Here is a 72089-nt window from a genome sequence, read left to right on the forward strand (position 1 = left end):
GTTGTATTCGACCATACACATCATGTTGTAAATAGGTCGAATAACTTATTCTATTCGATATTCTTTTCAACAAAAGTCACGAATCATCTTGCTTTGAATACATGATTCGCACATTCCATGAGATTCCTAATCAAATGACGTGGGATACTAGTCAAAACTAGTTTTCTAAATTTGACTTTCAATCGAGAAATGAGAAATAATTGGGATCACCAACTTGAGTCTTATATAATATATATGACATTTAATTCTAGTTTAGCATACAATCACCTTGATTAGTATGGTGTAACCATAAACCTAATCATGGTATGTAAGAGTACAACGTTTGTTTTAACTGCATAATAGTAAAACCCTTTACCAATTGTGCAAAACTCGAATTATATTCTTATTTAGAATTAGTGTACATCATAACAATTACTGAGGTACATCTCTAAATCGAAAACTAGATCTAGTACACTATAACATTTATATGTCTATGTATGAATTGGTAACCAACTTGGTTCCATTCTTTTATAAAATGTTTATAGGGTCATACACCCAACTCATTTGATCTTTACTAATTTGGGGTTTGTATCTAGTTTAATGTCCAACACCTTCTCTCTTGAATCTCGTTCTATCCTTAACGATTTAAGATAGATGCGGTCCTCTTATAGGTCCAACTTACTTCTAATAATTATCACTTGATGAAGCTCTTATTCACTTAATTCCTAGTTAATCCCTCATAAAGGTCAACTACTTGAAGTGTTTGTGGTATTTGGTCACAATGATTTCTACAAATCGATTTTTCAATTTATGTTAACATTGTCATGTTCTTAACTATTTAAGCACTTGATGACAAGTTTTTAGTTTGAGCTATAAGGTCGTTGAACCGTGGGTGCATAGAAGAATTATCAAAACATATTTTGACTAATTACTACTTCTATTTATTCTTCTTCATAAGAGATTTCATATACATAGGTATGTAAGGAATTTAAGATGTTAATCTTATATTTGCATAGGACGATTCCTATCGAGTTCTATGAAATAGAACGATTCCTATGGAGCTAGTCCACAACCTATGATACGGTTCATTTTTAGAAAGAGATTCTTTGTCGTTAGCAATAGTGGTTTAGCGGAGACTCGTGTTACAATCGAATGATATCGCATATGAGTAGGAGTAATGAAATAGAACAACATTAAAAACAACGAAATAGTGGGAAAATTAAACATTCATCGTTATATTTAAAACATTGTAGAATGTTTTAGCATTTATATAATGACCTCCACCCAATTATATAAATGATTCCGAGATCCAAATCCATACTAACTCGATTGTGAGCCAACGGGCCCTCTACAACCTAACTAATATGACTTGGTGGGTTAACTCTTTAACCGATTCTACACTTAGAACTCTCGGTTGATGAAATTAAGTTAAGTTCATCTTTAGCACGGACCTATTGCGGCTACGGTCGCTAATATTTCAGTTGAGATCAACCAAATTTCGAAGTGTAATAACTATTTATTACCCCACTTACCCAACGTCAATAGAAAGCACCCCGAAAAATCGTATTGTACTCCTTATGAAATTGAGACTCATGGGCTCCTACTATTTGGTAACGCTATGTCTCAATCTTTAAAATGTGTGAGGTCGAGTCAATTTATTATCTATCAAATTTGAAGTGGACTAAATTGTTGAACTAACAATAATTATAATTGACACGGTCGAATATTCGATATAATATGCATGTTTAGTTTATGGCGATTTGGCAATGCATGCAAACATATAAAGGAAAAATGCAAAGCAATAAATAAATTTCCTAGTATGGCCTTCCTAAAATAGTAATTCTAATATTCTATTTACAAATTCGGAAACCAACTCCATTTGTCCCTTGAACTTCAAGTGGCACGCTTCCCAAGGACTCCGTCTTGATCGGAACTCCTTTCCGAGTGGCACCGTCTTCGGGAAACTTCGGAATTACAAATATAATAAAAAATTACATAACTTTTTTTATTATACATTTGTAACTAGTAAAATAAAAGTGATACGAGATCACATTAAAATTACAACCGAATCGGTATTCCCTTATATTACGGATAATACCGATTAAAACTAAGGCCATATTAAGATAAAATTACATAATTCAAAACTACATAAATAAAATATGACATTCATAAAAAAAAAATATGCAGCATAAATATGTGTCTAACATGCCAAATTAATGTGCCATATCGCCCTACTTAAACCTCATATCTTATATAAGCCAGTTTTATGGAAATGCGTGATAATAACTTATTAAAATCACAAATCAATACTTAAATCTAATATAAGCCCAAGTTAATTATCCCAACCTTCCTTGGACTAAAAAATTAGTCTTCACTAAATATTTGACAATAATTCAACTTGGTTTTGCATTATTGCTTATTTAAACATCTTTTAATCATAATAATTAGGAAATAATCCCCAATAAATCATAAAAAATTTGAAAAATTTTGAAATCACATTTTTTCATATACTGGAATATTAGTGAGATTCCAAAACTTTAATAAAATTTGCCCACAAAATAATTTTCAATTTATTTCTTAAATAAATCGCATAAATCATAACCTTTATCATTTAATTCCAAATTAAACATAAAAATTATGGAAAAATCAGAATCAAAATTTTGAACATTCTTAAATAATTTCCAGAACCTGGAAATGGCAAAATTTTAACCAAAAATTTTGATTTAATTTTTTTATGACTAATAAAGTTGCTTTTTATCGATTTTATCATATAAAAATCAATAAACATACTAAATCAACGAAATTAATCATGCAACTTTAGATCTGATGTTCATATTATATATACAACATTAGGGGAAATATTTCATGCCAAAAATTTTATTTTAGCTATCTTTGCTAAAATTAGTCACTATGTATGTCATTTTTACATTAAAAATTCATAAATCATGAAAATAAATCACAATTATCTCAAATTTTACACACAATCTGTAAAATATTCATGTGACAACATATTAAAATTTTGTGGCCAGTTATGAAGTTTAACTAATTTTTTTTTTTTGGTAAAATGTGAGTATGTATATTAAATATAAAAAAAAAGGTACATAAGGCTATCAAGCATCATTGATCATCTATTACATATAATTCCTTGTTTTGTAACCAATCTAAATCCATCTTTGTGAGCATTTTAAAATCTCTTCCTCGTAGTCTTGCTTTAATCTCCTCAATTACTTGACTAACTATTCTTTCAGGCCTTAACAGCATCCCCTCCATTCTGCTTTTGTTCCTCTACTGCCAAATTTTATACACAATTCCCCACAACAAAGCAAGCTTCACCCCCTTTTGCAATTTTGTACCAGTCCTCTGAGTGCACCAGTCTAACATATGAGTGACAGGGAACGCAATCTTCATCCTCTGATCATATCCGGCACGACCCTCCTACTGTATATGCAATCACACAGTAAATGGTCCATACTTTCAGCAGCCTGATTGCACAAGAAGCAGCTGTCATCAACCTCCATTCCATACTTAATCAATTTATCCTTAGTCCTCATAGCTCCATGTGCATACAACCACCCCATAAGTTGATGCTTTGGAACCACTTGCTCATTCCAGATCCATTTAGACCAAGTAACAGCAAGTTTCCAATCCTTAAGCCATTCATAGCCCATAGCAGGAACATCCTTGGACTGTGCAGTCCATGTGCCATCATTATACCCAGGGAGCATCTCTTCCTTAACTTTGCAAATCCTTCTCCAGACCCAACTAGAGTTAGCAGAAGGTTTATAGTCCATCCAAGCCTTCCCTTTTAGGTAGTTCTTATTCACCCACTTCAACCAAATTGAATCCTTCTCTTCCATGATCCAGTGAACCAGTCTGCCTATCATAGCCTTGTTCATAGTTTCCTGGTGTATTAGCCCTAATCCTCCCTCTTCTTTAGAACAGCTCACCTTTTCCCAATCTACAAGTGGTACTCTCCTGTAATCAGAACTGTTGTCCAATAAGAAATTTCTGCAGGTAGCTTCTATTCTACTGATGATTCCTTTTGGGAGCACAAACATTGAGGCCCAATATGAATGCAATTTTGAGAGCACTACCTTTACCAGCACCAGTCTCCCAGCATAAGAGAACTTGTTTGCCCCATAATTGTGTATTCTACTGCATATCTTCTCTACCAGGCACTCACAATCATTTTTCTTCAGTCTTGTGGTCTGTATAGGCATCCCAAGGTATTTGAAAGGCAGCAGTCCCTCCACAAACCCAGACACTCTCAAAATATCCTGTTTGATGTTCTCTGGTACTCCTTGGAAATAAGCATTCGATTTGGCAGCACTTACCTGTATTCTAGATGCCTTAGAAAAGGTAGAGAAGGATCTTAGTAAGAGCATCATGGAGTAGGCATCCCCTCTACTGAAAAGGAGTACATCATCTACAAACATTAAATTTGCAAATTTGACTTCTTTACATAGGGGGTGGTAGTTAAACTCATACTTATCTGCTGCATATTTCAAAGTCCTGGGTAGGTACTCCATACATAAGGTAAAGATAAGGGGAGAAAGTGGATCCCTCTGTCTAAGGCCTCTCTTACCTTGAAAGTACCCAAACATGTCCCCATTTAGAGATAAAGAAAAGCTTGCAGTAGTGATACACTGCATTATCATCTCTTTAAAATCAGTGGGGAAGTTAAGGGCATCTAGCAGCTGTTCAACAAAAGTCCATTCCACTGTATCATAAGCTTTTTGCAGGTCTTTCTTGAACATACACCTAGGAGTAGCATTAGGTCTTTCATAAAGTCTTATCAGGTCTTGGCAAATAAGAATGTTCTCCTGGATGCTTCTATTTTGAATGAAAGCCCCCTGGTTTTGATCAATGATACTAGGCAAGACATCAACTAATCTGGAACACAGTAGCTTAGAAATGATTTTGTAAATGACATTGCAGCATGCTATAGGACAAAACTGCAAAACACTTTGAGGTCTCTCACATTTGGGAACAAGTGTAAGGGTTGTAGCATTGATTTGCTTGAGAAGTTCCTTGTGAATAAAAAAATCTTGGACAGCAATTACCACATCTCCACCTATAACATCCCAAGCATCTTTGAAGAACTTGCTTATGAAGCCATCAGGTCCAGGGGACTTGATGCCAGGAATTTCAAACAATATATCTCTTACCTACTTACTAGTGACTGGTCTGCTCAGCAAGGTATGATGATCAGCATTACATCTGGGCCCTTTCCCAATTATTCTCCTGTTTACCCTTTTTGTCTCCTTATTAGCTCCAAGCAGGTACTGATAATACTCCAGAAAGGCATTATGTACCTGTTCTGTTGTATCACTCAATTTACCAGTCCTATCCTCAATCATCATAACTCTATTTCCATTTCTTCTTTTTTTGAGCACTCCATGAAAATAAGAGTTATTAGTATCCCCCTGCTGCAGCCATTCTATTTTAGATTTCTGAGCCAAGAAACTGTCCCTTGCCTCACTCAGCTCCCTCAAACTTTTAGAAGCCTCAAACTCCTCATATATAAGGGACGCATTAGAGGGATCCTTTCCTATCATATCCTGCAATTCCGCTACTCTACTCTGCTTAATAGATGTAGCAGTCTCAATATCACTAAACTTCTCTCTATTCAATGCTTTCAGAGCAGGCTTCAAGAGCTTCAAGTTTTTTGTCAACCTGAACAGAGGTGTGCCTTGGATATTATGATTCCCAACACCTTTTGATGATAGGCACAAAATCCTTAGAAGCACCCCACATATTATAATATTTGAAACTTCTGGGTTTTTGGACCTGAGTTGAGCTACAAATCAAACAGGGAGTATGATCCATCATGCCCTCAGTGAGGAAATTAGCATATAACTCAGGAAAATGATCACTCCAAGCTTTATTTATCATAAACCTATCAAGCCTACTGTAATCCTATCCACAAGCTGCTGCTTATTATTCAAGGTGAACAAAGAGCCAGTATCCTGAATGTCCACTACTTCACAGTCATCAATGCAACTTCTGAAAGGTTCAATCTCAGCATTGGTTGTATTGCCTCCTACTCTCTCAGTAGTTGACAGAACACAATTGAAGTCACCAGCCACAGCCCAAGGGCCATCAGCTTGACCAGCAAATCTCCTTAAATGATCCCACAAAGGAGTCCTTTCTTGAATACCATTAAAAGGATATATCATTGTAAAATAGAAAGTACTTCTACTCACCAATGCCTCAACTTTCATATGGATGAATTGAGCATTGTATTCAATAAATTGAATTCTGAAAACCTTAGGATCCCAAAGAATCCAGATTCTGCCATTATTGTGGTACCCATTATTTGTTGAAATGCACCAGTTACTAAATTTATTTACAACTTTACTAATCGCCTTGCTCTTTATTTTTGTTTCTAACAAACCAAATAAACCAACACCCTTATTTTGCATGAAAAAATTAATAAACTTTTGCTTATTTACCCTATTCATTCCTCTCACATTCCAAAAGCCTATTTTATCCATTAAGTATAGGAGGAGAGTTAGTACGACCATTACTAATATCAGTACCATTCATTTTTGAAAGAGATGTCAGTATTTCTTTATAAGAATGAGCGCCAAAAGTATCAGCACTATATCCACTCCTGTCTCCTTCCTGCCTATGCATTCTGACTAATCTTTTGCGTGGGGTTACAAACCCAGGTACCATCTGAGTCTTTGGCTTAGTCAGAAGCATAGTGCCCTCCTGTGGTTGTACCCCAGCATGTTCTTGTACCCCAACAAATTGTTTTACTCTCCATATCTATTTAACTGATTTTTTTTGCAGCATATCCCTGATTTCCTTTTCTACAGTGCTCCATCTCATGCCTCATGCCTTGGCATTTCTTAAACTTGACAAGTCTCCACTCATACTCTATATCAACCCTTATGATCAGACCTTTTTCATCATTAAAAGCAATCTGTGCAGGCAACTCTTGGTCCACCATTAGTTCTACCATTACACGTGCATACCCCAAACTTGTCCTTTCCTCAGTGGTTGCATCACATTTAATGAATTCCCCAAGTAAGCCAGCTATTTTAGGTAACCCCTTACCCCAAAATTTCAGGGGAAGTTTATGGATTTGAACCCAAGCAGGAACCGATTTCACATCATCCTTTGTCATTTCCATGTCCCTAGTCCAAGCCTTAACAATTATTGGTTTGTTGTCAAATAGATAGTGCCCTGAACTCATGACTTTCTCTTTCATTTCCATCGTTTTAAACCTAACCAAAAAAATACCATTGGGCATGAACGAAATTTTATCAATATTAAACTTCGTCCAAATTCGTCTTATGAAACCTTCTACCACCTCCCACGGTGGATTTGCCCCCAGAATATCAAGAATAGAGATCCTCCTCTTGGATTGTACCCAAGACAAACCCTTAATATTAATATTATTATTTACTAGATAATAATACTAAGCTCCTTATAATAAATCTTATAACTATTTATTACTACAATAGTAATCTTTGAAGATTTATTAGATTTTGTACTTTAACAATTTCTATGGTTTTCTAACAATTTAGAGAAGAAGAATAAGAGAGATTTTCTAATTTTGCATGAATGAGTTACAAAAAATAAGAAAACAATTTCTTATTCTTGTCCATAGGGGGCCGGGTAGAGGGGAATTTTTTAGGCCAATGCATGTACACCAATTTCTCTTATCAAGATGCTAGGTATGTAAGCCTAAGAAAATAGGTTATGATGGTGTTTAATCTACAATTAAAATAAAAACCCACTAACCCTTATACCTCTTAATTTCGGTCCATTCAATAAAATGGAAATCCATTTTATTTTGTCAAATGTCAATTGTCATACAACATGTCACATATAGTATGTAGTATGTAATTAATCAAATTAATACATACCTAATAATATTATATCATTATATAAATTAATTAGGTTACATTTAACAAAATATCTAGTAATTCATAATTACATGTGTATAAAATGGATCATGTTAATATAAATCACAACATCTTGTAAATATAATTAAATACTCATTCTTATTATAATTGTTTCATAAACAATAATCAAATTTTAGTAATAAAGCATTTTAATTACTAAAATGAATCTAACATAATCAAATTACGATGAGATTTAACACTCTTACTCAAAATGTAAATCGTTCAATTATAAGGAATTAATTAATTTGTATCAATATACAATTAATGGATTTATCCATTAAGGGAATTGTCCTTTAGGTATGACCTTAAGGGATCAACTGATAACCACTGTCAAACGACAGTAATGTCAAACTCTAGTTAGCCAATCATTACCGATGAATGTTGATCAGTTGACTGTATATATATTGAATCATCCCTTACATATTCTTATATGAGATTTAATAATGTGATCGCACTATTGTTGAGGACACTTACTCCAACATAACCGGGGTCACTAGGTCGAGTGCTCAGCCTACTCGACCGAGTATGGGCGATCAGAACACGTATGGCAGGTATTAGGCTACTCAGTCGAGTTTGGTAATCCACTAGATCGAGTACGGGGTACTCGGTCGAGTACAAAGGTCCACTCGGTCTAGTGCTCTACGCAGTTATCACTAATGTCCAGTTTTTGTAAAACAATCATATCTCACTCGTTCTTGTCAATTTTGGGCGTTTAGTCTACCGTTGGAATCGTAGGAGAACAATCTATCACCTAAAATCTGAATCACATCAAGATCATTTAGAAATCCCAAGTTATAACAGTTTTAAGACGACCCTTCTATTGAAGGAAATTCTAACAACTCGATTTTCCTTCTAAACAACTTAAATATCAACAATGCAAACAATACCAATCCAATAATCCTAAAATCATTATCGAAGGTGAGCTTTTACCATACCCACATGTAAATTAAACACGACACTCAATATGCATAGAAAAAGCCGCCTTACTACACATTCGATTCTTTCACATATCGTGTCACTAGTGCTCCTACATCCCCACCAAATAATACTCATCACATATCGCACATTTGAAGCACATATAAAGCATATCACAATTGATACCATTCGCCATATACTTCAACATACAAATACCAACCATATTGTTCATCAAAATCATCACATTACTCCATATATCCACATCTATACAGATTTGATTACCACAATTACACATCATTCACATTACACATCACATAGCATCCATTTCATCCCACTTTATTAATTCCCCCGTAGTTACCAGTTTGGGATCGTAAGGGCCATAATGCGATTTTGGGACGTCTCCCAAATCTTTGCGGTAACTCAAAACAATCTCTATTCAGGTTCATTTTATTCGACACGCCTAAATTTGTTTTGTTCATTGATTTTTGGTTCTAAAATTATCGCTGTAATGCCACTTTGTAGCACCCCCATTTACCAAGGAGCCTTTAGTAGGACCTTCCCTATTAAATAAGGGTACTACCATCCCGGTTACCCGAGGTAGTACATATCATTAGACAAAACAAAGAAGAATTAATATTTGTAATTTAGAATAAAGGTTTACAACTGATAAGGTTCATAAACAACCCCGATATCTACTAACTGGAATACAACTGGTGGAATTCTAATATCATGAAGTCTAGCTTAACTCGATGTCATCGCGTCTTCATCAACCAAACCTGTTGCTAAACCCGTAACCATAGACAACCTGAAAGGTCTAACTTATCATCATTTGCCGGCAATATTAAATGGATCACCGCAGACACAAACAAACAAGACAACAACCAAAGAAACACCACACAAAGTCAGTACTACACAATCAATTATAAGAACAGAAGCATTTACATATAAATTCACAACAAAAATCCAATCCAATATTGATCAACTCGAAACTCTAAGTAACCAATGTCCGACCCGCAGCCCGGACACGACTACTCATAGCAACGAGTAGCCCTGCCGGGTAATCCATCGCAACAGGTAACCCAGCTCTACGGATGTCAGACCGCAGCACTGAACATCAAAATCCCCGATCATCGCAACGAATGAACCCAAGCTCATTAATGTACTCCCCATGCGATAAGAGTCACAAGAGGCTAAACAAGGGGGTAAAACCATCTACGGACATGGCTCACAATATCCAATCCACATCTCCAACAACACCATCACAATACACAATTCAATAACCAAGTAATCACAACACACCCAATTACAATAAATCAATCAATCACAGTCTCTACTAAGTAGGGAAAGCCTACCTTCACGCAATCCTATAACACACAAGAAACCTCAATAGCAATTCTTGAGTATGAGACCGTCACCTACACACAAGAATAGCATACCATCACTATAAACCCAAATCAAAGATTCATAAGAACATATTTCCCCCAAATCCCAATCCTAGGGTTTGGTCACAAAAGAAACCGATTACAAGAATTAGAATAGAAACTTCCCACCAGGATGAATTGAAAGTGGAGAGATGAGTTTAGGAGAGCTTAAGAAGAGTTTAAGGCTAGTAATGATGTTTTAGAATGTTAATACAATTTTATAAACCTCTCCTAATCGTAAAATAAAAACCGCGGAAAAAAGACTCCCAGACCGGACACTTGGCTGAGTAACAGAGGCACTGATGTGACTCATACTTACGCATATTTAGTTCCCTAACTAGCCTCGTTCTAGTGCTCTCTTGCATGCATTAGGGTCATTTCTTTTCTTTAGCTTCCTACTTTGCATATTCTCTGAGGTTTGGTGTCCTTCATAGGAGAGGAATGCTAACCTTGCTTATATGGGGCAAAATAGAGCTAAATGGATTGCATCTAATGCCCAAGCAACAAAGAGGATACCAATACTAAAGGCCTAAGTCAATAAAACAAGTATATGGGCAATGATGAAGGACCCTCACAGCTCCTCAACGATCCCAACGGATCATGAAGCAGCCAAATGAAGAAGAAGCCAAGCTGATCTTTAAGACGGGCATCTCGAAAGCGGCCCGAGCGTCCTCAAGAGAGGGACGGGCATCCCAAGACTCAGCCCAGGCGTCCGAAGACTCAGCTTGAGCGTCCAAAAGGCAGGACGGGCGTCTTTCGTCACATCATGAGCGTCTAACAAAGGCAGGTCGGGCGTCTCCAAGAAGGACTTGCAAGGAGTTAATCTTCATTTAAGGGGCTTAATCATCATTTAAGCCCTTAGTTACCCTAATACTTGTACTTAGTATTAATACTCCATTGTAATGGGTGATTAATCATCAAGTTTTATTAGTGTTAATCAAGTTTTATTTGAAGGTTATCTTAGATTAATCCAAGTTATTAATACAATCCAATCATACAATCCAATCTTAATCATATCTTAGTCTTTCCTTAATTATTCAAGTGTTCTTATAATTAGTTGGGTAATTTGAAGACTATTTGGGTTTATTGGAGAATTGACAACTCTTCATCATTCATCAAGTTGTCTTCTATTATTCTTTTCTTTCTATTTAATCATCCTAAGTTGGTACAATTTCTTTACTCTTTACTTAACCCTTGTTTATTGTTTTACTCTTTCATCATGTTTAGACTTGTTAATATGATTGACACCATTGTTAACATGTTTTCCATGATCATGAGTGAGTAGTCTCCTAACTAGAGCTAGTGGGGGATTAGGGGACTTAATCATGGGATAGATATTTACTTATTAAGTTGATATGATTGTTTTCTTGTTGTAGTTTCAAATTATGCACATGTTATGCTTGATTGATAACATAGCATGATTCTCTTATCCTTTCAACAAGACTTGCAAGACATAAACCAACTCAAGGCTTGTTTGACCATGCATATAGTTGAATAGGAAGAACTAAGTCGACTAGTAGGTGTTGTAAAGTCTTGACCGACTCGGCTCTGAGACCCAAACCTTCCTAGGAATTGTAAGATATAAACTAACTCGATTCCATTACAACAATAATTTGATTTCATCTATGAAACTTGTTTATGCGATCTCATCATGATTTCCCTATGAACCCATGACACCCTAATATTTTTATCAATTGTTTACAAATCCCATTTCCTTGCTTTGCTTTACTTTCATTTGTTTACATTTCCTTTGTTAAGTAGTCTAGATTGCAACTCTCAACCCAAATTGTGACACCAAAGACATAGCTTTCTACAACCGATAAATCAATATAATACTCATCCCTTGGGATACGACCTTTACTTACCGCTCTACTAAGAGTAGTTTGTTGAGATTATAATTAGAGTTTTGATTGGTGAGCTTAGACGACAATGTTTCGACCGGATCAGGCACTCGACCGAGTGCTCGCCAACTCGGTCTAGTTACCCCTAGGCAGTAGGCTGCCAAAACGTTCAAGTCATGCACTCGGTCGAGTACAACCCTCTCGACTGAGTACTCCAGGTCTAGAAATGTATAGTACTACAATACTGCTGGACTATTTTTCTGTTGTTGGCATCGTTGGAATATGAATGTTATTGTTGCAACACCCTGTATTTTATAATAATATTTTATAATAAAAGTATTTTATTAAATTGATTATTTCGGAATTTAATAATGTATTTTGGAAATATTTATATTTATCTTCTTCGTTCTCTATTTATTATTCCTCCATTTTATATATCTTTGGAAGGGTTAAAATGTCCGGGGACAATTTGATTATTTTAATGTAATAACTACTTTTCTAATATAAGCTCTCCTTACGTTTTAATATGGTCCAATCGGATTTGTAATCAGATAATCCATTATATGAGCTAATGGACCCAAAGTCCATTAGTTAATCCTCTTATAAATATAAAACCCTAAGCTAGCAACTAGGTTGCTCTCCCTTTCACTTTTGTGCGTGAAACCCCAAGGCAGCCTCGTCCTCTTTTTCTCTCTTTTGTTCTTCTTTTCTCCCTTTGACTCCATTGTTGAATATCTTTGTTTCCTATAAACTCATACACAAATTAGATTTTCACAATCCTTGCTCTTATCTTTACAACATATTCGTCTCCAGATAATTTTATGAGAATTATTTGTATGGACCTTTAGACCTATCTTTAAGGTCTCTTATTTTAATGGATGAAGAACAAGAATAGCCTTTCATAGCGATTTCAAGGGTTTCGGTCTGTTCTTTTATTTTTGTGTCACTTTTCGGGATGTTGACACGTGTTAGAGACAAGGCTTTGTTGGTCGTATTCTTTATGGAGGTTTTCATTAATTGCTAAATAGGTAACTAGGTGTTTCTCTTTTAATTGTATTTATGCCAATTGATGTAATTAATGTGAATTAATGATTGTTTTGTATGATTGGTACATGTTTGATTGTTTATTGTCATGATTAATTATGTTTTCGCATGTTTGTACGTGTTTTAATGCTTTAGTTATATATCGTATGTTGTTTATATGTTTATTATGGGTGTCATGGTTGTAATTAGGGTTTCCGAATCAAACCCTAATGGCGGCATGATGGCGGCCAAGAGTTCTCTCCAGAGTTATAGCTAAAGCTAGTATAACCTTAATGATGATTCAAGTGTTATAGCTAAAGTTAATACAACTTTGGGTAGTAACTCTAGTTATGGCTGAAACAGGTATAACCTTGGAAGTATGCATCCAGGTTATAGCTGAATCTACTATAACATTGGATACGAGTTAAGGTTATAGCTAAAACTAACATACCCTGAGATTAGGGCTCACGGTTATGGTTGGAACTAGTATAACTTTGAGTTCCGTGTCGAGGTTGTAGTTGAGGTAAGTATAACTTCAAGTTATATGTGTTGAAGTTATAGTAGATGTTACTATAACCTCGCATCCAGTGTTTGTGTTATCGTTAGAGTTACTATAACATTGAATGGTTAATATTAAACTTATAGCTGGAGTACTATATCATTGGTTGCTTATACTTGTTTCACATGTTGGGTTGTGTTCAGTTACTATATGACATTTTGTTTGCATATATCTTTGGTTACTCTTGTTCATATGATAAGTAGGGTAGTCAGTTATACTATCCTGTGAGTTGAGTCGTGATGTTGTTCACGCATGTTAGTACAGTTAGTTATACTGTGCATTCGTTTGTTGGCTGGTTTGAATAGATGACGGTAGTATCGGTTATATACTATCGGAATGAACAAACGCCACCCGTTGATGCGGAATTTATTTTGGTCTATGTTCGGGGGTGGCCAGATTCATCAGTTATACGTTCTGGGTCCCGAGTGTCGTTCGATGTACAGTTATTACATCGAGTGGTCTGGCCAGGTCTTAGGTATATAGGCAATGGCGATACGCTATACATTGTACCGTGGAGGCAGTGGTGATACGCTCCACACCGATGGAGGCAGTGGTGATACGCTCCGTTAGTCAGAGGCAGTGGTGATACGCTTTGACAAGTTAGAGGTAGTGGTGATACTCTCTAACGGGCGTTCGCTCTATTCGCTATGCTTTGTTGCAAGATTTGTGCCTTCTGTTGCTGTGGATTGTGTGTTACCGTATTCTCTACGCTTTAATGCTAGCATTGTGCCTTAAGTTGTTAGGGGTCGTGTGCTACAATGGATTTTTGTGTACAAGGTCTAGTTCTTGCATATGGTTTAGATTTGCATGATTCCGTCTAAGATTGATAAGTCATGGTAAGCTTTGTTGTAAACATGACTGGGAGAGCATCTAGTTACTCCCGACTGATTGTCGACCCCCATTCTCAGGTTATTCAGATGATTGCTGTTTTGGATGATATCTTGCTGGAGAAGTACTGTGCGGCGAGATGAATAATAAAATAGGAGTGTGCTTTATGTTTTGAGAACCTTGAATAATGTAATAGTTTGGTTTTGGATTTAGTAGCAAACCGTATTGGTCAGGTGTTTCCGCCAACTTGACCCTTTTATCAGTATCGTACTCTGATATTTACTTTATAGTATTTTTTTCCTTGTTTTATAATCCGGGTTATTACAATAGTTGTTGAGATCTATTGGTCCTGTAACACCCCCATCTACCACGGAGCCTTAACAAGACCTTCCTTAGCAAATAAGGGCGTTACCATCTCGGTTGCCCGAAGACCGTAATAATCAAATGTCGATAAAAGAACGTTTATATTATATTACAAGTTATTAACAACCGACTGCCGATATAAAAGATACAACTCAAGACTACTATCAGCTATGTGAAACTATCTCTGCCAAGACTCGTGCTAGACTCGTCCCTCCTAGCACGCAACTATGATCCAACATCAACCTGGTAAGACCGACTGCTCACCAGAGTGGATCACGGCAGACACAACACAAACAGACAATACAACAAAACCACACAAGGTCAGTGACTGAGACAACAGACACACAAAAGAAGACACAACACAAGTACAACAGCACATGCACCACACCTCCTCCAACCAACCACACACCTCTGACTGCCTGAAGGTCCAGTCCTGCCAGTGGGGGAGCCGTTTCCACCTAAGCCCCGCTCATCTATCCGAGCGATAAACCCATGTTCCTTAATGTGCACATCCCCTCCTGTGGCGGGTTCCACAGAGGGCGAATAAGGGCGTGAAGCTACTCGCGCATGTGACTCCACTCAGCCGAGGACGCACCTCGAGAACCACAGACAAACAACCACAATCAGCTGTACAGACAACAATCACCAACTATAAAACCAACACAATACTGATCAACTACCGCAACCAATCAGCAATATCGACACTAAACCAAGCAAACAAAATCAACAGGCCCTCTAGACAATCCACAGTACTGAGTAGGCGAACCTACCATTAGTAAACCGCAACGATACTGCGTCCGATCACAAGATACCCATCAACCATGAACACCACCTATTCAATCATTACAACCATCGATTACTACCACTATAAACCTAACTGAAAACAAAGATGTCGATGATGATGACGACGACATACCTATTACACAGCAATCCGGCGTCAAGACCGCTACCCAACTTTAGCATCCCATCCGTAAGGCATTCTCACTCACAAAGGCATCAAGGAGGTGAACCATGGTGAAGGAGAAGAGAGGTGACGGCATTTAGGTTTAGGAAGAATGTAGAGAAAATGATTTGGTGTTTCACGATTAACGATTTATAATTCCCCGCTGCAAACGCGTTACTCGATCGAGTAACAAACTTACTCGATCGAATGACCTCTACTCGATCGAGCCACCAAGCTACTCGATCGAGTAGCTTTAGGTAGATCGAGTAACACACAAACCAAAGCTCAGATCGTCACAAGTCATCACTCGTAAGGTTTTCGAAGGTTAAGATAGGTGTTTAAGGTCAGCCAACGTCGGTCAACGGGTCCCTAAAAGGACGGGTATTACAGTCTTCCCCGCTTAAAAAGAACATAGTCCCCGAAGTTCAACTTATCCTCCCCCAAGACACAAAACAAAGGAACCAAGGTAAACTACCACTATTCGTCCGACACAGGTCAACACAACCGTTTATAAATACCACCCCGCTATGACTGTTCATCAACCATCATCATCAACAACCTTAGCACATATTACACAACACGAATTCTTATCGAATTACGAACTTCCTATTGAATCACCAAACACACATTGTACACCAGAACACCCAACTCGACTATTACTTGCACACACCTCCTGTTATTACTCATATGTAAACCAATACAACTATCATCTTATTCCTCCATCAATTACTTGCCAACAACTACCAGTTACAAAACACTCAAAAACGACAGTTCTACTACTGATATACAATAACATATCATCCATTCCACTCATTTATATTAATTCTTTTAACTCAACTCTATTACTCAAACGTACAGCACAATTCTACTAACAACAATTCTACTATTTACTACTAACATCCAATTTCATGACAACATAGTGAACAATTACTTGAAAACGAGATACAAACAATTACAAACTGCTACTCAATTGCACATTGACTACTACGAAATTACCCAAACAACCATTTTAAATTACTACAAAATATCATAAAAATACTATAAAAATATTATAATTACATCGTTTTTCTCATGCGACATTACTCTTCCCCTCTTAAAAGGAACTTCGTCCCCGAAGTTCACCAACAAAACAACTATAAGAATACACAAGTCGATAAAATATTATTCCATATAGACATTACGAACGAACCATATTACGCATTTAGACTCATGTCAACTACGACACTTTCTTGACATTATATACATATGACTCATATATATGAAACTATTGGCAAAGTGAACAACACAATGATACACCCTATCATCAATTATCAGCCATGTCATCAATTCCTTTCTTATACAACCATACAAATTACGCAATAAGGATTATAACCATTATACACTACATTACCTGAGACAATTTGATTTAGCATACGAAATTATATAAATATCACCAAAATTGTATAAATCATACAAATATGTACAATTGTATAGCCACCGTTGAGACGGAACAATGATATAACACACCCACAACAAGAAACATTATCACAAGAACCACCAACATGATGATACGAGAGAGTGTTAAAACGAATTATAGTTGTTTCAGGGTTACTCGATCGAGCTGGTCTTACTCGATCGAGTTCATCAGTTACTCGATCGAGTTGGCCGAGATCAGAATGCATCCTAGATGTCACCCCTGCAGTTACTCGATCGAGAGAGGGGCACTTGATAGAGTAGCCACAGGTCATCATCCCCCAGTCCCTCACTTTGTAAGTCCATATATATATATATATATATATATATATAAGCCGGAAATATATTCCGACACCAACAACCTGCATATGAAGTCTGAAAACATCCAAAAGAATTGCCTTATGGCCAAAATACAACTCAAAGTCTAATAAAAGTACCAAACAAAACAAGTATCAACAACTACAAATCCATGCAACCACGATAGAAATAAAAGGAGCATCATCACTACAAAGTATAGTCATCCATGATCTCATCTCCACCACCGCCTCCGGACGCGCCCGCTCCAGCTGTACCCGCACCTGTGACATCACCCGTGCTAGAATCGGATCCCACTCGCCACAGTGCCAAGCAACCGTAGGGGTAGCTCGTAGGCTCTCCCCAAGTAGACCGCTATACGCTATAGGAATGGAAGACCCCACTATCATCTCCAACGCCTCTCCACCACACCGGCTGGGCTGCCTCAGTCCCGATGCCCTGAACATAAGTTATTTCATGGAGGTTCCGGAGTGTCAAGGTAGCGGACACCTTTTCCGTGAGCTCACTCACTCTCATCTCAGGACTGAAGAAGGAAGGGTAGCTGGGAAACTAAAACTGTGGAGTCACAGGCAGCTCTGGCTGGGTCTCAGCCATCCTCTCTCTCACCCATCACGGACCTCTCCCCTCTTTAGGCTGTCTATCCTCGGGTCTAGCCTGATCCCTTTTCGTCGGCTCAGGAATCACCTCTAAAATATCGACATCAATGAGGTAAAACTGCCTCTCAGGGACCTCCTCCTCATCATCAGAATCTGCTGCCACCACAGCCGCCGGTAAAGGCTCGGTCACGGGAAGATGCTTGGGGTCAGGTACCTTCATCCAACTCATCTCCCAAACTCTCCAGGCTAGGCCACCACCCTCCAAGGTTCTCAACCATTTCTGGTCGAGAAAGTACTCATGGTCCAAGGTAGGCACCGACATGGTCAAAGGTGTGTAGGTCGAGGAGGCCTAAAAGGTGGTCAGTCTCTCCGCCAACCGCATGGCGATGGCACCACAACTAAAGAAACGGGTGTCAGATGAGGCCATCAAAGCTAAGCTAGCACATACTATGGCCGGGGCACTGAAGGAGACTCTCGGAGCTCGGGTGGGGTTAAGGTACGCAGCAAACAACATCACCTCGTGTGAGTTAAGCTTACTCACATCTCTCCGCTCATATAGTAAACATGTCATAGCACAAAGAAAGATCTTCAGAGTGACGTGTTCCACGTCATTGATCAACATTTTTCTAGAGGTGGGGGTGGCTTGCCAGTAAAGCAAGGCATGAGACTACTGGCTTCACACTCAGTCGGGATGTCCCTAAAGGCTCCTTTCTCTGGTCTAGTAAGGCCGAGGTGGTTGGCAAACATATACATGGTCAAAAAGAAGCTAGTGTTCTTGAGACGGAATTCGATGGTCTTTTCCGCCGCATCATAATGAAAAGAACTCATGAACTCCAAAGTCAGAAAGGCATAGGAGTGTTTCCTAAGGCGATACAACCCGGTCATACCCAAAGTCTCAAAGATGTGTCTTACATCAGTCTCAACTCCTAGGTCCGTCAAGATGGTGGTATCAATACAGCGGGTAAGTCTCATGCGACGTTTCTGTAACTCAATAAACGCATCCCTCTGCTTGAAATCAGTAAAGACGAAGGTAGGGTACTCCGGCACAGGTGGAACCGTAGGTCCCTCACTCCCCTCACCGACCTCAGGCTCGGAAGCCCTTCCCGTCTTACTTTGACGGGTACCAACTGTGGGTCTCGACATCTGTTTTCAACATACATTTTAGATACACAAGCAACCACTTACTTGAATGTACTTAAACCTTCATGTATAATCATAGAAAAGAACAAATACATACACACTTTCACCAAACAATCCAAAATTTCAAGTATACAACTCTCAAATTCTCATCAGACGGTCTTACAGCTACAAATTGTTTGAAAGATTTAACCTCAATTAACACATCAACTTAACACTTTAAAGCATTAAACTTCCAAAATAGCTTTCCAAATAAGCAATCATCAAAAGATTTGGGGCGATTTCCAGTTTGGGGCACTTTTTAAGACGGAGTTTGAAGGCAAAATTTTGAGCAAAATTCATCAAAATCAACACTAAACATGATACACATAACATACATTACTTAATTTTCCCCCTTTCACATGCAAAAGACAAACAAAAATCAATTTGAATTCCCACACCCTAGAAATTTCGGTACATTCAAACCCCCAATTTGATTCAATTTTCCTATTGCTAGCATCAATACTCAACAAATTAAAGCAATTAGATCATGTTACAATAATTACAAGCAACATTTCATGCATATAAACCGAATTTTCAGCAAACACCAACAATTTACATGTTTCTAATCAATTAAAAACATAGAAAAGGATGAATATTCTTACCTTGAATGATTAGCAAATGAAAAAGGCAAATTAAACTAGAAGAATATCAAAGAATTAACACAAAGGCACCAAGTTCTTGAGAGCAAAGAGAGATATATAGGATGTTAGGGTTTAGAGATGAAGAGAAATAGGATGAAGGAGGATAGGAAAAGGGTATAAGAATCCCGTCTTTACCCGGGTACTGTTCACTTACTCGATCGAGTAAGTAGGTTACTCGATCGAGTGGCCTCCACTCGATCGAGTTGGAGCTACTCGATCGAGTTTTCGCTGACAGTTTTAGCTTTTTCGATCTTATAACTCCTCAACTAGATCGAATGAGGTATACTCTGGAACACCCGCGAATTTCTCATTTTGACATTTGTAATTTATTTAACCATTCTATTACTTTATTTTAAAATTTTAAATTATTTAATTAAATTAACTTTGATTTTAAGCATGGTTTTTATAAAACTATTATTTTAAAGCTTAATTTATATAAAAATGCGTATTTTAGTCGGATAGTATTAATAGTGATAATAATAATAATAGTTTTTCGTCTTAAGTTAATATAGACTTGAGACATTTTCCCGTGTAGCAAAAGACTGTCACATTTCACCTTTGAACCTAGTTAAATCCGAACCAATCACAATAACTCGTACCTACCCTTTTACAACTCATTTATATAATCCATTTATTATTATTATTATTATTATTATTATTATTATTATTATTATTATTATTATTATTATTATTATTATTATTATTATTATTATTATTATTATTATTATTATTATTATTATTATTATTATTATTATTATTATTATTATTATTATTATTATTATTATTATTATTATTATTATTATTATTATTATTATTATTATTATTATTATTATTATTATTATTATTATTATTATTATTATTATTATTATTATTATTATTATTATTATTATTATACTCACCCTCACACAAAAATGGACGGACCACAAACTCGTCTTCCCCTTCCTTTTTTCGAAACTCTATCAGCAACAACACACACTTAGTGAGCAGAAACCGCGTTTTTTACTGAGCTTGAAACCTAGATGTCTCCCCCATTTCTCGACCAAATTCCATAATTTTTGTACCTTTCTCTTCCCCTTTCCTTCCTCCTTCTTTTAAGGTAAGAAAGTCTCGTTTTTGTGGTAGTTTCGAAAGTCGCCGTCTTATAAAAGTATTCAATTTCTAGCCTCTTTATCCCATTTTGTTGCTCTTTGATGAAGGTTTCGAAGACTCGTGCTTCGTGAACGGTTTGCTTGAAGATTTAAAGCGTTTTCGAGGTAACGGTTATAGGTTACTCGACAAAAATGTCGAACTTTCGTCTTATTGGTCGTTTTATATGCTTTTCTTCGATAAAGTTTGGTTCTTGCGTCTTATCTCCTTTATATGAGGCGGATAACTCGGGTTTTGTTTGAGTGAAATTTTGGTGACCTGGTTCATGAATTGTTGTTCTAGTTTCGTCTGTCCATGTATTAAAGGGCTCGCTTTTGATCTGTTTGGGTGTCGTTGTCGGAACCGTGACAGACGGATTTTGAGTTGTTGTTGGGAATGTTTTGGTGCCCTGGTGGTACGGCGTTTTATAGCCCTTGTCCGAGTTGTTATGGCAGTTGCGGGTGGCTTGTCACGACCTGTTTTGGGCTCTGTTTCAGAGGTTGTATTGCAAGTCGTTATGAGGCGGTATGGTCTGTTTTAGTTGAGTGATGGTGGCTGGACCGTGGCTTTGGCTTGCCTGACCTAGGCACGGACATAGGCCTGGTGGCGTGGCCGTGGCTAGCTCGTTGCGGCCTTGGCCACGGGTAGTGATTTGTGGTTGTCGTAGCCATGTTTCATCTAGTTGAACCATGTTCGTATAAGTTGAGTTGGTGCCATATACTCATGTCAAGTTAAAATATTGGAATTTCCATCTCGTGCTTTATATAACGTGACTTGTTAATGTCGTTCTTTAAAATGTTTATTTTATTGGCTTAATGTGTTTATTTTGTTGGGCTAAATTCACTACAATTATTGGGCTCGTTGTGTCGAATATGTCGGATTTGATATGAGTAAATAGTTGGACTTCACATGATTAAATGTTTGGATTTTACATGAGTAGTATGTTGGGTCTAGCATGCCTTGTTGTGGGGCTTAAAGTGATTTAATTAATGGGCTCTTTATAGTTGTTTATTGGACTCATAAATGAGTCACATGGAGTTGGTCACATTTTATTCCGTAGATTCCTTCTGGCGTAAATTATTCGTTATCACGTACTATATTTTATTTAACAGGAATATTTAATTATGAAATGAATTATTTACTATTATGTTAAAGGTATGACGGATTATTATAATTACTTGTAATGAGTCGTATTCTTGTAGAAATGCCATAATATTATCATATATGCTTGATTTATATTTACGCCCTACTTGTGCTGTTCTGGCAAGTACGGGTTTGACCTAGTTGTGCTTTTCTGGCAAGTACGGTTTTTGGCTACTTGTGCTGTTCTGGCAAGTGAGCTTTATCTTCGTCTTTCCGCCACTTTAGTGCTGTTCTGGCGATTGGGGTACTCGGTGTCCATTAGTAGTCGAGTCTTGGGTGCGTGCCGTGCTGGCGCACGTCGAATCGGTATGTACACCCGAGAATCTGCAGATTTAGACTAGGACCGTATTATTATCATAGTACTACCTTGGTCATATCTCCTTGAAATACGTGCTCGTGGCTAAGTGGTCGTGTCTGCTTCCTTGTCTTTCTGCTCCATTTATTTATTGTTGTTTATGCGTGACTTACTTGTTTATTCTATCATTTTTTTATCCTTGTTTATTTAAACATGAAGGATCCCATGTTTAGTTATAATTCAATTCGCTCATATCTTATCTAATATGATTATTTATTTATGTTCTTTGTTATGTTTTTTTTGACATTTTGTGGCTGGGAGAACCTTGAGTTACTCCCCACTGACTGTGGCTTTCATGTTTACATGAATGACAGGTTGTGATGATGCATCAACGGGGTTTAGACGTCTGAGCTAGCGAGAACCTTGGACTAGTAGTCATTCTATTAGGACTGCTTAGACTCACCTTTTATTGTATTGTCATTCTAGGGATATGTTTTCCCTCATCTTTGACTATCACGTTTGTATAAACTTAACTTATTTCCGCATTCTTTATTTATGTTTTAGGTTTTAATGAACCCGCCCTTTAAACTTTAAAAGTTTTAAAAATTTCCTAATTTCCGCTTGAATTTTTAATTTATATTTTCCGTGTTATTGCGGGGGTTCACAGTTGGTATCAGAGCCTATGTTGCTCCCGACGCACACACGTGTACCTCAAACATAAATTTGAACTTGACCTTGAATAATGAATGAGAGATGGGTAGAAATATGGACCTAAGTTGGTAGTCTCTTTGTGTATGCTTCGTGGTAGGTTCTTACATGTTTGTTGATTGTCAATTATTGGTTTTTGTGCCCTTGGATCAATGACCGTGAGTTTACCCGTATGGCGATCAAGACTTGGTGCCCATTGCCGGAAATTGAAGATTTGTTCAACCTTTGAAGAATGCTTCTACTTCCTCGTTCCTGTGTACATTGTCTCATTCTTTTACTTCTTAATGCTTATTTCTTCTTCTAAACTCTCTTTTCTTTTACCTTAGAAACTACTCTTGTACCCTCCCAACCTGTCCTTTGCTCCGTGCTTATCCTCCCTTGACGCCTTGTAGATAGTTCTCCTCCTTTTGTGGGATGTTAATCTTTGTTGGATAATTTGACTTTTGAGGAGTTTGTTGGTGGTTGACCCATAACCCTTATTTTCAGAAGTTGTGATGTTAGAAAGACTTAAGTTATGTGATGAGGAATACATACTGATTCTTATACCTAATTCCTTGATAAAGTGAGTATAATTGATTGGTGGATTCTGTGTGTTAAGTGTGAGTTGCTTATGATACTAAGGTTATAGAACTTGGCCTTGTTTTTTATACTTGGAAGTTTGAGTTGAGCTCGGGGTTAGCATAGTCAGTAAACTTTTGTGAGTGTTATGATGATTACATAAGAACCATGTTAGGCGAGAGTTGTTGCTAATTTTGGAATCTCATTTGGGGTATTCACTTTGCGGTAATGAGGATTAGTAGCCCCGTTCTTGAGATGTAATTGTAAGTTGGGGCCGATAGATGTGAGCTGAGATAAGTTAGATGTTTTGGGTGGTTGTCTCGTACTTTGGAAAATGTCACCATCTATGTTTTGGGTTTCGAGAGTATAACAAGATCTCTTTAGATGATAGATTGTGCCAAAAAACTTTTGAATTTGGATTTTTTACTCAGGGTTGTACCATTTTGAGAAAGTCATAGTTGACACTAGTTGGATATGAGTATAGCTTTGTTAGAAGCTTTAACCTTGATCTCGTGGAGGTTGTTTGTAGATGTTTGAGGATTTGGAGTGGTGAAATCACACTTATAGTGAAGTACCTTGTTTCATGGAATTGCTTAGGATGAAGTAACGTAAGTGTTTTGAGGAAATCCTTGGGAGTGATGTGGTTATGAGTTTTGTTGTTAGGAAGTTTTAGGAACCATTTAGGATGATGATGTTATTTGAGATTTGAGTATCTCGCGTTTCCTTGTCGTCTAATTTCCCTTTTTCTTGACCATAAGCGTTACCGTTCATACCTCTCTTCCTCGCTTCGTCGTGCTCCTCCTTTAAGTCGATATAGGTAACTTATAAAAACTCTATCCTTGACATCCTTGTTGACCCTACTTCGACTCTTACCCCTAGGAAGCTCCTCATAGTTCTTTTGTTAGTTAAGTTTGGACTCTCTTAGCGTACTTTGTATTTATGTTGTCTGAATTGCTTTTTATTTCGTACATTTCTAAACATTTCAAGCTACAATTTTTGGTTCGTTATAAAAATTTATATTACTCTTATAAAACTTTACCTATTTTAAAGGTTTGAAAATGAATATTTGATTTAATTCCCTATTTGTTCCTTGAGTATAGACTTCTTTACCAGGATTTTGATTGCTATACCCGAGTTGCTTTTTAATTTTGCTCAATTTCTAACTTACATTGATCTATTTATGACTTATTTGTCAAAGTTTGATGTTACATTTTCACGAACTTGACTCCTTTTTCAATTTAAAAGTGAAACTTTTATTTTTACTTTGGCTTCTGCAAAAGAAAATTTGAGTGGATTACCTTTTTCTTTTAGTTTTAATGTTGATGGGATGTTAGGACTCGTTATTAAAGGCGCCTAATAACTTATTCTACGCATATTGGCCAATGATTTTGTTTTGAATTTGTCTCTGACTTGGAAAGTTAGCGCTCTTGTGTGCACGACAAGAACAATTTCGTTCCATGAAGGGGACTTATACTTTTGAAAACCCTCCCTAAATATTTTTGGAAGTATTTTGACGTTGAATTTCTGCAAATGATTTGATATTTGACCTTGTCTTTGATTTCGAATGTGATGTTCTCAAATGCGCAACGAGGACACTTCCGTTACTCTGACGAGAATCTGGTACCGTTGAAAAATTTTACTTAGACTTTTGAAGAAATTTTGCTTTTTACAGTGACAAACCTTTTAATATTTTAGTTATCAATTTCAAAAAGTCCGGCTTTATCAATATAACCTTTCATGTTCTACTTTCAAGTTTCGAGGACGAAACGTTTTAAAAGGTGTGGTGATTGTAACACCCGCGAATTTCTCATTTTGACATTTGTAATTTATTAACCATTCTATTACTTTATTTTATTTTTTAAAATTATTTAATTAAATTAACTTTGATTTTAAGCATGGTTTTTATAAAAGTATTATTTTAAAGCTTAATTTATATAAAAATGCGTATTTTAGTCGGATAGTATTAATAGTGATAATAATAATAAAAGTTTTTCGTCTTAAGTTAATATAGACTTGAGACATTTTCCCGTCTAGCAAAATACCGTCACATTTCACCTTTGAACCTAGTTAAATCCGAACCAATCACAAGAACTCGTACCTATCCTTTTTAAACTCATTTATATAATCCATTTATTGTAAATATTATTATTATTATTATTATTATTATTATTATTATTATTATTATTATTATTATTATTATTATTATTATTATTATTATTATTATTATTATTATTATTATTATTATTATTATTATTATTATTATTATTATTATTATTATTATTATTATTATTATTATTATTATTATTATTATTATTATTATTATTATTATTATTATTATTATTATTATTATTATTATTATTATTATTATTATTATTATTATTATTATTATTATTATTATTATTATTATTATTATTATTATTATTATTATTATTATTATTATTATTATTATTATTGATATTATTATTATTATTATTATTATTATTATTATTATTATTATTATTATTATTATTATTATTATTATTATTATTATTATTATTATTATTATTATTATTATTATTATTATTATTATTATTATTATTATTATTATTATTATTATTATTATTATTATTATTATTATTATTATTATCACTCTCACACAAAAATGGGCGGACCACAAACCCGTCTTCCCCTTCCTTTTTCCAAAACTCTATCAGCAACAACACACACTCAGTGAGCAGAAAACACCATTTGTGCTGTTCTGGCAAATGAACTTTATCTTAGTCTTTCCGCCAGTTTCGTGTTGTTCTGGCGATTGGGGTACTCGGTCTCCATTATTAGTCGAGTCTTGGGTGCGTGTTGTGCTGGCGCACGTTGAATCGGGATGAACACCCGAGAATCTGCAGATTTAGACTAGGACCGTACTATTATCGTAGTTCTACCCGGGGAAATTATAGTCTAAGAGTGATAAATGTCTTGCATTATTTGGATGGTTACCTTGGTCATATCTCCTTGAAATACGTGCTCGTGGCTAAGTGGTCGTGTCTGCTTCCTTGTCTTTCTGCTCCATTTATTTATTGTTGCTTATGCGTGACTTACTTGTTTATTCAATCATTTCTTTATCCTTGTTGATTTAAACATGCAGGATCCCATGTTTAGTTATAATTCGATTCGCTCATATCTTATCTAATATGATTATTTATGTATGTTCTTTGTTATGTTTGTTTTGACATTTTGTGGCCAGGAGAACCTTGAGTTACTCCCTACTGACTGTGGCTTTCATGTTTACATGAATGACAGGTTGTGATGATGCATCCACCGGGTTTAGATGTGTGAGCTAGCGAGCACCTTGGACTAGTAGTCGTTCTACTAGCATTGCTTAGACTCACCTTTTATTGTATTGTCATTCGAGGGATATGTTTTCCCTCATCATTGACTATCAGGTTTGTATAAACTTAACTTTATTTCCGCATTCTTTATTTATGTTTTAGGTTTTAATGAACCCGCGCTTTAAACTTTAAAAGTTTCAAGAAATTCCTAAATTCCGCTTGAATTTATAAGTTATATTTTCCGCGTTATTGTGGGGGTTCACATACTCGATGGAGTAGGCCCTCGTACTCGGTCGAGCAAGGTTGAGAACAAGATCGACAGTTACGAGTTTAGTTACCGATTCCTGCAAAACAACAACTCGTGTCGATTCCAACATGTATTTGGAAATCGTCACAGATTATTTCATTCATTCACGACATATTATTACTACTCAAATGTAATCCAACTGCTTCATCCAAATAAGACACATATTACATCACTCTATAACAGTCACTACGCAAAACGATTATCATACCATTAACTTATTAGTACCTGCAACCAACACATTACTTCACATTTACTTACGCATTTGCAAATTCAACAGTCCATCTTATACACAGACTACTCTAAGCATTCATCTAACTATAAACCATCATATATCATCCGAGTTTGCTAAAAATCCGATCATGTCACAACAAGTTATCAATTAAATCATTCGACTTAGATATGCCATATCGTAAAAGTACTCAACAATTCATCCATTGAAATTTTCCGATTACTACTTGACAACATTCCAACTAGTTCAAAACATACGACTTACTATCATCATCACATACAAAGACTTTAGAACTCTTATTGTCACCACATCACCCAACACTGTCATGCACTATCGACACTTCCACCATCTCTACTACATCTACACACACTTCCATCCAACCACAATTCTACACAGTTCATCATCACAATAAGACATTACAGAGATTCTATCACAGTTATTGCTAACTTATCTATCATACACTAAGCACATAATTCTCGACTCAATATTCCTATATCCGGTGGCTGGCTTAAGCATAATGGGACCGTGATTTTAAAATGAGGGCGCCTACTCACCCAAAATCAAGCATCTGCTGGGGCTCCCAACATACATACACTAGGTTCATTTTATAAGGCCAATTACGTTAATTAGGCTCATTTGTTACAGGTTCCAAAATCGTCGCTTTGATACCACTTTGTAACACCCCCATCTACCAAAGAGCCTTAACAAGGCCTTCCTTAGCAAATAAGGGCGCTACCATCTCGGTTCTCCGAGTACAGTAATAATCAAACGTCGTTAAAAGGACGTTTATATTATATTACAAGTTATTAACAACCGACTGACGATATAAAAGATACAACTCAAGACTACTATCTATGTGAAACTATCTCTGCCAAGACTCGTGGTAGACTCATCCCTCCAAGCACCCAGCTATAATCCAACATCAACCTGCTAAGACTGACATCTCACCATAGTGGATCACGGCAGACACAACACAAACAGACAACACAACAAAACCACACAAGGTCAGTGACTAAGACAACAGACACACAAAAGCAGACACAACACAAGTACAACAACACACACCACACCTCATCCAACCAACCACACACCTCTTCCTGCCCAAAGGTCCAGTCCTGCCAGTGGGGGACCGCAGCCGTTCCCACCTAAGCCCCGCTCATCTATCTGAGCGATAAACCCATGTACCTTAATGTGCACATCCCCTCCTGTGGCGGGTTCTAAAGAGGGTGAATTAAGGGCATGAAGCCACTCCCGCAAGTGACTCCACTCAGCCGAGGACACACCTCGAGAACCATAGACAAACAACCACAATCAGCTGTATAGACAACAATCACCAACTATCAAACCAACACAAGACTGATCAACTACCGCAACCAATCAGCAATATCGACACTAAACCAACCAAACAACATCACCAGACCCTTTAGACAATCCACAGTACCGAGTAGGCGAACCTACCTTTAGCAAACCGCAGCGATACCGCGTCCGATCACAAGATACCCATCAACCATGAACACCACCTATTCAATCATCACAACCATCTATTACTACCACTATAAACATAACTGAAAACAAAGATGACGATGATGATGATTACGACATACCTATTACACAACAATCCGTCGTCAAGACCGGTACCCGACTTTAACATCCCATCCCTAAGGCGTTCTCAATCACAAAGGCATCAAGGAGGTGAACCATGGTGAAGGAGAAGAGAGGTGACGACATTTAGGTTTAGGAAGAAGGTAGAGAAAATGATTTGGGGTTTTACAATTAACGATTTATAATTCCCCGCTGCAAACCCGTTACTCGATCGGGCAACCAACTTACTCGATCGAGTGACCTCTACTCGATCGAGCCACCAAGCTACTCGATCGAGTAGCCTAAGCTAGATCCAGTAACATACAAACCAAAGCTCACATCATCACAAGTCATCACTCGTAAGGTTTCCGAAGGTCAAGATAAGTATCTAAGGTCAGTCAACGTCAGTCAATGGGTCCCTAAAAGGACGGGTATTACAGGTCCGCCAGGCACGGGGATGTGGATGTGAGGTTGACCTATGCTATTGTGGTCGGCTAAGGACAGTGGTGTTTGGAGTATTACCGTGCTCTTGAGCATTGTTTGAGACGGTTTAGACGAACCGTATGTCACGGCCTTTAGGCACGTGATTTTGATAGTCTTATTGTTGTATTTTCAGTTGCAGTTTTCGCTATATCTATTTTCAATGTTGTTTAGTTATCCTACTCAGCCTTTGGTCGACGTTTGTTTGTTGTTCTGTCAAAATAAAATTGATGCATGCTTTAATTGATGGCATCCTGTTATCAACCATTTAATATTTTTGGTTAAATAGGGATAAGATTAAATTATATGTTTGACTTTAGTAGATTGATGATAGCTCGATGCTTGGGTTTTGGGACGCGAGATAACTTATCACCTGGAGTCTAGCCTATCACTTTTACCACAGAAATAATTATACTTTATTAATTACTCTTTTCGCTGCGTTGTAATAACTTTTTATTCTGTTTGGTTTGGTTGTAATAAGACAATTTAAGACAGTTAATTATATTTATTAAAGTGCCTTTAGCATTGTTCTTCTTTTATACTTACTAACTCAGGCAACTAAGATGATAACACTCTTATTTTTACTTAGAATGTCTTGTTAAACGCTCATGGATAAATGGAGTGTTACTATATGCTCAAGCTCAAATGGGTTCACCAAAAAGGGACCTAGATTAAATGGCAGAACAAAAGCTTTATGGCTATCTAAGGTTTATCATCATGCCTATATATATTGCCTCCAAAAATGTGTACACAAATATTTCTACATATCAAGGAATAAGCGCCCCACTTGTGCTTGTTCACATGACATAAAACGTAAGGAGACCTATTCAAAAATCCAAAACGGGACGATCAAATGGAGGCTCCATACCTCACATTTTGAGAAGGTTTGTCGATTATAGGTCAAGTCTCGGGCTTAGGATGGTCTTACAAGATAGTCATAACTTGGTTGTTAAGCATGTCTTCCTGGGATATCCTATCAAGGTGTCGTCACTAGATGCGAGCTATCAATTGGGAGAAGACACGGTCAAAACAATTTTTGTCATTGACGGCATCTTATCCTTATATAGACTCTTTATAAAGGTGTTACAAATTTTTGGATTATTCAATATTTCAAAAGCAATAAACATGCCATTGATGCAAACTAAGCATATATACAATCTATCTGAATGCAACTAACTATATGACATATAAACTAATGCAAGCTCCTAACAACACATATGAACATGACCGCAAAAAAAATCCACTACACCCTCATTGATATATAAGCCCATTCTCCTCTTGTGAAAAGGAAAATAAATTTAAGGGAATAAGGTTAGAACGATCATACCAATCGGTGTTCATGTTCCCATGTATTAATTATGGCTCGAATGAGGTATTGTACCTATGTGAGAAGAGAACAAAAACACACTTATATACAATTCTACGCTACAAAAGTAAAGAACGTGTTCTTGAATTTTGAATTTAAATTCTCAAATTTTCAGGGATTTTCAATTTTTTTTCTAATTTTTATGAGTTTTTGAATGTAAACTCTCATCCCCACACTTATTATGGATATTGTCCTCCATCTACAAGGTAGAAGTTGAAAATCAAAAATAAAGATATGTTTTTGTATTTTGAAATTAGTTTATTGAAAAATAAAGAACTTGTTTTTAGATTTTCAAATTTTGAAAAGTAAAAACTTGTTTTGGAGTTTTTAAATATAGGAAATGGAAGTATAAATGCACGATGCGATTCTTGATATAAATGAATGCACGCTCTAATTAAATGCATCTATCTATAGGGATATATTACAAATGATAGAACTAATCTAAACTAAAATAAAGCGATGCATGCTTTCTATTGTTCGGAGAGCTAATATTAATTAACTCGGGTTTCTTGTGCTCAAACTTCCCAAAACCACTTACAACACTTTTTCAAGTGTAAAAAAGAGGGAAGTTTGGCCATAAAGCCATGCAAGCAATATGTAAATGTGATTGTCAATTCGGATTCACCTATGTGGGAGAAAAAAGATATACACCTTAATGTTGCCGAGCAGTAAGTCATTTAATGAACCTAGGACTCAAAATCGCATACACCAAGGAGAGCTAAAGTTCACTCTCAAATGAATTACACTACCAAGAATATAATTTAACAAGAGCTAAACAAAAGAAGGGGGTACTCACAAAGTTGCGTCCATGGTTAGATGCTATAATAGACACCAATCACCATCTATCCAACCTCCCTCTTCACGCCTTTTGATGTTCACCCATCATCCACTATTGTCGCTAATGGTGCCCTCATCATCATCCTCATTTGAACATGAATTTGAATCATCCCCATCTACATGAGTTTCATTCTTACCTTCAATTTCTTCTACTTCTTTTCATCAATTTTCTCTTGAACCGTTATCCTACTACCTTCCCCCTCATCTCTTGAAATACAAGGAAAGAAAAGCTTCCTATTCACCCAATACGACAAGGGTTCATTAGGATCAAGGAGTAGCCAAGTGAAAGAGTGGAGCATATTGAGCATATTAATTGTTGACTCGATCCTTGTATATTTTCTTATGGATATGCTTCATTAAGTACGTCAAATAATCATTACTCTCAACGACACTTGGGTCATCATAAGTAAAAGCTTCAAATTCAAAGGGGAAGGGAAATATCACAATAGAATAAGAAGTAGTTATTTGTTGACCATGTTGAGGAGGAAGTGGCTCATACTCTTCTAATCCGCCAAGAGGGGTGACATGAACTAGGTAGTCCACCCTATGTTTGCAAAGCCGACGAAGTTTGTTACATGGTAAGAATACAGAGGTAGAGCCCTTTATCAACCACTCAATCGTCTCGATGATGTCGTTCTCCCGTTTTATCCAATTGTATTTATATACAAGCGTGTTCATATCCAAGAGATTACCTGGTCGAGCCCTCTTGAGAGGTTTAGTTTTCGGTACTTAAGTCGTTAGGAGCACCTAGACCAAAACAACATTTATAACTCCACAAACAACTCTACTATTAGTAAAGAGGTAAGTAAAGGTCGGATCCCAAGGCACGGGTATTGAAGTGAGATTTTCAATTGCAACTAGCGGTGTCTAGGGGTGTCACAAATTGGGGTTTGAATAGAAGATCACTAAACTAAATAGAAATGAAAGTAAACAAGCAAGATGATTAAAAAGGGATATAAACAATTGATAAAAGGCACTAGGGTGTCATAGGGTCATAAGGGATTCATGGGAATTGATCATACAAACATATTCTCAAATTATAAGCAAGCAATTATTGTTATGATGGATCGAGTTGGTTTATATCTTACAATCCTAGGAAAGTTTGGGTGCCACAGCCGAATCGATTAGATTGTACAACACCTACAAGTCGACTTAATCTTCTCTACTCAACTATATGCATGGTCTAATGAGACTCGAGTTGGTTTATGTCTTACAAGTCTCATTGAAAAGATAGGTGATGGGTAAAAAATGCAAGGATTCATAGGCTCGCATTTCATCAAACATAACATGTGCATAAGTTGAGATCACATTAAGCAAGCAAATAAACTATGAAAACATATTAATTTAAGCATGAATCATCCCCCATGTTGGTTTTCCCTAATTACCCATTAACCCTTGTTAAGGAAACTACTCACTCATTATCATGTTGAACATGCTAGCAAGGTTGTCAATCATACCAACAAAGTAAAACATGATGAATAAATGAAGATGATTAACAATAATTAAAAAGGGATTAAGAGAATTATACCTACTAATGATTCCAATAATAAAGCAAAGAATAATAAAAGTACTTGATGATTGGTTGGAAGGTTGTCAATCTCCCAATAATCACCCAAATAATCTTCAATTACCCAAAATAAAAGATGAACAAAAGAGAGATTAAGGAAATGAGATTTGTATTAAGACTTGATTAAAAGTTGATTACAAGATTAAAGAGAGATTAAATTGATATAAACTACACTAGAGATGGATAATAAGAACATGATAATCTAATTAGACTAATGGGGTATTTATAGTGGGGATTAGGTACATAAATTAGGGTTTACTAAGGGCTTAAATGACGATTAAGTCTTTGAGGAATCGCTCCTCTTAGAAAAATATGCGAGTCTCCTTTTTGCTAGTCTTTCCCGAGGTATGCGCATCCTTCATAGAACAAGTAGAAAACGAAATAGCTGTCACACAATCCTAGCGTCTAGGGCACGGGACGAGCGGATTGTGGGTCTTTTGGACGAGCGGATTTGTGGGGTGGACGGGCGGATTGTCGTGGTTTTGGACGAGCGTCCATCTGAGGGAGACGCTCGGATTCCTTGTGCTGGAGGGGCGTTCAGGGTGCAATCCGCTCGGATTCTTGATCAGCTTCTTCCCTTCTTCTTTTCTTCCTTCTTCTTCCTACAATCCTTGGGGATTTCATCGGAGATGCAAGGATCTTTTCTAATCATTGCCCAACTACTAAAATATGTACAAAGGCCTTCTAGTCTTGTCTTCTCTTTGATGCTTGGTCATTGAATTCAATCAATTTAGCTACATTTTGCCATGAAAATGCAAGGTTTGCACTCCTTTCCTACCAAGGGATCAAAACATCAAAGAATATGCAAAACAAAGGACTAAAGACAATAAATGACCAAAATATGCACTAAAAAGCATGGGAACAAGGCTAATTATGGGACTAAATATTCTCAAATAATGGTCACATCAAATATCCCCAAACCGAACCTTTGCTCGTCCCGAGTAAAGAGGTGACAAAAACTAGGACCGTTATTTAAACTAACCTAATAGCATAGCCGATATGAGACAATTAGCGGGTCTTACTCCGCCCCTTCAACACACAACAAGACAACCATGAGGTAGGATGCCTTCTTGCAAGGCAAGGCGGGTCTTGCCAAAATGGCGACACATTCAAACATTAAAGCACATAAAATCAAGTAATGGATGCATCTACAAAAGAATAGCCACTTTCCTCATCTAAGTGGCAGAAATTATCTACAAGGGAAGCAATTCAAGGGTACACACTCCTTCATAGATGCAATTTCTTCAAACAACTAAGCCTAGAAGGATACCAATAAATCACCTCCAAGTTGTGTCAAGCTAGTGTACCTTTGTCCACAATCGTTAAATGCTTTCGTCAAGAGTAGACTCCCTATGGTGTTAGAAACACTGGAGGATTGCGGAATTCCCCCTCTTGCCTAGACAAGAAGAAGGGTCGTCCCATCTCTACCATGCACAAAAATGGATATGATGGATAAAGGGATCAATAGAATTTGAGTTTCATTTGGGAGTTTGCTTTTGTTTTTGTTTTTCCCCCCAATTTCTTGTGGCATATAACATTTGAGAACACTTTCTTTTTGCCATTTATTTTGATTTTTGGCATTTCAATACTTGACAACTTTCAACTTTTTGCATTTTCTTTTGAACATTTTCAAAGTCACCCCATATGTAGTGAGGGTGCCTTATATTTGAAGCTTTAGGAGTCTATTTTTGCTCCTCTTTTCATTTGATGCAATTGCAAACTTTTTCTTTTCTTTTCTTTTCATTTCTTGAACTCAAATCAATTTTCTTTTTGTGCCCATTCCCTTTGATGACAAAAATGTGGTAGAACATGGATGATGGATGGTTGCATGGTTTCAAGGGTCACCTTTGAATAAACGGTAGCCAAAGAGTTATCACACCACAAGGTACTCTTGACTAGGCCTTAATCCATGGGTCAAAGGATACTAGCATGACACATCCTAGGGAGTTTTACAAGTATTCTAACAAGCAAAGTCTTAAGAAGAAAAGGCATCTACTAGGGCCTATATAAACTTGTCAAGCTTCACAAGTAGACGGTTTCGCAAAATTTTCTAACATGCAACTATGGTCCATGATGCAACTAACATATATACATCCTAATGCATATGATTCTACCAACTAGTATGCCAAATAATCTAAATGCAAGTCCTAGATTCACATTGTTTATACCGCATCAATCAAAATAAAGCCACATAGTCATTAACGTAAAGAGGAAAAAGGAGATTGGAAAGATCATACCATGCGGTCTTCAATATCCTCATGTCTCGGATGTGGCGTAGTCGATCAATGTGAACAAGGATAGACAAACATAATATATAAAAACAATATATACAAGTCTACACTACAAAGGAAATGAACTTGTGTTTGGATTTTCAATTTTTCAATTTTTTTGATTTTTTCTAAATTTTTGATTTTTTTGGATTTTTGAATAAAAGTAAAGTTAGAATTTCCCATCCCACACTAATATGGGCATTGTCCTCAATGGCCAATATGATAGGAAATTATGCAAGTATGATGCATGATTTCTATACTAAATGCAAGCTATACTAATCTACACTACATGATGCATGAGTTTTTTGTTTATGACGGAGAGTGTAATTTAGATTACCTCCTATTGCGTATGCATGTACTTCCCCAAACCGAGATAGACATTATTTCTAATGTCTTAAATTTTGGGGTAGTTCATGCACACAAGATGCAATGCATAAAACTACATATTGTCATTTTGGATTTTTCAAATGGTAACAATAAAAGAACACCTCAATGGGGCCGAGGTGTTAGTCCTCATGTTGCTAGGACTCTCCAAACTATGATCAAGATAAAAATAAAGAAAAGAAAGAAAGAAGTAGACAAACCTCAAGAGGGTAGGAACCTCCAAAGTTTGCTAGTCCTCCACCATATCATCATTGTCATCATTTTCCTCCATAGAAGCGGACTCATCTCCACTCTCATCTTCACTTCCTTGATCTTGCTCACTTCCTTCATCATCTTAATTAGCCTCTTCTTCTTCATCTACCTCTTCATCAACACCCTCATCATCAACAACCTCATCATCGACATTCTCATCTTCACCCAGTCTTTCACCCCTAGATGTGCTTGGAAAGAAGACTTCCCTATCTGCCCAACTAGGCAAAGGACATGATGGGTCAAGTAGTCCTTGCCTAGCTAAATGAAGGAGGGGTGTATATTGGGCCAAATATGCAGCTACTCGATCATTATAAGCTTGTTTGTGCATCTCTTGCATGAGTAGGGTCATGTAGTCATTGCCCACTTCAACATCTCTGGGTTTGAAATCTTGATATTTGAATGGGTAGGGTGGTGTGACAATGGAGGAGGAGGGCTCTTCAATCTCGCCCCTTTGTTGACGGATGATGTACTCGGCATCCTTGGAGAGTGGAAGAAGGTAGTTTGTTCGATGAGCACTTAATCGGCATATCTTGGAAGGCAAAGTGAAAGATCTAGCATCATTGGTTAGCCACCCATAGTTGGTGTCAAGAGAGTTATGCTTGACCCACTTATACTTGTAAATCATGGCATCCATGTCAATGAGATGACCCCCTTTGATCGCCACATAGTTGTTATCCTTGTTGAAATTTGCATCAAAGTGCTTGGACCAGAGAGTAACTAGACCTCCATTTATAATATGAGCGGTGCCTTCCTTGCCACAATCAACATTAAGCCATCTTTCCATCAAAAGCCTTAGAGCATTGTAGGGCTTGGTGAATTCCCTTCCGACATTTAAGGCCGACTCAAGTAGAACACAATCGAGCTTTGTAAAGTGATTAGTGCCTTTTCTCGCTATTATAGTATTCCCGATGACCTTATGCCACACTCTAATGCCCGGATGGTGGACTAATAGAGCGCGACAAGCATGACAGCTCACAAATTTCTTTCCGGAAATCGCCTCCCAAAGAGGAGCGGGGTCATACTTTTTGGGCATCTTGTAATAATATGGTGTATCACTAAGGCCTAATACCTTACTCAAAACATCATAGGTGATGCACCTATTCACATTGGGAAGACGAAACTCGATGTATTCTCTAGTCTCTACCTTAGTCACTTTCAATGAACTTAAGAATTCCAAGGTAAGGGAGGGGTATGTCAATTCTCTTGTAGTAAACAATTTACCCACCCCATGGCTTCAAAGAAGGCTTTTGTTTGTTCAAGGACACCCAATTTGTTCAAGGCATCTTAACAAATGAATTTGGTGGGCAAAACGGCCTTCTTAGCATACTTGGCAAATGTATCCCTATGAGAGTTAGAAATGAAAATTACCTCCGGATAGTTGGGTAATTGAGCGATTTCCGGAGTTGTTGATGTTGTTGCTTCCAAGGGAGGATCTTGTTGTTGTTGAACTTCCAAGTTTGCATTAGAGACCACCATAGCCATTGAAGCTTTCTTTGTTTGAAGGCTTTGTTGCCTTTTCGAAAGTGTCTTTGCCTTGAGTGCCTTTGTTGCTCCTTTCGTTCTTGCCATTGTTGATTACACCAAGAAAAGATTGAAAACCTTCAATTTCTAATTATACCCAAATCGATTTATGATGAAAGGATTTGTCTTTGTATTTCAAAAATCGACTCAAAAGTTGAAGATTTTGGTGCTTGTATTGATTATTGTTGCAAAAGGAGTGATTAATTGTTGTTGTAAGGAAGTTTGGATTTGATTTTGTTGAATATGGTTGAGGAAATTTTATTTTTGGTGATGGAGAGGATGCAGGTTTTGTGGTTTTGGGGTTTATGGGTAGTGTTTGAATGAATGAATGAATGAAATGAAATGAATGTGGGAAGGGGTATTAAAACACCCGAAAAATTCAATACTACAGGGGGAAGACGAGCGGATTCCCGTCGGGACGCTCGGATTCTGCTCAAATTGGCTTCAGGAAAACTCGCCTAAAGACGAGCGTCTTTCAGTGAAGACGAGCGGATTCTGCAATTCAGGACGAGCGGCTTTCCTCAAAGACGAGCAGATTCTCTTACAGGAACTTTTCTTAATCTGCACTGGCAAAAAGACGAGCGTCTTTCTGCAAAGACGAGCGGCCAATTTCAGACGAGCGTCTTCTCAGCTAGGACGCTCGGATTCTCTTACACACCAAAATTTTTCATTTTGCAGCTCATTTGGACGGACGGATTCTTCCACAGACGCTCGGCTTCCTATAAGACGAGCGAATTACCCAGAAGCCGCTCGGATTCCACCTGGTCTACCCGGATTCAGGTCCATCCGTGCACTTGCATATCCTGTGTCATTTTTATTCTTTAAATCCCGTGTTCTTCATTGTAGGGGCACTACAAAGGCATGAATAGCCTAGGCAATTGCTATCCCCACACTAAGTGAAAGCACTACACATCAATAAAATCATTAGTCCCTCCCTCACTTCTCTAAAAAATGATCAATATCTTGATCAAGGCAAACAAATCCAAAAATGACAAAAAATGCAATGTAAGAATTAGAACGCAAGTTAGGGAGTTAGAAATATTTACAAATGGTGGTTTGGAGAGGACTCCACCAAACTCTCATCCTTAGTGAGATGTCATGGGGGCATGTTCAAGATGTTGTTGATGTTAGTCAACACCTTGAAGAAGTAGTCAAAAGCTTCTTCATTATCATGATAAAGATCTTCAATAGATCTTTGTACTTGTTGTCCTTCATGCTGGTCTTGATCGATAGCATTACCAATGTAGGGATTGAAAATCCCTTCAAACTCATCGTCCCAAAGACCACGAACTTCGTCTACTTGATCATTAAAAATCTCTTGAGTTGATAGAGACAACTCTCCTCCTTTCTTGTTTTGGCCAATGAGGCCATCCTCTTCACTTGTCATGGGTGAGCTTTTCAAGTTATCTTTGTTGCTATTCTCTTGCTCTTTTGATGGAGCATCATCAACTTTCTTTTTCCATTGGAATTCCGACTTCTTCCTATCATCCTTCCCGCTATAATGATCAACCACAAAACATGGTTCATGCAAACGGGGAGCTCTCATGGTCTTGTCAAGATTGAAAGTTATTCTCTCATCTCCCACCTCTAGAGTGAGCTCTCCATGCTTCACATCTATCACCGCACCCGCGGTGTTCAAGAAAGGTCTACCTAGAATGATTGGAATATTGGAGTCTTCTTCCATGTCAACAATGACAAAGTCCACCGGGATGAAAAATTTTCCAACTCTTACGGGAACATCTTCCCATATCCCTAATGGTGTCTTCGTCGATCTATCGGCCATTTGGAGTGTGATATTGGTGCATTTAAGTTCTCCCATCCCTAACCTTTTACTTACTGAATACGGCATAACACTCACACTAGCCCCTAGATCACATAGGGCTTTGTTGATCGTTGTGTCGCCAATGGTACACGGTATTGAGAAGCTTCCCGGATCTTTAAGTTTCGGAGGTGAACTCCCTTGAAGGATTGCACTACTAACCTTAGTGAAGGCGATAGTCTCAAGCTTCCGAATCGACTTCTTTTTCGTAAGGATGTCTTTCATGTACTTTGCATAGGCCGGCACGTGATTAATTAATTCCGTGAAAGGAATCGAGACTTCCAAATTCTTCACAATTTCCATAAATTTTCCAATTTGGTCATCAAATTTAGGCTTGGCTTGACGACTTGGAAAAGGAAGTCTAATCAAAATGGGTTCTTTCTCCTTGGCATTGTCTTCATTTTTCTTTGAAACTTCTTCTTTTGATGGTATTCCATCCTTGGAGTTTTGCACAACTTCTTCTTTGTCACTAGCTTCCACAACTTCATCCTCAACTTGCTTCTTTGGTGCTTCATACCTCGTACTACTCCTCCAGTGAATGGCACTAACCGTTTCATATCTCGGGGGATTACTTTGAGGTTGTAATTGCCCCTTTTGTCTTTGTGAGCTTGAAGATGCTAGTTGAGTCAATTGGGTTTCCTATATTTTGGTGTGGGCTAGGATGTTGTTGATCGTGATTTCCTTTGCTTGACTATCCTTTTGCATTTGGGTGAAAAACTCTTGTTGATTCTTTTGCATTTGGAGGACCGCTTTTTGAACATCAAAACCTTGGTCATTTTGTTGATTGTATGGAGTTTGATTTTGGTAACCTTGGTTTTGGTTGTAAAAGGGTCTTTGGTTTTGGTTTCTCATGGGATGTGGGGTGTATGTTGGTTGAGGATTTTGAACATTTTGGCTTTTGTATGAGAGATTTTGGTGGAATTTGGTGTTTTCATTGTAATAATTGGAATAAGGGGTACCACTCTTGTATGCTTAAAAAGCATTCACTTGTTCATTTGTTCCCCTACATTCATTTAGGTCATGTCCCAAAGTTCCACAATTCTCACATATCCCGCTTGGGATTGATGAAGATGCCGTCATGGCATTAACATGTTGCTTTAGTGATTTTGAGGCTTCTTCACGTCTAGCCATAGCTTTTTCGAACTTCAAATTGATGGTATCAATACGAGCACTAAGTTGAGCACCTGAATGAGTAATAGAGTCCACTTCATGCTTTTCTCCTCTAGTAGCCTTGCGAGGTCTACTATATTGTGAATTATGGACCGCCATTTCCTCAATCTTGTTCCAAGTTTGATTATCGTCAACTTCGGTGAACATACCATTTGATCCCATGTTGAGAATGTTTCTTGAGTCTTCATAAAGACCATTCCAAAATTGTTGTACCAAGAACCACCCGCTAAGTCTATGATGAGGACATGAGCAACAAATTCCCTTGAATCGCTCCCAAGCTTCATACAAAGATTCTTCATCTCTTTGCTTAAAGCCCGTAATTTGAGCTCTTAGCATGTTAGTCTTTTCCGGTTGGTAGAACTTTTTGTAGAAAGTTAGAGCCAATTTCTTCCAAGAGTCAATTCCGAGAGTAGCCTTATCAAGGCCTTTTATCCATTGTTTTGCGGTGCCAATTAGAGAAAAAGGAAATAAGACCCATCAAATTTGGTCTTGAGTTACACCGGTTTGAGAAATCGCATCACAATAGTCACAAAAAGTCTCCATGTGAGAGTGAGGGTCTTCACTAGGCATCCCCCCAAATTGGCTTCTTTCGAGTAATTGGATAAATGCGGATTTGGCAATGAAATTTCCGGTTAAGTGTTGTGGTGTGGGAGTACCATTGGGTAGGTTCTCCTCGGTTGGTACGGAATGTGATGAAAATTTAGGCATTGTGGGTTGATGTTGTGTTGGATTTTGTGTTGGGTTCTCCTCACCTTCTCTTGCAAAAGGGTTGACGAACTCAATAGTGTTTGGTTGAATAACTACAACCTCACCAATACCTCTCAAAGTTCCTCTAGCAAGTCTTCTATTGTTTGTCAATGTCCTTTCAATTTCGTGATCAAAGGGTAACAAGTTACCTTGTGATCTTCTAGACATGCAAAATATCAAACAACTTGAAAATAATTAGAACAAACCTTGAGGAGTTTTACTTCCCCAAGGCAAAGAAAGACACAACTAATAACAATCTAAGAAAATCTAAATCACGGTAACACCGTCCCCGGCAACGGCGCCATTTTTGGTCGAGCCCTCTTGAGAGGTTTAGTTTTCGGTACTTGTCGTTAGGAGCACCTAGACCAAAACAATATTTATAACTCCACAAACAACTCTACTATTAGTAAAGAGGCAAGTAAAGGTCGGATTCCAAGGGACGGGTATTGAAGTGAGATTTTCAATTGCAACTAGTGGTGTCTAGAGGTGTCACAAATTGGGGTTTGAATAGAAGATCACTAAACTAAATAGCAATGAAAGTAAACAAGCAAGATGATTAAAAAGGGATGTAAACAATTGATAAAAGGCACTAGGGTGTCATGGGGTCATAGGGGATTCATGGTAATTGATCATACAAACATATTCTCAATTAATAAGCAAGCAATTATTGTTGTGATGGATCGAGTAGGTTTATATCTTACAATCCTAGGAATGTTTGGGCCCCGAAGCCGAATCGATTAGATTGTACAACACCTACAAGTCGACTTAATCTTCCCTACTCAACTATATGCATGGTCTAATGAGACTTGAGTTGGTTTATGTCTTACATGTCTCATTGAAAAGATAGATGATGGGTAAAAAATGCAAGCATTCATAGGCTCGCATTTCATCAAACATGACATGTGCATAAGTTGAGATCACAACAAGCAAGAAAATAAACTATGAAAACATATTAATTTAAGCATGAATCATCCCCCATGTTGGTTTCCCCTAATTACCCATAAACCCTAGTTAAGGAAACTACTCACTCATTATCATGTTGAACATGCTAGCAAGGTTGTCAATCATACCAACAAAGTAAAACATGATGAATAAATGAAGATGATTAACAATAATTAAAAAGGGATTAAGTGAATTATACCTACTAATGATTCCGATAATAAAACAAAGAATAATAGAAGTACTTGATGATTGGTTGGAAGGTTGTCAATCTCCCAATAATAACCCAAATAATCTTCAATTACCCAAAATAAAAGATGAACAAAAGAGAGATTAAGGAAATGAGATTTGTATTAAGACTTGATTAAAAGTTGATTACAAGATTAAAGAGAGATTAGATTGATATAAACTATACTAGAGATTGATAAGAAGAACATGATAATCTAATTAGACTAATGGGGTACTTATAGTGGGGATTAGGGACACAAATTAGGGTTTACTAAGGGCTTAAATGACGATTAAGTCCTTGAGGATTCGCTCCTCTTAGAAAAATATGCGAGTCTCCTTTTTGCTAGTCTTTCCCGAGGTATGCGCATCCTTCATAGAACAAGTAGAAAACGAAATAGCTGTCACACAATCCGAGCGTCCAGGGCACAGGACGAGCGGATTGTGGGTCTTTTGTACGAGCGGATTTGTGGGGTGGACGGGCGGATTGTGGTGGTTTTGGACGAGCTTCCTTCTGAGGAAGACGCTCGGATTCCTTGTGCTGGACGGGCGTCCAGGGTGCAATCCGCTCGGATTCTTGATCAGCTTCTTCCCTTCTTCTTTTCTTCCTTCTTCTTCATACAATCCTTGGGGATTTCATTGGAGATGCAAGGATCTTTTCTCATCATTGCCCAACTACTATAATATGTACAAAGGCCTTCTTGTCTTGTCTTCTCTTTGATGCTTGGTCATTGAATTCAATCAATTTAGCTCCATTTTGCCATGAAAATCCAAGGTTTGCACTCCTTTCCTACCAAGGGATCAAAACCTCAAAGAATATGCAAAAAAAAGGACTAAAGACAATAAATGACCTAAATATGCACTAAAAAGCATGGGAACAAAGCTAATTCAGGGACTAAATATGCTCAAATAATGGTCACATCATTACCACCCAATTCAAGGCATGTATTTATTGTCTTTATTAAAGTTGGGTTTGAAATGCTTTTATAACATTGTTACTAGCCCTCCATTGGTTATGTAATTCTTCTTAACTTGTATTTAAAGCCATCACTCCAACATCAATTGGATGACGTTGTATTTTCACTAGTAGGAACCTTGTACATTCAAGCGGGATTCTAGGTATGACAGGTCATTTTCAGAAAAGTTACAATCTTCTTTTCTAGCAATGATTGTGTTGGAAATAAACCTATGGCAATATTGTTATCCCGAAAAGTGGACGTAAAGAAAATTGTATTCTCTAAATGTGGTAAATGTCCTACTCGTAAGAGCCTTCCAAATGGGCTTTGCATCAAAGCTTGGTGGCTTCTTTGACAAATTTCATGGGGGTTTAATTCCAAAAACATTACCAAATCCCGACAAGGTAATTTTCCTTGATTCATTTCACATCAAAGACGGAATTCCACATATTTCCTTTCTTAAAATCTATATGTGTTCAAAGAGCTTATAAATTCAAGGGTAGTAGATGGATAAGTAGGCTCGTTCATGTCAAACAAGATTGAAAAACATATGGATTTACAGAATTGCCTTGTATCCTTGTGGATTCCGAGTTGTTGAAGGGTCTCATGATAAACGAATTTTATGGCAATAACCTTCTTACGGAGTGGAGAAGAAAATACTAGCTATTTAGTGCATTCCTTTTAAACAATATGCCACATAAGTTTGGTGACCGGGAAGTTTCTCTATAACTTGAGCAGTTGGCGGTGTTCCCATATCTAGAGCTCTATGTGATTTAGAATCTAGTGTAAGTGTGCTTTATTTGAAACTTGCTAAGAGAATTCGTATATATGATTTGGTCCGGATAAGCATGACTCTCCAATTGGCGGATAGGTCCGTCAAACGCCCTTTGGGGGGTACTTGAGGACATACCCGTCATGGATGGAAAATATTTTATTCCCGCCGACTTTGTTGTTCTCGATATTCCGGGGGATAGCCACACTCTCATCATCCACGATAGGCCATTCTTGGCTACCGGTGGGGTGTTAATCGATGTGAAAGATGGGCGAATAACCTTTAGAATAGAGGGCGATCAAGTTGAATTTAACCTTCCTAATCTTGTGAAAGGACCAAAGCTAAACCAAGCATGCTCACTTGAAGTCATTGATAAAGTTGTCAGAGAAGTGGCTAAGGTAGAGTCGGAAATGGAAGAAGCCTTCCAAATTGCCATCCATGATGAAGAGATGGATGAAGATCATGAAGTTGATGATGAAGTGCTCAAGAAATTTGAGGGCTTACTCCCTCCTAAGGTACAACTCAAAACTTTGCCTCCCTCACTTAAGTATGTCTTTCTTGGTGAGGGAGAGACTTACACGGTTATCATCCATGCTAACCTAGATGATATTCAAGAAGAAAAAATTTTAAAAGCTCTCAAAATCCATAGAAAAGCATTGGCGTATAGCATTGAAGACATAAAAGGGTTAAGTCTGAGTCTTTGCATACATAGGATTGTCCTGAAGGAAGGGAGTCCGCCTAGTTTAGAAGGTCTAAGAAGATTAAATCCTAAAATGGCGGAAGTTGTTAAGAATGACGTTTTGAAATTGTTGGAGGCGGGAATCAATTACCAAATCACGGATAGTAAATGGGTAAGTCCCGTTAACATTTTCTCCAAGAAAGATGGGATAACCATGGTTGAACAAGAGGATGGAACTTCCCTACTTACCCATTCGGTTACCGGGTGGCGAACGTGCATTGATTAACGTAAACTAAATGCCGCCATCCTCAAAGACCACTTCACAATCCCTTTCATAGACCAAATGCTTGAACGATTGGCGGGTCATGCCTATTATTGTTTCCTCGATGGTTATTCCGGTTTCTTTCAAACCTAACTTACCCGGAAGATCAAGAGAAAACAACATTCACATGCCCCATTGAAGTCTATGCTTACCTGCGAATGTCATTTGGGTTGTGTAATGCACCCGACACCTTTCAAAGGTTTATGATGGCAATATTCGCCGATTTCTGGGAGAAGAGAATAGAGGTCTTCATGGAGGACTTTAGTGTCCATCGGGATTCTTTTGATCATGGTCTTCTCAATTTGTCAAATGTATTGATTCGATGTGAGGAACACAACTTGGTCCTCAATTGGGAAAAGTGCCATTTCATGGTAGAGGGGGGAGTTGTGGTCGGTCACATCATATCCAAAAGGGGAATTGAGGTTAACGGAGCCGAAGTTACGGTGATAGAAAACTTGTCACTCCCTACAAATGTGAAAGGGGTGAGAAGCTTTGTTAGTCACGCCGGCTTTTATAGACGGTTTATAAAAGAGTTTTCAAATATTGCAAAACCCTTAACCTCACTTCTCCTCAAGGGTGCTCACTTTGTATTTAATGATGTTTTCCTTGAGTCTTTCAATAGATTAAAGCTTGCTTTCATCACGGATCCGATCATTCGGGCTTCGGATTGGAGTCTGCTTTTTGAAGTGATGTGTGACGCGTTTGATTATGCCGTGGGAGCGGTTCTTCGTCAAGTAGTTGACAAGAAACATCATGTCATCTACTATTCAAGCAAGAATTTAGATCAAGCCCAATGCAATTATTCAACTACAAAGAAAGAGATGCTTGCAATCGTCTACGCCACTGAAAAGTTTAGACAATGTCTTGTGGGTTCCAAGGTGGTGGTTTACTCCAACCACACCGCCTTGAGACAATTGATGGTGAAGAAGGATGTGAAGCCTCGACTCTTGAGGTAGGTTTTGCTACTTCAAGAACTCGATCTTGAAATTAGGGACAAATCCGGGGCCGAAAATGTCATGGCCGATCACTTGTCAAGACTTGCGGTTGATGATCATGGAATCAAAGATGAAAGCGGATCCATAAATGAATGGCTAAGAGAGGATAGCCTAATAGAAGTGAGTGTCAAAGTGCCATGATTCCCGGACTTGGCAAACTACTTAATGAGCGGATTTATTCCGGATGGGTTACATGCTTGAGAAAGGAGGATATTGAAAAATGATTCGATAAGGTATTTTTTTGAATGACCCACATTTTTCCGAAAATGTGGTGATGCTATGTTTAAAAGATGCGTATCCAAGAAGGAAGGCATGGAAATTGTAGATCGACTACACAACTCGGCCTATGGTGTACACTTGGCCACCTCTAGAACAATTGCAAAGTTGCTACAAGGCGGGTTCTATTGGCCTTCGATGTTCAAGGACATCCATTACTTGGTAAAATCTTGTGACGCATGTTAACAAACGGGAAGAATTGGGAAAAGGAATGAAATGCCGGTCAACAGCATCCTTGAAATCTATCTATTTTATTACTGGGAAACGACGTCATGGGCCCATTTCCAAACTCATTTGAAAATGAGTACATCTGGGTGGCCGTTGATTACGTTTCCAAATGGATTGAAGCGGTAGCATCTTCGACAAATGATTCAAAAGTCGTGATGAAACTATTCAAGGGCACAATCTTCCTGAGATTTTGAACCCCAAGAGTTGTAATAAGTGATGGGGGTTCTCATTTTCGGAAGAGCACCTTCAAGGCCCTATTGAAAGCTCATGGACTGCGGCATAAGACCGCCCTTGCCTAACACCCACAAACTATATCATGTAAGAAACTTAATGCAAATAACATATTCATACAACCATACAACGTTCCACATAGCATTCACCCATACTCATAACCACACACGTAGTGACAAACCGAGACAATAGGCACTAGTTTTGATATGAGGGCGCCTACTCATCCAAAATCGATCTCTTATTGTACTCATATCGAGTTCATTTAATTAGACACACCTAGGTTCATTTTGGTCCATTGGTTTCGGTTCCAAAATAGTCGCTCTGATACAACTTTTTAAGACCCCTAATATCCGGCCAAGATAATTGAAGGCGTTACCATCTCGGTTTTCCGAGGTAGTGTTTCAAAACTCCAATCAAAGACATTTTATAAATAATATGTTTAATGAATTACATAACCATAAAGAAATGAATAAATGAAATATAACCCGTCAATGACTATATCATCCACCTAGTGGCTATGTACTCGACTCCAAAGGCCGTAGCATGGCCCGAATGTTGGGATTCATCAATCTCATAAGTATACATATTGAATATGTGATAAATTAATTTAGTCATAATATTAATTCTAGATCTTATGCATGCAAAACAAAATACAAGAGTGAAGAAAATCGGTTCCTTACTTATGTATTTTCGGCTATTAGGGTACTAGTAAGGTCTCCTACCTTACTTAGTTCTTGAGCTTTCCTAATGGATGAACAAGATTCAATTATAGAATCTCTCCTCAAGGATTGTACCAAGGAAATCCTTCTTAATACGAATATTAATTTAGTTACTAGAAATTAATATTTGTTCCCTTAAAATTACTAATATTATATGTATACTACTTCTAGTATTAAGATAATAATATTAGAGATTCATGTGAGTTTATGGAATTTGTTCAACAACAAAAACTAGAGAAATTTTTTTTTCTCAAGTTCTAAAACTAATGAGAATGAATTAGTGTCTAAAAAAATACACTAATTGAGTGCATTAGGGAGGAGGCCACGGTTTTCTTGGCATGGGTAGAGTGCCCGATGCTTTTTCTTGTTGCTCTTCACAAGAGAGTAGGTTTGCATGCCTATCCTTTGTAGGTAATGATTATGCTTCCCACTAATTAGAATTATAAAGCACAACAATTCCTTTCCCATCCATTTACACGGAAATGTGTAATATGGATCCATTTTAACTTTGTCAATTTGTTAATTTGTATTGTGTGATAAATTGGACATGTTACTAGACATGTCATTTAAATAATGCATTTTTAACAAATGAAAAAGCATTATATAAATGAAATAAATCACATACAAAAATTAACTAGTACTTCACAATTACAATTACTTAAAAATGGGTCATATTATTATAAATCTCAACTACTTGTATTTATAATAAATAATTCAATCTTATTTCAGTTGTTTCATAAACAATAAATAAACCTTAAGTAATAAAACAATTTAATTGCTTAGCACGAATCTTATTTAATCAAATTACAATAAGATACGTATTATTACTCACAAAATCATTTGTTCAATTTTAAGGAATTAATTAACTTGTATCGTCATACAATTAATTAATTAGTCAATTAAGAATGTTTCCTTAGAGGTATGACCTTAAGGGATCAACTGATCACCACCGTCGCACGACAGTAATGTCAAATTCTAGTCTGCCAATCATTACTGATTAATGTGGATCAGTTGACAATAAAATGTTATATTCCCTTATGTATTCTTAATATGAGATTTAAACATGTGATCGAATTATTGTCGAGGACACATACTCGAACAATCTCCCACTTGTCGACGACAAGTGTGCGTCACCAATTCTCTTGTCCTATTACTATCTCCCACTCAATGCAAGGTGACTTGAAGGTCGTACTTGCATTTGATCATATCGTGAGTGGTTTCCTCGATCTGGAGAATAATTGTCTGACCAGAGTTATCTACCATAGATATCTTCCGAGCGTGGCCACGCATTTCCAGTTCATTACTCCTCGAGTGGCCTTGAGATATAAGATAACCCTGACTGGGATGGACAATTCCTATTGCACTCTTCCCTTCGATTAGCCACAGTTCATCATGACCCAAAACATGCCCATTAGACCCCAATTACGAAGGTCGCCGGACATAAATCAAAGTCATTCTGAAATTGTGCCATCTTAGGCGAACAATCATTAGTCAAAGAATCGACTCATAAGAATACCATAGTAGCTCTCGCCACGACCAGGCTATAAAAATTGCCAGAACTCTATAAGCGGTCATAAGCCCAACAAAGTGTCCCTCACAGCCTGCCTATGTTATCGACTAGTCATCTATTATGACTCTATGGCACTTGAACTTGCCATAAATCGCATCACACTCTAGTCACTTCGAGACGTCACCTCATACAAGTGACTATGGGCGAATACTATGTTAATCCTCGTTCACTTTAATGGGGTTCAATCATTGTCTCTACAATCCATTTGGATGTAACAAAGTAATAAGAGAGTTTTTAAAGTAAAAACTCGAACGACAAATGTGATTATCACATATGAATAGTCAATACCTGATTACTACTTCATATTCTTATAATCCAATTTGAACATGTATGTAGTTGTTCATCTCAATCCAATTGAAATGACATGACCCATCATGTTAAGCCTATGAGAAGGCTTTGGTTAGTAAGTTTTATCAACTTCTTGTACCTAACCTAACCTTACTACATACTCGTTTTCCTTTGTAATGTATACATTTGCATTACAAAACTTTCTGAATATGTCTCTAGATCCAATCTAGACATAAGCTCTCTACTCTTAGAATAGCTCCCACTGTTTTCACAGTGTACGGGACCCATCCCTCTCGCACAACTCATGATAGCAAGTGTACTCAATTACCATTGTAAGCATCTCTCATTGTTCTTTATTGCCTAGAACGATTCTAACAATTCCATTTCTTAAATAACATAGCCACAATGGTTCCTTAACCATTTATAGGTGTTTTGAATACGGTTTTTGTTCGAAACCTTATACAATCTCAACAGTCATTAGTGTAAGCCCTTACGCAAATTAGTGAATTGCATCAAAAACACTTAACTTTACATCCTTAATGCTTCCTCAAGCACTTAAGGATAATCTATATGACTACTAGGTAACTATTACATAAATTAGATTTGAAACAATTCATCATACGCAAAGTATATGAAGTGTTATACATCATTACCCATTTAATTGATCCGGTAGCGGAAGCAAATGGAATCAATCAAATATGTTCAACGATTGAACTAATCATGAATCTTATCAACATAAGACTTCTTATTTGGCGCTAATATCATGTGGATTTATCTCCAGAAATCTGGATATTAAAGATGTATTATATTACTCCAAAAGTCTTGAATCATTCCCAATGATCAATATGTCATCCACATATAAGATTAATCAAAATTTTCGTAACTCCCACTAAACTTCATATATAAACACAACTTCTCGACCCATCGTGAAAAGTTTTACAACATGATCAAAACATTGACTCCAACTCATTGATGTCCTACTTAAGACTATCTCTTAAGTTGCACATTGTCTTAGGATTGTAAGAATCTATAAAACACATGACATGTATCGAATATATTCCTTCTTTAAGGAAGAAATGGGTTTTAGATTCACACGCTATATATGTATCATCATAATGAAACACAATCCCTAAGAAGATCCGAATAGTGCAAAACACTTTGCAACTAATCAAGCTTTGATATCTCTCTTTGATATCAAACAATTCCACTTGGAATTTATTTCGGATTTTCATGACTCTAAGCCTTGTATTGAGTTGTGACTTAAACACTCACATGTAAGTCATATGTTCATTACTTTCCGGAAGTAATTTGAATCGAACAATTTCTTTGTAAGTTGCAAGCTCTTTACTTTCTAAAAGTAACACGATTTCATCTTCTTCAGCATCTTCAACAAGTGATGAGTTCAACCTCCTAGGTTTCAAAGAAACAACGTCACGTAGCCAAGAAAGACCAGTTTCTTGCGACATACAATTTTTGACACAATTCTTTTGTGGCTCTTGAATATTTTCTCCCACTCTGTCTTCTAGAAATAAACTTGTATTCTAGAAAGACAGCTTCACGAGCCACAAACCCGTTGTACTCATGATTATTGTAAGGAAAAATGAGCATTTGTTTCTTGTGAAAACTTACAAGCATGGTACCCTACTTTTTCATATCTCATATGAATCGTTTTAGATTTTAGTGGAAAAATAATTTAGACAAAATGATAAAATCCCCAAAAGGATAAAGTAACTCAAAATAGCTTTATTAAAGTCCAAACCATATCGAATAATTTTTGATATCTTCATTTAACCACACCTTCTCCCATAATGCGTGCTAAGAGAGATTAACATGTGATACTATATCACATTTCCTTTGGCTTATATCAAAGTCTTCACTTAGATAATCCCATCACGACTAAATCGTGATTCCTGGAACTCTTTGAACTTCTTCAAAGATTTCTCGTTTTACCTTATTAAGTGAATACATTAGTGTCAACTTAAATCGTTGGTAAAAGAAGATGATCAACCTATTTTGGATCAATGATTTGCATCCTCGATTTCCATTTCAACCAAAAGGCACGAGACATCTTGCTTTGAATACAAGATATGCTTATACCATAAGATTAAAATCTAATGGTTCTAAGAGTACTCGCTAACTCTTTGCATTCATCATTCCAGAATTTAAGTTTAATCTTGGGTTACCAATCTGAGTCTTGCATCATCTAGATGATATATCATTCTAGTTTGGTTTAGAATATAATCACCTTGATAATGGGCTAGCCATACATCAAATCGTTGTGTATAGGGTCACAAAAGTGAAACCTCTTTTGTATCTTAACAAGATTATATTCTTATTCAGAGTTTATGCACTTAATAATCATAATTAAGTACAACATTAAACCCAAAAACTAGATTGAGTGCACAATGACTCTATCTCTCAACATTTTGATGTTAGTCGTCATATTATAATCATCTTATGTATCGAATACAATGATGAAAACCACAACCGGTTTTTAATATTGAAGTAGTACTAGCAAAATTCATGTGAATCAAATAAACATTTAAAGAAGAAAGTCCCATTAGATATCCCATAACTAACTTGTTGATTCTTCAATAATTTGGGGTAGTTTCCTTTCAGTGTCTAACACTTCCAAAATGGAAACTTTATCGTTTGGGTTTGATAGGTTTAGTATCGTTATTCTCAATAACTTTACTTTTATCATTACCTTGTATCAATTCCATTTTATTTTTACTTCTTTAAACCTCGTTCTTTTCTTAACGGTTTAAGAGAATGGTCCCACTCATTTCAATGAGTCTTTGCTTAGAGAAGCAAAATTGAAATTCATGAAGACTACTCTTCAATTTATTCCTTTAGTCTTAAAACCTTTATTGAATTGGTTGCGGTATTTTGGTCAATTATGATTTCTAACAAATCTAGTCACCAAAATGATTTAACGTTTCAAAGTACTTAACTCAATTAAGCACATGAGAAACAATTCATTGTAACTAGATATGTTAGTCAAGAATCAAAAACCCCTTTTGATCATGAATAACTTTTATCTATACTCTTCACAACAGATCCTTGCAATGGATAATACGAGGTTTTTAGAAGAAAATTCAAATTTGTCTTTAGTTACGTTGTTTTAATGGAGATTTGAACTAAAATTGAAATGATATCGTATATAATTTGAGGTAAATAATTAGAATGATATGATTAACGGAATAATGAAAACAAAAACATTTATCGTTATAATAATACTTGTAAATAATTTAAACAAGTTTTAAACATTTATATAGTGACCTCCACCCAACTAATATAAATGATTCCGAGATCCAAATTCATATTAACTCGGGCACGGTGAGCCGATTCATCCCTTATCAATATAACTTGGTGGATTAACTCCTTAATCGATTCTACTTCTAGAACTCTCGGTCGATAAAATTACTCTAATATTTATCTTTAGCCCGGAACACATGCGACTACAGTCACGAATACTTCCGTTGAGCTCAATCCAAATTTTGATGTAATAACATTTTACTACCCCACTTCGCCAACGTAACAAGGTTTGTATTACGGTGAAGCCGGCTTAACTCCCTTATGAAATTGGTACTTCATGGGTTCTACTATTTGGTAAGGCTATATCTCAATTATTAATTTAGCGAGAGGTCATGTCAATTTATTATCTATCACATTTTAAGTGAACTAAAGCGGTGAACTACGATAATTATAATTGACACGGTCGATGACTCGATTAAATAAAATGCATGTTTAGTTATGGCGATTTAGCGATGTATGCAAACATATAAAGAAAATGCTAAGCATAAATATAAAGTCCTAGTATGGCCTTCCTAAAATAGTAAATCTAATAAACTATTACAAATTCGGAAACCAACTCCTTTGGTCCCTTGAATTCGGTCTTGGCACGCATCTTGAGGTAACACCGTCTTCATGGAAACTCCGGGAAATTACAAATAATAAATAAAAAATTACATAATTTCCTATTATACATTTGTAATAAAAAAAAATAAATCTATTAATTTATAAAACGGTGATTCGAGATCACAATAATTACAACCGAATCGATATTCCCATGCATTTCGGGTAATATCAATTAAAAGCTAAGGTCATACTAAGTAAAATTACATAATTCAAAAATTATATAAAATAAAAATCTGACAATCATAAATAAAATGAAGCATTATAATATCTATGAACATGCTTAATTTTATGCTAAATCGCCTTTTAAGAGCCAATATCGTATATTTTATCGGTTTTTATGGATTTACGTGATTATAAGCTTGTTAAAATCAAAACAATGTCTCATAAATTCATATTTATGTTCAATTTAATTACCCTAACCATATTAGGACTCAAAACATAGTCTTCACTAATATTTTGACAATAACTCAACTTGATTTCTTAGTATTGTTCATTATGGACAAAAAATACAATATTATATTATAAACTCCAAATTAAATTATAAAAATTCCAAAAAATTTCAAAATTTAAAATTCAAACTCTTGAACATTCTGGAGAAAATACCATGACACTCATAATGTTCAAAACTTAGGTTAAACATTTCGAAAATTTTTCGAGAAAGACATCGTTGCGGTTTATCGGTTTTAACAACCTTGACCATTAAAATATGAGAAATATAATTTTAATCAGCTTTTCACTTTTAGATCTGAAATGTGGGATAAAATGCAACATATGACGTTTTTCTATAGTCATGAAATATGTTTTAGCATTATAGGCTAATTTAAGTCACTATTTATTGAATTTTTACTCAAAAATCAATAAATCATGCATAAGAAGTTCAATTCGTCTAAGATTTTTACACACACTGAGTAAAACTGCATGTGATAACATATAAAATTTCCATTAGTAGATTCGAAATTTAACTCATATTAACCTAATAAACCCTTTAAATTCAATTTATGTTTATAAAATCCATATTTCATGCAAAATAACTTAGTTATTCACGAGATTTAACATGCCATCAGTAGATAATATATGTGAAAACATATCCATAAATCACTGAAAAATTCGAAGATTAGCTATTTTTCGTCCAAAAATGAAATTTTTCTCATAAAAATCACATTTTAATGCCAATAATATATAAAATGAACTAGTAAGGGCTCCTACCTTACTTAGTTCTTGAGCTTTCCTAATAGATGAATAAGATTCAATTATAGAATCTCTCCTCAAGGATTGTACCAAGGAAATCCTTCTTAATACAAATATTAATTTAGTTATTAGAAATTAATATTTGTTCCCTTAAAATTACTAATATTATATGTATACTACTTCTAGTATTAAGAGAATAATACTAGAGATTCATGTGAGTTTATGGAATTTGTTCAACAACAAAAACTAGAGAGATGTATTTTATTTTATTTTCTCAAGTTCTAAAACTAATAAGAATGAATTAGTGTCTAAAGAAAATACACTACTTGAGTGCATTAGGGAGGAGGCCACGGTTTTCATGGCATGGGTAGAGTGCCCAATGCTTTTTCTTGTTGCTCTTCACAAGAGAGTAGGTTTGCATGCCTATCATTTGTAGGTAATGATTATGCTTCCCACTAATTAGAATAATAAAGCACAACACTTCCTTTTCCTTCCATTTACACGGTCCAAATGTGTAATATGGACCCATTTTAACTTTGTCAATTTGTTAATTTATATTGTGTGATAAATTGGACATGTTACTAGACATGTCATTTAAATAATGCATTTTAACAAATTAAAAATCATTATAAAAATGAAATAAATCACATACAAAAATTAACTAGTAATTCACAATTACAATTACTTAAAAATGGGTCATATAATTATAAATCACAACTACTTGTATTTATAATAAATAATTCATTCTTATTTCAGTTGTTTCATAAACAATAAATAAACCTTAAGGAATAAAACAATTTAATTACTTAGCACGAATCTTATTTAATCAAATTACAATAAGATACGTATTATTAGTCACAAAATCATTTGTTCAATTTTAAGGAATTAATTAACTTATATCGTCATACAATTATTTAATTAGTCAATTAAGAATGTTTCCTTAGAGGTATGACCTTAAGGGATCAACTGATCACCACCGTCGCACGACAGTAATGTCAAACTCTATTCAGCCAATCATTACCGATTAATGTGGATCAGTTGACAATAAAATGTTACATTCCCTTATGTATTCTTAATATGAGATTTAAACATGTGATCGCATTATTGTCGAGGACACATACTCCAACACCGAACCCCTATCATGTCAACAAGCAAACCTGTACTCAACCTGCTCCCTATATGATTGGAATTATCATATTAATCGACATAGGCCGCCCCGAAAATAGGTGACAATTTACACATAACCCAAACACGCCAGTTTCAATAAATAAATATAGAACACGACACAATGTATAAATAAGCAACATGCCAATTAAATGCATAACTCATAACTATACAACACCACCAAGGTACTCAGGCACGCCTAGACATACCCACAACCACACAGGTACCGGCACACGCCTAGACGTACCCACAAACTCACAAATAGGTACCGGGACATGCCTAGACGTACCGGGTCCGGAAGCCAACCGGATCCCCTGCCAGACATCTTGCCTCACCCACACGAGTCCCTCCAAACTCAAGTCATTAATGTGCGCATCCCTCTTAGAGTGGAAAGCTCCAAGAGGCGACTCAAGCGGAAGACGGTCTCCCAATCGCCTTCTGTCTCTTCAATAATAACAAAACAATCACAACCTGTCATATCCTCCAATATACATAACAAACACGATAAATGCAAGACACCACACAATATGCCAATTACCGACTCATTATGAAACACAATCCCGAATGCCACATGAACATCAATTCCTTAATATCCCGACTTCTCGAGTCGTAACAAACCAACAGCATGTTTTAATGCAATACCAATACACATGAGACTCGTCCAAATCATCAACCAACATGGTGTAATTTAATGACTACACAATGACACATATGACCATTCAAACTTTTTGAAATCAAGTAGGATTAATCTACCTTTTAGCATACTGCATAATCTACTCCAAACCACTAAGGATCCATCTCCTAAAGCTCTCTCATCCTACATACATTACATAATAACTATCACAAAGCATTCTACAATAACTAATGATACTAATTACTCTCTAATTACTTTCCTAAATTAATCAATCCCTAATTAAAATCCTATCCTATAACGACTAGCAAAGTTAGGGTTTACTAGGTAAAGAACATAGGGAGAAGATGAGTATAAACTTACAAGTGTCAAAGGATGAGCAAGAACAAGAATTAGAGAGTGAATATTCAAAGGAATGAACTAGATCTTGTGGGTAATGTGTAGTGTATAGTATATAAATTTTAAAGAGATAGAGGGATAAGGTGAGGAGTGCAAAATGGGAAGGAAATTTGAAAAGAGAGGGTTAAATAGAAAAGGCTTACATGTGATTCTAGTGATAGAGACAAGGCACTCGGTCGAGTGCTCGGTTCACTCGGTCATGTGAGCCACTCCACTTGGTCGATTGAACCATCCACTCGGTCGAGTGACACACAACAGGAGATCTGGGCTGTTGTCCAGAGGGCAATCGGTCGAGTGAAGTGATATTCGGTCGAGAGCTGGTGGCACTCGGTCGAGTTCCACCACCACTTGGTCTAGTGCCACCTCCAATTGGTCGAGTGCTAACTTTACTTACTCGAGTGCCGCTGCACTGAGGCTAGTGCCAGCTGCACTTGGTCTAGAGCCAAGTGCACTCGGTCTAGTGCCAATTTCAGTTGGTCTAGTGTACGACCATCCTTTACATCCAAGTACACGTGGGTCCTCTCACGTGTCCTGAGGTCCTTTGTGGGTCCCAAAATATTCGGGTATTACAGTTTCGCGTGCCTTTACTTGCATTTTGCATCTCTATTCCCCAAACTATGGATTTCTAACTTATCATGTAGGACTTGAGGCAGAAATGAGGAAATCGGAGCAAGCAAGGCGGTTTTTGAAGCAAACATAGGAAAAAAGAGAAGAAGAAGCTGAGAAGAGTGTCTCAGCCGGTAGGCCGGTAGGCAGTGGGCCGGCAGCTGGTGGGCCGGCAGCCGGTCTACAAGCTGGACATCCACCCCAATGAGCTAAGGAATAAAAGATAAGAAAAGGATCAAGAGATGCCTGATCGGGCACCGACAGCCAGCAGCCAGGCTGTGCGCACCTGATGCTTTGTGAAAAGTTCCTTTTCGAAGAAGACATGCAGGGAACTCAAAGCCGGATAGCCCACCGGCAGTCGGCATCCCGGTTGTACACACCTAATTGTTGTAATATGTGTCCTCCGACAATAATGCGATCACAAGTGTCGATCATGATGATCACATGTTTAAGTCACATTTCAAGAATATAATTGGGAAGTAATATTTTACTGTCAACAGGTCCACACATATCGGTAATGATTGGCTGACTAGAGTTTGACATTACTGTCGTGCGACGGTGGTGATCAGTTGATCCCCTTAGGTCATACCTAAAGGGTAACACTCTTAATTGATTATTTAATTGATCGTATGACGATACGGGTTAATTAAATTACTTAAAATTGACGGACGATTTTGGAAGCAATATTTATGTATCTCATTATAATTTGATTAAATAAGATACGGTCTAAGTAATCGAATTTTTTTATTGCTTAGATGAAATTTTTGTTTACGGAAACAATTGAAACAGAATGAATTGATTATTATAAATACAGAATGTTGTAATTTATGATTCGGGAACTCATTTCGGTACAAGTAATTATGAATTACTAGGTTAACTTTATAAGTGACATAGTTTATTAATATGTTGATTTTTAATTGTTAAAAATACATTTTATATACCTAATGTCATGATACATGTTACATGTGACAAATTGACAAAATAATGTGTAAAATGGATTCTCCATTTTACACCTAAATGTGCCGAAATAAGGAGGGTTATTAGGCTTATTTTTGTGTTAATTATTTTTAATGGAAAACACACTTATAACCTAGTCTCTTAGCCATGCAAGCCTAGTCCTTTCTTGGGAAGAATAGAGGCTCATGCATTGGTCTTTCTCTCCCTCCCATACCCGTTTTTTTCACCCACCATGCAAAGGGTTTTTGTCTTATTTTTGCACATAGACTACTCTTGTGAAAAATATATTCATTCATTCATTCACCATCTAAAATATTGAGTTTTAGAGAGATAAAAACTTCCTCCTTCTTCTCCCTCTCTTAACTGAAATTAAGAGAACAAAATAAAGATTTTGGGTCAATTTTATTTAAATTAATATTGTTCTAGTATTAATAATATTAATTTTATTAAGTGGTTACCTTGGGTATTATTATTTGGGAGAGATTCTATACTTGAATCCTTGTTCATCCATTTTAGGAAGCTCAAGAACAAGTGAGTAGGAGAACTTACTTGTGCCCAATAATCCGAAATATACATTGTAAGAATGATGATTTCTTCTTTATTCTTATCATTGTTTGCATGCATAAGATCAATATTTTATTTTATGACTAAATTAAATCATCACATATATGAATATGTTAAGTAATGAGATATAGATTTCTAATAAGCGTTATCAAGAGCCTTAGGTTGTTTGCATGCAAATCGGTTAAAGTTTTTCCGAGTTATACGATTAACATATAAAACTTATAAATTTGTGTTTATTATGACATATCACGAAATCATTATGGATGTTAAATTTTCTGGTCCTAAAATGTATTTAGGATTTTTGGTTAATTTATGGATTTTTATTGTTCATTTTATATAATAATGGCATTAAAAATGTGATTTTATGATAAAAATGTCATTTTCGGAATAAAATTAGCTAAACTTTGAATTTTTCAGTGGTTTTTGGATATGTTTTCACATATATTATTTTTAGATGACCTGTAAATTTTCATAATTTTTGGAGTTTTATGCTCAAAATATGGATTTTTCAAGATAAAAATCGAATTTAGATGAAAAATAGGTTAATATGAGAAATATTTCGAATCTGGTCATAAAAATTTGGTATGTTGTCACATGCAATTTTACAAGATGTGTGTAAAATAATAGGCTATAATGAAATCTTTATGCATGATTTATGAATTTTTTATGAAAAATAGCATAAATAGTGACGTTAATTAGTGAATAATTGCTAAAACATACTTCATGACTTAGGAAAAACGTCACATATTGCATTTTGTTACCTATTTCAGATCTAAAATTTAAAATTTGATAAATATAATTTTTCTCATGTTTTTATGATTATTATTGATAAATCCGATAAACCGCAACATTGTCTTTCCGATAAATTTTCGAAATTTTAACCTAAGTTTTTGAAAATTATGAGTGTCATTATATTTTTCCAGAATGTTCATGAGTTTAAATTTCAAATTTTGAATTTATTTGAAATTTTTATGATTTATTTGGAGTTTATGGCTTTTTATTGTAATTTTGAGTCCATTAATGAACAAATTTCAAGAATTAAAAGTTAATTATTGTCAATATGTTAGTGGAGACTAATTTTGAGTCCTAAGTTGGTTAGGGTAAGTAACTTGTGCATAAATATGATTTTATGTAATTTATTGTGATTTTAAAAGGTTGAATCACGTAAATCCGTAAAAACCGTTTAATATAAGATATTGGCTCCTTAAATGCGATTTAGCATAAAATTGGGCATGTTCATACATATCATAAATGCTCATATCTTGTTAAAATTATTTACAAGTATGATTAAAAATGACAAATGTTAATATTTCCTTTTCCTCCATACTTGTAGTTCATTACAATGAATCCATCAAACGCTACCGCACCGATAACTATTGAGTCTTGCCACAATGTTTTTGACGACGTTTGCTTCAACAATGATTTCGACACTACTAGAGAACTTCATTTTGGGATTGATTCGGATGGAAACCTAAACTTCATCACTTCTTCTAAACCTCCTACAAGATCTCTTGTGAGTCGGTCTCAGGAAGACCGCCTCATAAAATCTATAGGATCTTTATCCTTGGAAGATAAAGATGCCAAAACTAGTGGGAGCTCAAGCAATCAAGTTCTTGCTTCAAAGGGCAAAAGGTTCAAGAAGAAGGGAAAGAAAGGGAAAAACTTCAAGCAAGTTGATGATGAGTGCCATTATTGCTATGGCATGGGACATTGGCTTAGGAATTGTCCCGTATATTTGCGAAATATAAGGGAAGGAATCATCGTTCCAAAAGGTAAAATTCCTAAGGAAATTTATGTTATTGATATAAATTATACTTCCACTACGACATGGGTACTGGATACCGGTTGTGGTTCTCACCTTTGTAATCATTTACAGGGTTTAAGAGACGTGAAGAGGCTTAGCAAAGGAGATGTGGATCTACGCCTTGGAAATGGAGCTCGAGTAGCGACCGAATCCAAAGAAACTTATGTATGAGCTTTGCCTAATGGATTGGAGTTGTATTTACATAATTGTTTTTATGTGCCTACACTCTCTAAAAACATTATTTCTATCGCTATGTTAGACCTGGACGGATTTTGTTTTGTCATTAAGAACAATCGTTGTACTATTTCTAGGAACGACTTGGTTATAGGCCAAGCTTCTTCCATTAATGGCATTTACATTTTAGAAACCTCGAATCCGACTAATGATATCTATAACATTCAATCAAAGAAACTCAAATCAAGTGACCCAAATGAATCGTTCATTTGGCATTGTCGATTAGATCACATAAACGAGAATCGCATCAAAAGATTAATTTCGACTAATGCGATTACACCATTTGATTTTCAATCATATGGAACATACGAATATTGCCTTCTTGGCAAAATGACTCGAAATTCTTTTAGTGGTAAAGGGACACGAGCAAGTGAACTATTGGGACTCATACATACCGATGTGTGTGGACCAATGAGTATCACCGCTCATGGAAATTATGACTACTTCATAACCTTCACCGATGACTTGAGTAGATATGGGTATATCTATTTAATGAAGCTTAAAAGTGAAGCGTTTGAGAAATTCAAGGAATTTCAAAACGAAGTAGAGAACCAATTAAATAAAAGAATTAAGGCACTACGATCCGATCGTGGTGGAGAATATCTTAGCCTTGAATTCGATTCACACTTGAAAGGTCGTGGTATTATATCACAACTTACTCCACCCGGAACACCACAAGTCAATGGTGTTGCCGAAAGGAGAAATCGAACCCTACTTGATATGGTTCGATCCATGATTAGTCAAACCGAGCTACCAAACTCGTTTTGGGGATTTGCGATTCAAACCGCAATTAGATCTTTGAATAATAGTGCCACAAAAACAACCGAAAAGACTCCGTATGAGATGTGGACGAGAAGAGTTCCTAATATATCCTACATGAAAATTTGGGGCTGTGATGCTTACGTGAAGACAAAGAACGACAACAACCTTGCCCAAAGATCCGAAAAATGCATCTTTGTAGGTTACCCCTTGACCTCTCGAGGTTACTACTTCTACAAACCTCAAGAAAACAAAGTGTTTGTGTCTTGCAAGGCTGTCTTCTTAGAAAGTCAGTTTATTTCTAAGAGACAGAGTGGGAGAAATTTTGAACTTGATGAAGTTCAAGAGCCACAAACCGAGATAGAGACGCAAGAAGATGTTCTTTCGTCGTCTAACACGGTTGTCTCTCCTCCACTTAGAAGAACGGGCCGTGTTATTCGCCATCCCAATCGATATGTGGGACTTATCGAAGAAGATGGAACACTCGATGTGTTGCTTTAAGAAAGTGACGAACCCGCCACCTACAAGGCCGCAATCTCTAGTCCTAATTCCTCCTTATGGCTTGAAGCCATGAAGTCCGAAATGGATTCTATGCATGAAAACCAAGTTTGGAACTTGGTGGATGTGCCTAAAGGGGCAAGACCTCTTCAATGGAAATGGATTTTCAAAGTCAAGAATGGCATAGAAGGACATGATGATGTCTACAAAGCTAGGCTAGTGGCAAAAGGATTTACCCAAGTCCAAGGTCTCCATTACGATGAGACCTTCGCCCCCGTAGCCATGCTAAGATCCATACGGATTTTGTTAGCGATTGCCGCATTTCATGATTATGAAATATGGCAAATGGATGTCAAAACCGCTTTTCTAAATGGGCATTTAGAAGAGGAGGTGTACATGATACAACCCGAAGGTTTTTTTGATTCTAAAAATCCTAACAAAGTGTGCAAGCTTAAGAGATCCATTTATGGTCTTAAGCAAGCATCTAGAAGTTGGAATCATCGATTCAATCATGTGATAAAAGAGAATGGTTTCACTCGAAGTGTTGAGGAACCATGTTTATACATGAAATTTAGTGGGAGCAATGTTGTGTTCCTAATCTTGTATGTCGATGACATACTACTCATTGGAAATGACATTCCGATGTTATCTTCTGTTAAGAAGTGCTTAGGTAACCACTTCCAAATGAAGGATTTAGGAGAAGCACAACGCATATTAGGTATCCGGATCCATAAAGATAGATCCAAGAGGATATTGGCACTTAGTCAAGAGTCTTATGTTGATAAGATTCTTCGACAGTTCAGCATGGACAAATCTAAAAGGGGATTGGTACCTATGGTAACTGGGACCATATTGAGCAAGTCTAGATCTCCCTCCGAACCCCATGATGTTGAACGCATGAAGATGATCCCTTATCCTTCCGCTGTTGGATCAATCATGTACGCCATGATATGCACATGTCCTGATGTCTCGTATGCCTTGAGCATGACGAGTAGATATAAAGAAAATCCAGGTGAGAGTCACTGGATAGCCGTCAAAAACATCCTTAAGAACTTGAGAAGAACTAAGGATTCTATCTTAGTGTTTGGAGGAGACACCGAGCTACGTGTTAATGGATACACGGACTCAAGTTTCCAAACGGATAGAGATGACATGAAATCACAAGCTGGTTTCATTTTCATGCTCAATGGTGGTGCCGTTAGCTGGAGAAGCTTCAAGGAAGTCATCATCGGATTCAACTACGGAGGCGAGTACATTGCAAAGCATCGGAAGGCTGCCAAGGAAGCTGTGTGGATCAGGCAATTCACGGAAGGTCTAAGAGTAGTACCTACCGCCAATGATCCCATCACACTCTATTGTGATAATAGTGGGACAATCTTCCAAGCTAAAGAGCCAAAGTCAAGTAATAGATCTAGACATGTACTTATAAAATATCATGTAATTAGAGATTTCATTAAAAGAAAGGAAATTGTGATTTGTAAGGTTGGGACGGATGACAATATAGCTGATCCGCTCACCAAGCCTTTATCGCAGGCTAAGCATGATGGACATGTTGCGTCCATGGGACTTAAACGTGTACCAAGTTTATGTTAGATTTTGAAATGAAATAAAAGTGTTGTTTTTTGTTCATGTTCACAATCGCATTTGTCTTTTATCTTTTCTTTATACATTGTTACATCCAAACGGGTTGTAGTGACAATTGAACCGCGTTAAAGTGAACACGGATTAACATAGTATTCGCCCATAGTCGCTTGTATGAGGTGACGTCTCGAAGTGACTTGAGTGTGATGCGATTGATGGCAAGTTCAAGTGCCATGGAGTCATACGAGAATGACTGGTCGATCACATAGGCAGACTGTTATGAACACCTTGTCGGGCCTTATGACCGCTTATAGAGTTCTGGCAAATTTATATAGCCTGGTCGTGGCGAGAGCTACTATAGTATTCTAATGAGTCGATTCTTTTGACTAAAGACTGTTCGCCTAAGATGGCACAGTTTCAGATTAACTTTGATTTGTGTTACTATGACCTTCGTAAATGGGGTCAAATGGGCATATTTTGGGTTATGATGGTTGTGGCTAGTCGAAGGGAATACGTGCGATAGGAATTGTCCACCCCTAGTCAGGGTTATATCAATATCTCAGGGCCACTCGAAGAGTAATGAACTGGAAATGCGTGGCCACGCTCGGAAGATATCTACGGTAGATAAATACGGTCAATCAGTTATTCTCCAGATCGAGGAAACCACTCTCGATATGATCACTTGCAAGTACGACCTGAAAGACACCTTGCATTGAGTGGGAGATAGTAATAGGACAAGAGAATTGGTGACGCACACTTGTCGAGGACCAGTGGGAGATTGTTGGAATATGTGTCCTCCGACAATAATGCGATCACAACTGTCGATCATGATGATCACATGTTTAAGTCTCATTTCAAGAATACAATCATATCGGTAATGATTGGCTGACTAGAGTTTGACATTACTGTCGTGCGACGGTGGTGATCAGTTGATCCCCTTCGGTCATACCTAAAGGGTAACACTCTTAATTGATTATTTAATTGATCGTATGACGATACGGGTTAATTAAATTACTTAAAATTGACGGACGATTTTGGAAGTAATATTTACGTATCTCATTATAATTTGATTAAATAAGATACGGTCTAAGTAATCGAATTGTTTTATTGCTTCGATGAAATTTTTGTTTACGGAAACAATTGAAACAGAATGAATTGATTATTATAAATACAGAATGTCGTAATTAATTTACGACTCGGGAACTCATTTCGGTACAAGTAATTATGAATTACTAGGTTAACTTTATAAGTGACATATTTTATTAATATATTGATTTTTAATTGTTAAAAATACATTTTATATACCTAATGTCATGATACATGTTACATGTGACAAATTGACAGAATAATGTGTAAAATGGATTCTCCATTTTACACCTCAATGTGCCGAAATAAGGAGGGTTATTAGGCTTATTTTTGTGTTAATTATTTTTAATGGAAAACCCAATTATAACATAGTCTCTTAGCCATGCAAGCCTAGTCCTTTCTTGGGAAGAATAGAGGCTCATGCATTGGTCTTTCTCTAACTCCCATACCCGGTTTTTCCACCCACCATGCAAAGGGTTTTTGTCTTATTTTTGCACATAGACTACTCTTGTGAAAAATATATTCATTCATTCATTCACAATCTAAAATATTGAGTTTTAGAGAGATAAAAACTTCCTCCTTCTTCTCCCTCTCTTAACCGAAATTAAGAGAACAAAATAAAGATTTTGGGTCAATTTTATTTAAATTAATATTGTTCTAGTATTAATAATATTAATTTTATTAAGTGGTTACCTTGGGTATTATTCCTTGGGAGGGATTCTATACTTGAATCCTTGTTCATCCATTTTAGGAAGCTCAAGAACAAGTGAGTAGGAGAACTCACTTGTGCCCAATAATCTGAAATATCCATTGTAAGAATGATGATTTCTTCTTTATTCTTATCATTGTTTGCATGCATAAGATCAATATTTAATTTTATGACTAAATTAAATCATCACATATATGAATATGTTAAGTAATGAGATACATATTTCTAATACTAATGACTCCAAAAGTGAAGAAAATCTTACAGAAGACTCTGAGCCAGGATGGCCATCGGCGGCCAGCCCGCCAGCTCAGACCCCATGGCTGAAATCATTCTTTCCTTTGTAGTTTTTGACCAAACTCTTGTGTAAACTATAAATACTCCCTCCCTAATTCATTTTGGACATCATATACCTAGATCTCAAATAATTCCTAATTTTATGCTAAGTTGTCATAATCCAGTTTTTTCTTTCCCTAATTATTCCTTAATTACTCTACAATTTATTTAGATCTTGTTTAGTTGAATTATTTACCTTTGTTACTTGGGTTTATACGTGAAGATTTTGATGAAATTCTTCCATTATTAATCCAAAGGTGCCATCTTTCGTAAGTGTTTGTATAATTTCTTTCCTTGTTCACTTTCGTTTTCAATTGTTTACATTTCTATTTCTATCTTTAATTGTTGTTTGAATTAGCATAATGTTTATTGTTATGTTTGTGTTTGTCTCTTCAATTGTTTACATGTCTCTTGTTAACATGAGTGTGTAGTCATCCTTAGGGTTTATGGGGATCTCATTTAAGGGGTTAGAGGTTGTGAATAGGTCATTAACATTTATGTTTTGGGTGATTTATTGGTCTTCATAAACATGCATAGAAGGTGTTTAATGAAATGTGTGAGTGAAAGTTTATATCTTTTATCAATATATGCTTAGTATTTCCTTGAAAGAGAGTTCTTAGGGGTGCTTAATAGTGTATTTGTGATGAGTTGATAATCAAAGTGACAATTTTGTGTTAAGTTTTAGGTGAGGCTAAGAAACAAATGCCTTAATCCTAGACCATTAATTACCCCATAACTTGTTAACATCGTTTCTAGTCTACCTTGATTGGGTGAACCTGAATTCCCTAGTTTTCCATCAATTGTTTACGTTTTACACTCTAATTAATCTTGCTCTTTTTTAATTGTAGTTATAGTTAAGGTAATTACATCTACATCTCATGTATTAGACTAGAATAAGATTTGCAACTAACCAAGTACAAATCCACTCCATCCTCGTGGTTTAACCCCGATTATACTACTATAATTGGGTTAATTACAAATAGTTTTTGGTGCGAGAATTGATAACAAAAACTCGAACATCACAATGATATACCCTTTTGATTATCGTAATATGTTTTTGTTTGTTTTTAAAATGTTTTCAGTGAACTCAACGAGCTCTATGCAAAATGTTTTTTTAATACAACGTATTTTCTACTGCCTAATATCAGTGCACTTGCTTGTACAACTTGGGGGGGGGGGGTCACACATAACCTAGACAAAAAGGAGCTCTTGAGAGGAAAAAGAGACATTCCACAAAAGTATCCCTGTTGTAAGGGCGTTGACTGCTTGGAATCCCCACTTTTCATCATCAACCTCTTCATTCAATTGGCACGTGATTGCCTTATGATCCAAAAAAGACGATGTCAAATGAGATGAATGACGAATTACAGTTTAAGGGCAGATAGTTAGAACTAAAGAAAGAAGCTCACGCATAACAAGGAAGCGTTTCATCTCAACTTCAGCACGGTTAATTAATATCGTCATCATAGTTTATTATTATTATCTTAGAATAGTAATAAGTTAGTTTCTTATTTTTATTTCCTAATTTCAGAATAAGAATAATAGGTCAATTATATGGGCTTTTGAAAAGTTTTATTAGGAAATTTTATAGCTCGTTGTTTTCCTTAGTTTAGGCATGTGCTAGCTAGTGTTTTAGGTAAGTTTGAGTCGGTCATAACTTCTATATAAGGAGCTTTTCTATTGTATTGTTCATACGTTGCATTATAAAGACACCCTAGAATTTGTTGTGTGCAATTGCTGAAATCGGTTCAACACGTTCGTTTCACACTCTAACTAGATCGACTAGCAATCGGTCTTGCAACATCAATCACCATTGGTTGAGTTATAGGTCTAACTCAACTAAATATCTAGTTCTCGCTTTGTTTCTTGTTCGGGTCTTTGTGTTATTTGTTATTGTTTCCATCTTTTGTTATTATCGAATTCTTCCTTCAAGTCATTGCTATTAGCACTATTATTCCTGGAATTCGTTGGACTTGTTGTTATTGAATGTTGTAACTCATTGTGGATTATATTGTTTTTGTTAGTGTTCGTTCGATTTTTGGAGTTCGTGGTTGGTGTTGTTGAGGCCTTGATGTTGTGTTCTAGAAATTGTCAATCAGGCCTTGTGGTTAAATATAGCTTTTGTCGTTGTTTTTATTTTTGTTTCAAGCCAGGTGTGTGAATTGGTGTTGGTGCTACTGTTGCAATTTTTATTTGAGTTGCTACTGTAGCTAATCTCGCATAAAACCGCATAAAGCTTGAAACTTTGCTGGATATTATGGAATTTGTGATCATCTTAAGGCTTGTAGATTGTAATTGCTTCCGCAACAACGAAAGTTTGTTAACTTTCATATCATAATTGGTATCAGTGCTTCGTTTCTAGATCATTTATCAATATAGATTTCAACAATCCTACATTTATGAAAAGCTTTTGTAGGGCTTTGGAACTATTCATGAGACTCACCCACATAGGCAGCCACGTCATGGAGAGCTTATTAATCGTAGTGACGATGTTAAATTGACGGAGCTTCCTGAGTTTATTGGTGGATCTAACCCGGAGGATTACCCTGAATAGGAGCATAGGATTGTCATGATGTTTGAGTTGAAACACTTAGACGACGAAAAACGCTGCAAATATGTTATCTTAAAGCTAAGTAGAGGAGCATCGTTATGGCTTGAAAGTGTGAAATCAAAGAGAGTTTGAGAAGCAAAGGTAAATATTACATCTTGGGAATCTTTGAAACATAAGTTAAAGAATAGGTATCTGCCATCAACCTATAGACTTACTTTGTACCAGAAAATTGCTGATCTAATACAAGGTAAGATGAGTGTACGTGAATATATTGACGAGTTTGAGAAACTGTCGCTGATGGGTGATGTAGACGAGCACGAAGAGCAAAAGATGGCACGCTTCTTGCGTGGTTTGAAGCGTAACATTACCAATTCTGTTGAGGTGTACCCGTATTATGTTTTCGATACATTATGTGGTTTATGTTTGAAAGTTGAAGCTCAAGGCAGGTCGAGAAATGGGTCAATGATTTAAGTAAACTATTGGCGTGGGCTAAAACTAACATGATGGAGGCGGGTAGTTCAAGTTATAACACGAACACGGTGGTCCAAGCCGGAACTACAACCATACCTGCTCCTATGGTGTCTAAAACCACTGGAAACTCTAAAGAACATAAAGTTATGAAAGGTAGATGCTTAAAGTTTCAAGGATTTGGACATTACAGAATGCGTGTCCAGATAAACGAAATATTGCTTAAAGGGCAGCGGTGGTTGTGCGAGATCAGTTACTTATTGAAGAGGACGAGAATATAGGAGGCATATATAATCTCAATAAGGCCGAGGCCGAAGTTTACGTTGCACCTGTTTTTCACACTTTGGTTAGTCGTTCATTGCAAGCTATTTCCATTCCAGTTGATTTGGAGCAATGTGATCAATTGTTTCATACGAAGTGCCAAGCGAAAGATAAGTGGTGTAGTGTGATTATTGATGGTGGGAGTTGTACGAATGCAACTTCAAGTGAAATGGTACCTAAGTTAGCAATGCTGGTAGGCATTGCTCACTCGAGTCTGTATGCTCTACATTGCTTAGGTGATGATAAGAAGGTGCTGCTTTCGACTTATTTATGCATCACTTTTGCAATAGGTTCTTAAAATTATGATATACTACATGACATTGTTTATATGGATGCTTGTCACATACGTTTGGGGCGTCCTTAGCAATATGATCGAGATGTGATTCATAGCGGTCGAACCAACGAGTATGAACTAATTTCTAATGGTAAGAAGGTCGTTCTTAAGCCCGTATCTTCCAAAGCGGTTCAATTCAACCTATGCGTTATGGTCTTAAGAAAATTTCATGTCTCAAAATCCTCGCCAAGGATGACAAGTTCGAATCTGATGGAAGTTAGACGACGTTGAAGTAAACAAGGGTTGATTCTTCGATTAATTTTAATCGACCACGTGGCTATGATGATTATGAATATAAGGACGTGGACATGGGCCACCTACATGTCGGCCTGTAAGACGTGCAGCGGTCTGAAAGCCACAATCGGGGACGTAGAAATGCTTTCGACCGGATCGCTTTAGATCGCTCGGTTTCATCTCGATGAAGGTCTCGAAATGATGCAGAGATGTTCGGAGTCGCCACTAAGCAATAATGGGATGCCTGAAAACCGTTCGAATCCACTTTATTCCTAGGTCAAACGAAGCACAAAGCAAAGCTTGACATAGGTACTAAAGATAAGGACTCATCTTTCTTTTAGCATCCTATCGCTAGAATGACTCTCGTACGTCCTGGATAAGGCCATCCACTACCAAAGGTTTTTAGTAAGAGGTGAGGTTACATATTGGGAAGCTATCGGCACGATTCTACCTATATAGCTTTTTCGCTTCAATCGGTCTAATCATCCGAGCCCTTTCTTCTTTCAAGCCCTTTCCATATCTTCGCTAGGTGTTTATGGAATTATTATAGCACATTTGATCGAACACCTAATCCCGCCCGCGGTGGCGGCCTTTGCTGATCGATCTTGGTTGGTTAAGTGCAAAAGTTGATAAAATGGGTTTAATACATGAATACGCATCCACAAGTTTAAACCTAACATCTGAGATTTGCTGTGTAGGTTGTTTATCCAAATATCAAGAAATTGATGTCAAGTCGGATTTAAATGTTGATTTGCGTGCAAAGACGGAAACTAATCATCCATTTACCAAGTTAGGTTTAAGTGGTTAACACGATCCACTTGTCTTATAAAAGTGCTTTATAATGCTTAAAAATAAAATATGAACTCATCAATCTGATCCGTCATCTATACGGGTTAACCGAACTCAAGATTATCTTGGACAAGTGCTGGGAATGAAGCAGAATAGTGTTAGGTAACCCCTTTGGGGCGCGAGCCTATGGGCGATACAATTGGGCTTCCTCTGGTTTTGCACATGTAAAGAACAGAAGGGCAATCGGGCGCGTGTCAGATGGCAGCCCAAGTGAGCCTTCTTGATTTGTAAAAGGATGTTAAAACCGTTTTAAAAGGTCGTTAAAACCGCTTTTGTTAAAAAAAGGTCGTTAAGACCACTTTTGTGCTAAAATGTATAATATGACTCGGAATATTCATCATTATGTTGATGATACTCATTGTCGAGTTTGAATTTGCATGCTTGATATGAGTAGTTTTGTAAATAAAATGTGTATGTTTGACCGTTTCTTCACCGTTCTCGAATTAAATCAACATGGCATATATGTTAGCCAAGGATGACATGCAATACGGTCAAGAGAAAGAGAAAATGAAATATGACTAAACCTAAATGGTATAAACTAATTATATTAAGTTCCTTGCTTTGTAATTAGCCGATATTCATCATCGTATTTGGGACTAAACCTATATGGTATATGTGAACCAAGGATGATTATAAATATGACTAAAATGGTTGAAAATATGAATAAATTAGAAAATGAAAGAAATGGGAGATGAAAAGGTTCAAATCTCCGTAAATTTGTTATTAACCAAAAATATTATCGTTACATGGGATAAAACCGTCATGGTATAAATAACCAAGAATTATTTTGATAATGGTCAAAAATAAAAATGTGGAATGATGAACTCAAACACGTTGAGTGCTGACCTGAGAAGCCATATGAGGCGTGAGCCCCTAGGCGAGGCAACCAGCCTCTCTCTGAGGCTAAAACTCGGTTTTGGCTCGATCATTCCAATTTTTAAATCGTGTTATGCATGTTTTATGATGTTAAAGTCATAAAAACAGCAAAAAGAACATGAAATAAGAGGATTAATTACACCCTCATATTTACATGTTCGGTTGCCTCACGAGAAATAGTCAA

At 36.6% G+C, this 72089-nt stretch overlaps 1 protein-coding gene and 1 non-coding gene across 2 annotated transcripts; one reads left to right on the plus strand and one right to left on the minus strand.

The window, feature by feature from the left end:
• Positions 1-6757: 6757 nt before the first annotated feature.
• On the minus strand, positions 6758-7204 carry LOC141619139 (uncharacterized). Its single transcript, XM_074436163.1, has one exon. The coding sequence runs from the start codon at positions 7202-7204 to the stop codon at positions 6758-6760; it is 447 nt and encodes a 148-aa protein (XP_074292264.1).
• Positions 7205-41120: 33916 nt separating this feature from the next.
• LOC141625263 (small nucleolar RNA R71) lies at positions 41121-41227 on the plus strand. Its single transcript, XR_012535053.1, has one exon. It is a non-coding gene; the product is annotated as a small nucleolar RNA R71 (small nucleolar RNA).
• The last annotated feature ends 30862 nt before the right edge of the window (positions 41228-72089 follow it).

The sequence above is a fragment of the Silene latifolia genome, chromosome X, assembly GCF_048544455.1.
Source record: "Silene latifolia isolate original U9 population chromosome X, ASM4854445v1, whole genome shotgun sequence".
In the NCBI taxonomy this organism is placed as follows: domain Eukaryota; kingdom Viridiplantae; phylum Streptophyta; class Magnoliopsida; order Caryophyllales; family Caryophyllaceae; genus Silene; species Silene latifolia.

What these genes read in the sequence shown, in the direction of transcription:
- LOC141619139 (XM_074436163.1), bottom strand. Translation starts at nt 7,204, where the DNA reads ATGGAAATGAAAGAGAAAGTCATGAGTTCAGGGCACTATCTATTTGAC.